At 36.8% G+C, this 72,089-nt stretch overlaps 1 protein-coding gene across 2 annotated transcripts; it reads left to right on the forward strand.

Moving 5' to 3' along the window:
- The first annotated feature begins 31,468 nt into the window (after window positions 1–31,468).
- On the forward strand, window positions 31,469–35,377 carry LOC136223110 (mechanosensitive ion channel protein 5-like). 2 transcript variants are annotated; one of them, XM_066010924.1, is made up of 6 exons: window positions 31,469–33,116; window positions 33,237–33,360; window positions 33,487–33,780; window positions 33,855–34,057; window positions 34,149–34,444; window positions 35,100–35,377. In XM_066010924.1, exons 1-5 carry the CDS (start codon window positions 31,501–31,503, stop codon window positions 34,426–34,428), a joined length of 2,517 nt encoding a protein of 838 aa, XP_065866996.1. In that variant the 5' UTR covers window positions 31,469–31,500; the 3' UTR covers window positions 34,429–34,444; window positions 35,100–35,377. The 2 variants fall into 2 exon arrangements, with proteins under 2 accessions (XP_065866996.1, XP_065866995.1); XM_066010923.1 differs by having other exon boundaries at window positions 34,149–34,428.
- The last annotated feature ends 36,712 nt before the right edge of the window (window positions 35,378–72,089 follow it).

Raw genomic sequence — 72,089 nt, forward strand, 5'->3', positions numbered from 1 at the left:
AAAGGTCTCACCGTAGTCAATACCTTCTTGCTGACTGTAGCCCTGAGCTACAAGCCTTGCTTTGTTCCTGACTACGTTTCCTTATTCATCCATCTTGTTCCTGAAGACCCATCTTGTTCCGATGGTCTTTTGACTCTTTGGATGAGGTACTAGCTCCCATACATCGTTTCTTCTGAATTGATCGAGCTCCTCTTGCATTGCGTTCATCCAGAATTCATCGTACTCAGCTTCAGCAAAATTCTTCAGTTCTTATACTGAGACGAAGGCAACATTGCTGAGGTACTTCCTGAGTTGATTCCTCGTCATCAGGGTATTCCCAGCAGAATCAAGGATTGCACTCTCTGAGTGCCCTCTTGGGATCCTTATCTCTTTAGGTAGATTTATGTCTTGTGCTGTTTCTGTTTCAACAATCTCTGCAGAAGTAGATGAGTCAGTAAAAGTAATCTTAGGTTCACTCTTACTCTTGGTCAGCCTTTTCGTGAATGACTCAATAGTTGGTTCTTGGTCAGCGGTGGTTACTGAGTGAGGATCATCTTCGGTCAGCGGCTGGTATCTACCTGCAGGGTCAGTTTCGTCGAACTCTACATGTACTGACTCTTCTAAAATTTGAGTTCGCTTATTAAAAACTCTGTATGCTTTGCTGTTTGTTGAGTAGCCCAAAAAGATAGCCTCATCAGCTTTTGAATCAAACTTTGCTAAGCTATCTTTGGTATTTAAAATAAAACATCTACAGCCAAAGGCACGAAAGTATCCAATATTGGGCTTTCGTCCTTTCTAAAGTTCATAGGGGGTTTTCTTTAATATAGGTCTAACTAGAGCCCTATTAAGAATATAGCATGCTGTGTTAACAGCCTCTCCCCAAAAATACTTTGGAAGCCTATTCTCATCCAGCATTGTCCTGGCTATTTCAACCACAGTTTTGTTCTTCCTTTCTACAACCCCATTTTTCTGAGGTGTTCTAGGAGCAGAAAAATTGTTGTCAATGCCGCTGGCTTCACAGAATTCAACAAACTTTTGGTTTTTGAATTCTCCACCGCTATCACTACGGATGTGAGCTAATTTTAGGTCTTTTTCATTTTCAATTTTTCTAACCAAATTTGAAAATGTCTCAAAGGTCTCATCCTTGCTGGTCAGCAAGATAACCCACGTATACCGAGAGAAGTCATCTACAATGACCAAGGAAAATCTTCTTCCACCCAGACTCAGTGACTGGACTGGACCGAAGAGATCCAAGTGTAGTAACTCTAACGGTCGTTTAGTTGAGATGATATTTTTGCTATGAAAAGATTGTTTGGTTTGTTTTCCAGCTTGGCAAGCGTGGCATAATTGATCTTTTTGAAATTTAAGTTCAGGCAGTCCCTCAACCAATTGCTTTCTTGCTAGTTTAGCCAGGAGGTCCATGCTTACATGACCAAGTCTCCTGTGCCATAGCCAGGAATTTTCTTCCTTTGATACTAAACACACAGTTTTTGAAAACCTTTTCTCTAAGTCTAGCATAAAGGCATTATCTATCCAAAGGGCAGTTAAAATTAACTCATTTGTTTTACCCTCGTATATTTTACATCCAGTAGCATCAAATATAACTTTTCTCCCATTATCACATAGCTGAGCTACGCTGAGTAAGTTATATTTGAGTCTGCTGACTAGGGAGACAGATTCAATGGTAGGATTACCTCCGATGGTTCCTGACCCTACTATCTTACCCTTCTTGTTGTATCCAAAACTTACGCTTCCTCCTCGTTTACGCTCAAACGTGATGAACTGAGTTTCATCACCCGTCATATGCCTTGAGCATGCTCTGTCAATATACCACATCTTTGACTTCTCGGCACATCTCAGGCTTACCTTCATTGTAACTAGTTACTTTTAGGTACCCAATTCTTTTTGGGTCCTGGCTTGTTAGGCGCAACAGGTATAGCATCATATTTTATTTTATGGCGACATACATGGACAGTATGGCCATTCTTTCCACAGAAGTTATAGATGACCTTCTATTTAGGATTTTTTACTGACTTGTCAGCACCCCAGTGCTGAGCGTGCCAGCACACCTTAGTGGTGTGTCCTAACTTCCCACAAAAGTCACACTGGACTTTTCGCTGGGGTTTCCATCTCTGCTGAGTACCTTGGTACTGAGTTCTCAGAGGAATGTTATTTTTATTAGGAACCTTTAGTTGGTTCTGGTTGGTTGTGATGTCCTTCCTCAGTTTCTTTGAAACTGACTGGACTTCAGAGACAGACTCATGTATGATTTTTATATTATCATGCAGAGTTGAATTGTCCTGAAGAAGGAATCTGAGGTCACTCAGTTTGACCTCTTCCACTTCGTCACAGCGCCTGCTGAGTGCTCTAATTTTCTTATTACACTTCTTGACAAGTGTATAGAGATCACTCAAGGCATTAACCATATCATTTCTGAGCTGGGGAAGAGAAATTACCTCATTTGATTGCTCCTCGTCTTCTGATAGGTCAGCATGCTCAGAGACGCATGGCTCAGCAAGTTCATCAGCCATGAAGCATATCTTCGCTGACTCGGTGGCCTCAGTTTCTGTAGATGAAGACTCATCGATGTCGCTCCAAGTAGCCACCATTGCTTTCTTCCCACTTTTCTTGTCTTTCCTCAGCGTGGGGCAGTTTGACTTAATATGGCCAGTTTGATGGCACTCAAAGCATGTAATGGGCTTTGAGCTGTCCTTTCTGTATTTGCTGTCACTTGAGTCAGCCTTATACTTATCAAACTTTCTCTAAGGCTTTTTAGAGTATTTGTCACTCTTCTTAAATAGCCTTTTCATCTTCCTTGTGAACATAGCCATCTCCTCATCGTCAGTTGAACTCTCGTCAGTGGAGTCAGCTTTCATGACAAGTGACTTCTGCTTCTTGTCTTTAGATTTTTCCTTCACCTCAAAGTTTTTCATGGATATCTCATGGGTCAGCAATGAACCGATGAGTTCGTCATATTTGTAGGTGGTTAAATCCTGAGCTTCCTCAACTGCTGTCTTCTTTGCTTGCCAGTCTTTAGGAAGACTCCTGAGAATCTTTTTGACTTGGTCTTCCTCAGTGAAGATTTTCCCAAGTCTCTTGAGCTCATTAATGATGTTGGTAAACCTTGCATTCATGTCTGAAATGCCCTCATCATTGTTCATCTCGAACAGCTCGTACAGTCTCATCTGCTGATTCACCTTGGATTCTTTTACTTTATTTGTTCCCTCATAGGTGACTTCCAGCTTTCTCCAGATCTCTTGTGCCGACTCACAACCTGAGATTTTATTATATTCTGCAGCATCGAGCGCACAGTGAAGCATATTGATAGCTGAAGCATGGTTTTGGAGCTTCTTAAGATCATCCTCTGTCCATTTGGCCTCAGCTTTTACAACTGTTTGGCCAGCCACAACCTCGACAGGTACAAATGGGCCTTGGACTATAGATAGCCAGGCACTCATGTTTGTAGTCTGAATGAAGTTCTTCATCCTATTCTTCCAGAAGGTATAGTTTGACCCGAAGAATAGGGGAGGCCTAGTAATGGACAGCCCCTCAGGCAGTATTTGAGTTGTTTGGTTTATAGGGAGAAACCGAGTGCTGTTTTCGCCCATGGTATGGATCAGCTCAAGGTTGTTAGACCTTTTGGAGTGAGCTTTTAGAGCTCTGATACCACTTGTTGGTCCCTTGTAAGGTTGCAAGTATAGTTCCAAGGGGGGGTTAGGAACTATTTAAACTTTTTCGCAATTAGGGCAGACTTCTTTTTCTAAAGAAAAAGGTTTGAACAGCATCGCTGAGTAAACAGCAAGATACTGGCTTAGTCAACAGGTGGCTAGGTCAGTTTCTTAGCTTGAGTCAGGAGATAGCACTTAGAGTCTATTCCTGAGCTGAGACGTTCAACGTGCACAACTCAACTTGACCTCTTTACTTGGTCAGTTTTTGGTTATTTTAAGCAAGCAATATAAATAAGGTGTTAAAGGTAAGAAATACTTCACTCAGCAGATTTATCCAGGTTCGGCTTCTTCTAAGCCTACGTCCTGTCCCCGGAACACGTTTCGAGATTTCAAATCCTCTACTGAGCTCTTTAAAGGTAGAGCCTCAAACCTTTTACAATATCAGCAACTGAGTATGACAAGAGTACCTTCCTCTATACTTCTACTCAATCCTAATCTCTCGCTGAGTACTAAAACCGAGTACTCAACCTCTCCTTTCTATCTCTAGAAATGATAAGTGTTTTGTCCTATACAAAGATTTGCTAAGACACTTTAGACGATTGAAACAATCACTCTAGACTTTTACATAGATATAAGAAATGTAGTGTAAGAATTTACTTTGCTTCTTTGCTTGCAGAACTTGTAGAAATTTGGTCAGCGTAACTACTTGATCAAGTTCTCTGTGTTGTGAAGCTTGTGATGGCAATATTTATAGAGACGTCTGGGCATCGATCATTTCGAATTTCGAAATAACCGTTGGAGGGAAACGGCTACATGTCATTGTCATCCTGACTTGCTCAAAGCTCTCGGCCAATCAGAATTGTGTATCTTCTGTCCTCGGTCAGCTCAGCAGACTGTCTCTCCTTTTATGGTAAAGTCAACTGGACAGCATACTGTGTCGTCTGAACTTTGCCAAAAGAGGAAAAAATTTGTCTGGAAGTTTTCCTTTGCCAACTGCTGTCTTGTACGTTTGTCGAGACCACTCAGCAGCTTCATCTTGAAGTTGTTCCCGAAGGTCTTCTAGATCCTTCTCATGCTGAGTTGCGTTCTGTTTAGAACGGCAAAGTTTTGACAAACGCGGGCCGAGTGTACTGAGTTGTTTGACTTGGGCCTTGGCTTCCGTAATGGGCTTGGGCCATTTAATCCTTATGTCTTATAACAGTTTTAACTCAACATTGAACAAACACATTAGTAGAATAAATCAAAGCATTTAAACTTGGTGTGTTTAGAATATGTATTTTAAATTATACTTAAACAATTTTGTCAAATCAAAATTATGTGGAAAGGTGTTTCAACAGTACCCACTTTTGTGAAAAGGTGAGGACCTACCTCCTTGGTTGACCACCACACACGCGCCGCCGCCGCCCGAACTGGGCTGGTGTGGTGTAAATAATATAATTTTTTATTGAAAAAATTAATAATAATATTTTTATTAAATTCGTTTTTTATTTTTTATTAATTTAATTGCCTCTGATTTAGTCTTTGTGAACGTTATTCATAACGTCTATTTTATTCTGAACGTGTCTTCTCTAAAACCCAGTCTTTCCCCACCTTCCTGATTTTTCTCCCACCTTCTTCTCCTGTCAATCAGAGCTCAAGTGCTCTATTTTTCTGTATAAATAGGTGGTGTGAGACTGCCATTACACACACAATTTAATTTCATTCATTCTGTATTTCGAAACTGAGCAAAAAATTGAGAGTGTAGACAGAAACGATTTTTGTACGGTGTAATACAAAATCGTATTTACAGAGGGCTGTTTTATCCTGGAGGCGACCGGAGTTCATACTGTTTGCAATTTTCCGACAGTTCCGCGAACGTCTTAAAGAAAGCGACATTGTCCGCGACTCTGCCCATTTATTTTTGTTCGGTCTGTTCTTGTTTTCTGAGTTCTAGTTCCAACAATTTTAAGACGATTCAATTACTGCTGATGGCTACCGAACAATCAAATGGTATTGCTGAAATCAACAAACCATTCCGGTTTGAAGGAGCTCACTTCCGAAGGTGGAGACAGAAGATGCTTTTCTACCTCACAGCGAAAAATGTTTCTTCTGTTCTGACTTCGGAGAAACCTGTTGTTCCTGAAGATGGTGATGAGGCAAATGTTCGTGCTAATGTTCGTGCTGCTGAAAAATGGACAGAAACTGACTTTCTGTGCAAAAATTACATCCTCAATGGGCTGACGGATGACTTGTATGACTACTACACTGCTGAAGAAAAAAATGCCAAAGAAATTTGGGAAGCTCTGCAGAGGAAGTATGACACTGAGGAGGCTGGATCGAAAAAATATGATGTCAGCCGCTACCTCAAATTCCAGATGGCTGATGACAAATCAGTTGAGTTTCAATCCCATGAATTGCAAAAAATAGCACATGAAATTATTTCAGAAGGTATGCCTCTAAATGACCAATTTCAAGTTACCGTAATTATTGACAAATTGCCTCCTTCGTGGAAAGATTTTAAAAATGTTTTGAGGCACAAAACAAAAGAATTTTCGATGGAAAGTCTGATTACACGCCTCCGAATTGAGGAGGAAGCTCAAAAACAAGATTTAAAAGAAGAAGTGCTTATTGTTTCTAATAACACTAAAAGGTCCACTGCGGTTCTGAAACCCACTCAAAAGAATTTTAAGAATCAGAACCGCAAACCAATCCAAAACCGCAACACCCGAGTTAATTTGAATTGGAACCTTCAAAGGAACCAAAATAGGCCACAACAACAACCACCTAGAAATGATGCTGCTTTCCTATGCTTTAATTGTGGGAAACCATGTCATATGGCACGTAAGTGCAGGAACAGGCCAAACACTACTCCTAGTGTTAACCTGACTGAAGAGCAACATAATTTTGTTGCTATGATTTCTGAGATCAACCTCATAGGTGGATCAGATGGGTGGTGGGTAGACACTGGCGCTTCCCGCCATGTTTGCTATGATAGAAGTATGTTCAAAACATACACTGCTGTGACCGAAGATAAGAAAGTGTTATTGGGTGATTCCCATACCACTATTGTTGCTAGAATTGGTAATGTGGAATTGAACTTCACATCCGGAAAAACCTTAACTTTGAAGGATGTGATGCACACTCCAGAAATGAGGAAAAATTTGGTTTCAGGCTATCTTCTCAACAAGGCTGGTTTCACTCAGACTATAGGAGCAGATTTATTTACTTTGACTAAGAACAATGTGTTTGTAGGAAAAGGTTATGCTACTGAAGGCATGTTTAAGTTGAATGTTGAGATTAATAAAGTGAATGCTTATGTTTACTCCTTGTTGTAGTGTCATGTTAATAAGCGTATCATTAAAAATATGAGTAACTTAGGATTAATTCCAAAATTGAATTTAAATGAGTTTCTTAAATGTGATTATTGTAGTCAGGCAAAAATCACAAAAAACCTCATAAATCGGTTGTTAGAAATTCTGAAGCTCTAGATTTAATTCATTTTGATATATGTGAATTAGATGGAAAGTTGACTAGAAATGACAAACGGTATTTTATAACCTTTATTGATGTTTGTTATGAATTTACTTTTGTTTATCTAATGAAAAATAAAAGTGAAGCGTTTGACATGTTTAAGTTGTTCATAGTTGAAATAGAAAATCAATACAATAGGAAAGTCAAGAGACTTCGTAGTGATAGAGGCACAAAATATGGTTCTAGTGTGTTTATTGAATTTTATAAATCACATGGTATTATTCATGAAACCACATCACCTTATTCACCAGAAATGAACGGAAAGGCTGAAAGGAAAAATAGGACACTTACCGAATCTGTAGTAGCTATTATGCTTAGTTCAGGTTCTGCCTCACATTGGTAGGGAGAAATCCTATTGACTGTTTGCTATGTGCTAAATAAGGTCCCTAAGTCAAAAAGCAAAATCTCTCCTTATGAGATCTTGAAAAATAAAACACCTAGCCTATCATTTTTTAGAACTTGGGGCTGCTTGGCTTATGTTAGGATTCCTGACCCTAAGAGAGTCAAACTTGCTAGTAGGGCTTATGAATGTGTGTTTATTGGATATGCTGTGAATAGCAAAGCATATAGGTTCTATGACTTGAATGCACATGTTATTTTGGAGTCAAATGATGCCGACTTTTATGAAGATGGATTTCCTTTTAAATTGAGAAATAGTGGGGGTGCATCATCTAGTAACATGCCTGCTATTAGACCTATAGTGCAAAAAGAGATTGAGGAATCTGAACCTAGGAGAAGCAAGAGACCTAGAGTATCTAAAGACTTTGGTTCTGACTTTTATGCTTTCAAAGTAGAAGAGGATCCACTTACTATACAAGAAGCCTTAACCTCATTAGATGGTGACTTATGGCAAGAAGCCATTAATGATGAAATGGACTCACTTAAGTCAAACCAAACTTGGCATTTAGTAGACTTACCACCAGGTTGCAAACCAATAGGTTGTAAATGGATCCTTAAAAAGAAACTGAAACCTGATGGTTCAGTAGATAAGTATAAGGCCCGTCTTGTAGCTAAAGGCTTTAGACAAAGAGAAAATGTAGATTTCTTTGATACTTATTCACCTGTCACTAGGATTACGTCTATACGTGTTTTGATTGCTATTGCTTCTGTGCACAATCTAGTGGTGCACCAAATGGATGTTAAAACTGCTTTTTTGAATGGTGAATTAGAAGAAGAGGTTTATATGGATCAACCTGAGGGCTTTGTAGTTTTTGATCAAGCCCATAAGTATGTAAGTTAGATAAGTCTTTATATGGGCTAAAACAAGCACCTAAGCAATGGCTTTGATAACCTGATTATGTCAAATGGCTTTAAGGTGAATGAAAGTGATAAATGCATCTACTACAAATTTGAAAATGGTCTTTGCACCATTATATGCTTATATGTTGATGCCTTGCTTATTTTTGGATCTAATATTCATGTTGTGAATGCTGTTAAGTCAATGCTGTGTGAACACTTTGATATGAAAGATCTAGGAGAAGCGAACGTCATTCTTGGCATAAAGATAACTAGGTCTGAAACTGGAATTTCTTTAGATCAATCTCACTACATTGAGAAGATTCTAAAGAAATATAACTACTTTGATTGTAAACCTGCATATACACCTTACGACCCAAGTATAAAACTTTTTAAGAACACTAGAGACAGTGTAAGACGATCAGAGTATGCTAGCATAATTGGCAGTCTTCGCTATGCCACTGATTGTACTAGACCCGACATCGCGTATGTCGTAGGATTGCTATGTAGATTTACTAGTAGACCTAGTGTGGAGCATTGGAATGCTATAGAAAGGGTCATGAGATACCTTAAAAGAACCATGAAACTTGGATTACATTATCAAAGGTTTCCAGCAGTCCTTGAAGGATATACTGATGCTGACTGGAATACCTTATCAGATGATTCCAGGGCTACTAGTGGCTATATTTTCAATATAGCTGGTGGTGCCATTTCATGGAAGTCTAAGAAACAGACTATCCTAGCTCAATCAACCATGGAATCAGAACTGATTGCACTAGCGGTGGCTAGTGAAGAAGAAGGTTGGTTGAGAAGTCTGTTAGCTGAAATTCCCCTATGGGAAAAACCGATTCCAGCTGTATTGATCCACTGTGATAGTACCGCGACTATTGCTAAGATTCAGAATCGTTATTACAATGATAAGAAACGACAGATACGTCGTAAGCACAACACTGTGAGAGAGCTACTCACTAAAGGAGCTGTTAGAGTGGATCACATACGCTCAGAAGAGAATTTAGCCGATCCTTTGATGAAAGGATTAGCTAGAGAGAAAGTCCAACGGCAAAGAGTATGGGACTTATGCCCTACAGTGATGAGTTACACACAATGGTAACCCAACCTATAGACTGGAGATCCCAAGAAATAGGTTCAATGGGTAATAACAAGTTGTGTTGTAGTATGTGTCAGATCATGCAATTTGAAGCATGAATATCCTGAAGCGATGTGATGTTGAGATAATAGAAACTCTTAGTGAAGTCTATACTCCATTTGAAATGAAGTACATAGCTATAGGAGTACTTTTGATAGACTCACCTATATGAATGTGGAAGTGAGGCTGCTTCCTATGAGTTTAGGGTAAAACTCTAGAGCATTCATTAAACCGGGATAGACGTGCATGGCCATAAACGCACGGGCTACTAGAACTACACTCTTAAAAGGTTATTGTGTGATATACATCAGAGATAGAGTTCAAGACTACGAGTCACTCTAGTAAAATCTGAACTATACTCACTACGCAAAGGTTCAAATCGAAAGATACCTCTGTTTATGTCTGACCTTAGGTAACTGCTCAGTAAACGTTTTTCAAAAATTCTAGTGGGGGATTGTTGGGCTTGGCCCAATTTTAATTTGTGAAAAGAGCCCATACACTTATTTTTTAAGATGGAAAGTATCCCACATTGCTTTCAAAGCACATAGTGGAGATACTTATTAATGAGGTCCTCACATGATTGGGGTGTGCCCTAAGGGGTACCCACTTTTGTGAAAGGGTGAGGACCTACCTCCTTGGTTGACCACCACATGCGCGCGCTCCGCCGCCGCCGTCCGACCGAACCGGGTTGGGTTGGGTTGGTGTGGTGTAAATAATATAATTTTTTATTGAAAAAATTAATAATAACATTTTTATTAAATTCGTTTTTAATTTTTATTAATTTAATTGCCTCTGATTTAGTCTTTGTGAACGTTATTCATAACGTCTATTTTATTCTGAATGTGTCTTCTCCAAAACCCAGTCTTTCCCCACCTTCCTGATTTTTCTCACACCTTCTTCTCCTGTAAATCAGAGCTCAACAGCTCTATTTTTCTGTATAAATAGGTGGTGTGAGACTGCCATTACACACACAATTTAATTTCATTCATTCTGTATTTCGAAACTGAGAAAAAAATTGAGAGTTTAGACAGAAACGATTTTTGTACGGTGCAATACAAAATCGTATTTACAGAGGGCTGTTTTATCCTGGAGGCGACCGGAGTTCATACTGTTTGTAATTTTTCGGCAGTTCCGCGAACGTCTTAAAGAAAGCGACATTGTCCGCGACTCTGCCCATTTATTCTTGTTCGGTCTGTTCCTGTTTTCTGAGTTCCAGTTCCAACGTATCCAGAAGAGCTCCTAGACAATCACCAAAGGTTATCTCCACTACCGTTGCATCTGGATCGGAGTCTTGATCAATTATTACTTTCGGAGTTGGAAGGGTTTCGTTATAATTTCCATCATGCTAATATCACCGTGGTGAAACCAAATGAATTAGTAAGTCCATACACCATTAATATCTCATAGAGAGCAAAATTGTCCAACACCTCTACCATTGCAGCGGATGATGTTCGTGGAGTGACTATGGTTGTATAAGATGACAATCTTGCAACAATTGCATACATATAATTAGCAAGAAATACTATCACAACACAATGGCAGAGGCATATGCAACATAGATTTCATTTTTCGATGCTTTACTTACTGAAATAATCATATGTTGTTAATTTTCTTTGTTCAAAGAAGCTACATTGTTTTCAAAATAGCACATTAATGTCATTGCTACGAACCGGACTAGGTCTCCAAACTTAAAAAGGTTTTAGGGTCAGTCCGAGGAGCTAAAAATAAAAAGGATGTCATATATCACTAGTTAACAAGAACTTGTGTATTATAGTTTTTGGGATAATTACAAGTAAATTCCACGTGGTTACTCGAATGGGTACCAGTGGTATTTTTCTTTACAAACACAACCCTGTATTAGGTCTGATGTGTGTTTGTGATCGTTTCTGTATTGAATACTTCCTTTCATAAAAAAAAAGAACCATATAAATGACCAACAAGTAAAACTCAGTTATTAGAGAAGTGATTAATGATAATAACTTGATCAAAGTAAACAATCAAATGGGATGACTTAATGAACTAAAGCAACTGTTGCCGCTAATTCATCTTCTATTTTATAAATTTCATACTCAACTCATGCTAATTTTTTTGCTGGTGCGTGTAATCGGTGCACTAATTTTTTTTTTTTAAAAAAAACTTTCCTCTGTATTACTGAAAAGCTAAGTTACATTGATCCTGTAGGCAGAAAACTGAGATCCCAGCCGGTATATCCTCAACTTGGATAACTGGATTCCCAAGATTTCGTCCCAACCTAGCTAGTTCATGCGCTACAGAATTACCGGGCCATTTTACATGAGAATATTCTACCATTTGGAACTCATTTGATAGAAGAATTAAATCTAAATATAGAATTGACCCAACTCCTAACATTGTTACCTGGCCTTGCAGTGTTTTCTTCAGGTTTTCATTATCTGTTTCTAACATAACATTTCGCCAGCCACTGTCCCGAGCGAGCTCTAAGCCCCATAGTGCAGCTTGCAGTTCTGCAATTTCGACATTCAAACTGGTGTCCGTACGTTTAGCAGCAGCCAGCATCACCTCGCCCTGGTCGTCTCGGATCACCACCCCGATGCCTCCTGGAAGCCCGTCCAACCACGACGCATCCATATTAACCTTGATAGATCCCCATGCTGGCGCAACCCATCTTACTTGTTCCGCTACACATGTTGTATCGTGATCCCGGGATTGCGCAACCCCGTCGAGCCCCCTTGCTGTCCGCCACTCAGCAATGAGTTCATTCGCCTTGTGCACAGCATCAGATTGAGGCACCAGGTCAGGACGATGGATTCGCTGGTTTCGGGCTGCCCAGATCAGCCAAGCCACTGTTATAATCTGCTCAAATTGTACCCGTGACATGATATTACGCATCTGACCGAACCAATCCCCTACACTCATTGTTTTGATTTTCCATCGGCGGTCATGTTGGAAGAGAGTCTTCCAAATTTCCTTTGACAATCTGCACTGAACCAACATGTGCAGCCCCGTCTCCTCCGTCAATCCGCATCTAGGACTTATTTCCGGGGCCATGACGCCTCTTTCTCGGAGTTTCTGATATGTCGGAAGCACATCGTTGCACGCACGCCAAAGGAAATGCTTAATTTTAAGCGGGATGGTGAGGTTCCAGATCCATTTCCACCCATCCGTCAGTTCAGTAGACGCAGACGCCCTGCCCTCCTTACACCTCCGAACGGCCTTCGCAAGCCAGTAAGCCGATTTGACTGTGAACTCCCCTGACCGCGAGCCTGACCAGTATAATTCATCCATTGGTAGTCACCGGCTTAAGGGAATCTTCTGAATTTCCTTAGCTTCATCCAAGCTAAACAAGTTCCGCAACCTATTCCACTTCCACTGCTTCGACTCCACATCAATGAGGCTGTCAACAGTTTCTATATTAACCTCCTCCAATTTTGTCATCAGTTTCTTTGCGTTCAAGGTAGGAACCCAACTCGCTTTCCATATATCGATCTTCTGTCCATTCCCAACCTTCCAACAGATGCCTTTTTCAATTATCTCGCGTGCTTTAAACAAGCCTCTCCACACATAACTACATTTATTTCCCACTATTGCTTCAGTGAACTCACAATTTGGGAAGTATTTACCCTTGAGCACTCTAGTAAATAGGCTGTTTGGATTAGCAATTAATTTCCATGCTTGTTTAGCCACCATTGCCAAGTTGAAAGATTCGAACCATCGAAAACCAAGCCCCCCATCCTGTTTAGGTCTGCACATATTATCCCAGGAGATCAAGAGGATAACTTTTTTATTAGGAGACCCACCCCACCAAAATCGTCCAATTAGACTTTGTACATCTCGACAGAAGGAATGAGGAACAATGAAGCATGACAGTAGATACTGAGGTATTGCCTGGGCTACTGCTTTAATGAGTATTTCCTTTCCCCCGCTCAATAACAGACGTTCACCCCATCCCTGTATTTTCTTACTTAAGCGTTCCAAAAGGAAGTGGAAACCGCTTTTTTGGATCTCCCAATGATGGTCGGCATACCCAAGTATTTAGGGAAGTGTCCCACTTCTTGCACACCCAAAGTCTGAATAAAGGCATCTCTTCTCTCCCGGCTCACACCTGCACTAAAAGAAATATCTGATTTCTCAAAGTTTATCATTTGACCCGAGGCTCTCTCATACTCAGCCAGAATGTTCTTTACTACTCTTCCTTCCTCTAGTGTTGCTCTCCCAAAAATTACTGAATCGTCTGCAAACAGTAGGTGACTAATCTCCGGACAATCCCGCCCTGCTCTTATCCCATGTAGCTGTCCGCTTTGGACTGCCTGGTTTAGATGGGCTGACAGCCCCTCTGCACACAACACAAACAGGTAAGGAGAAATTGGATCACCCTGACGGATTCCTCATTCTGGTTTGACAAATCCGCTAGGTTGCCCATTAATTAGAAAAGAAAAAGAGGTCGACCTTACACAACTCATAATCAGCATAATAAACTTCACCGGGTACCCCATTTTCATCATCATTTTCTCCAGAAAAGCCCACTCTAATCGGTCGTATGCTTTGCTCATATCCAACTTGAAAGCAAAAGCACCCTTTTTGCCTTTAAGCCGTGTTTTCATGGAATGGAATACTTCAAAGGCAATAAGGGTGTTGTCTGTAATTGCTCTTCCAGGCACAAAAGCACTCTGACTTTCACAAATGATCTCATTCAGGGTCTTCTTCAATCTATTTTCCAGGACTTTGGACAACACTTTATACAATACATTACATAAACTAATTGGTCTAAGTTCCTGCACCCTAGAAGGATTAGGAACCTTAGGAATTAGAGTGATGTAAGTATGGTTCAAATTTTCCGGCATAGACCCACAATTGAAGAAATCTAAGGCCATTTTAGTTACATCAGACCCAACAATATCCCAAAAACTCTGGTAAAAAAGAGAGGGCATACCGTCGGGGCCGGGGGCTTTGTCTGGATGGATTTGGAAAACAGCTTCTTTAACTTCTTCCGCTGTGAATGGCTGGTTCAGAAATTCCTTGCTATTGTCAGATAAAGAGCATTGCACCTTCTCAAGGACATCATCCACCCCCTGCACATTCCCGGCTGTAAACATACTTTTAAAATAGAGCTCAACGACTTTGCTGATATCCTCCTCCTTGTCAAACCACTCCCCTTGACCATTCTGCAATTGTCGAATTCTGTTCATGGACCTCCTCCCACTTGCCTGGGCCATGACGCCTTTTTCTCGGAGTTTCTGATATGTCGGAAGCACATCGTTGCACGCACGCCAAAGGAAATGCTTAATTTTAAGCGGGATGGTGAGGTTCCAGATCCATTTCCACCCATCGGTCAGTTCAGTAGACGCAGACGCCCTGCCCTCCTTACACCTCCGAACGGCCTCCGCAAGCCAGTAAGCCGATTTGACTGTGAACTCCCCTGACCGCGAGCCTGACCAGTATAATTCATCCATTGGTAGTCACCGGCTTAAGGGAATCTTCTGAATTTCCTTAGCTTCATCCAAGCTAAACAAGTTCCGCAACCTATTCCACTTCCACTGCTTCGACTCCACATCAATTAGTTCATAATCAGCACTCTTCTTTTATCTAGTTACAAATTAAAATGCATTTGGAGACCAGAAGTTTGAATGCAAGTAGAAACACAGGGCGGATGTAGGGAGGGGGTGTCAAAGGGGGCATTTTCCCCCTCAAAAAAAAAAAACGAAAAAAATTAGTCCAAAAAGAAGGGTTAATGTGTAAAAATGCCCTTAATGTTTTGGGTCAGGAGCAATTTTATCCCTAACGTCTAAAATGATGCAATTTTATCCCTAATGTTAGAAGCCAAGAGCAGTTTTACCCCTATCGTTGATAAATTGGGTCAATTTGAGATGTAAAAAAAATAAAAATAAAAAAAAAAAAAATATTAAAAATATACTGTTTTTTGTACGAATAAGACAAAAAAAATTCAAAAAATTCACCGAATTTATAAATATTAACCTCAAATTTTATTATTAAATTACAAAAAACATTATATCCTTTTTTTAGAACAAATTGATATGCAATTGGTGCAAAATAAAGAAAAAAATGACTGTATTTTATAATAGTGTCTGAAATTGATCCAATTTATCAACGTTAGGGATAAAATTGCTTTTGACTACAAACATTAGAGGTAAAATTGCACCATTTTAGATGTTAGGGGTAAAATTACTCATGACCCAAAACATTAGGGATATTTTTGCACCTTAACCCTAAAAAGAAGCAGTATAGGTAGAGACAACAGATGTTTTCAAACTATGACAGATAATAGATGTCAATTGTCACATCGTAATCGTCGATCTACTTAACATTAGAAGTTTTTTTTAAGATATTTTATATCAAATAGCAATTATGTATTAAAGTATATTATGTAGGAAATTTCAGCATACTTGGCTTGACCCTATTCCACTCCATCATTCATAATTCTTTTAATTAATTTTGAATTAAAAAGTGGAGTATTTGCATAATGAGCAACAATGGAATCACAAGTTTGAATCATAATTACAATGAATAATAATGTAAAATCAGACCAGTCACCTACAGAATTCAGAATCTGCCACTTGCCTCAGTCGAGGGTGAGTAGCAGCGACAGCGGTGACCAGCCCACCGGTGGAAGCTGGGTCCTGGAAGCTGCGATGAATGACGGTTTAGGTTTAGGATTTGGGATTTTTGAAACAGCGCAATCGAGAGGAGATAAGATTGGGACAAAAATCAATGGTGTAAATTACACCCATGGCCACTGAACTTAACATTTTAACAGTATGGCCAGTGAACTTCAATTCTTAACAGTATGGCAACCAAACTTTACACTTTTTAATACCGGTGGCCACTCAATACCTTAAAACGACTGTTGACGGCCTCAAAAAAAATTGAAGAGTTAATGATATTCTAAGACTGAATTTACGTAAAATTATTGTTTTTCGTTAAAATATTACTGAATTCTCCAAAAATCAAACTTCACGTAAAATATTTCCTTTTACAAAAATAATTTAGTGTTATTTACTAAATTTATAAATAAAATTATTTTTTATTAATATTTTAACAAAAAATAAGCACTTTATGTAAAATTATACAAATGTTACGAAAATTTATAAAGGTTTTATACATTTTTTATAGGGTAAATTCCAAAAAAAAACCCCTGTGGTTTGATGTTGTTCCAAATAAACCCTTGTGGTTTGGTTTTACAAAAAAAAAGGACCGTGGTTTCGCCGTTACCCGAAAAACGGAAATTGACTTAACACCGTTAAAAATGCTGACGTGGCAAGGGGCAGAGTTAGAAATTCGATTTTTTTTTTAATTTTTTTTTTCTTTTTCTTTTCCTTTTCCTTTTTCTTTTTCTTTCCCCTCTCCCTTCTTCTTCCTTCTCTCCTCCTCCTTCTTCCTTCTCTCTTCTTCTTCTTCCTCTTCTTCTTCTTCTTCTGCTTTTTTTTTTTTTTAAATTTCTGAAATTTAATTTTTTTTAATTTTTCTTTTTCTTTTTCTTTTCCTTTTCCTCCTTCTTCTTCTTCTCCTCCTCCTCCTCCTCCTCCTCCTCCTCCTCTTTCTTCCCTTCTTCTTCTTCTTCTTCTTGTTCTTCTTCTTCTTCTTCCTTTTTCTCCCCTCCTCCATTCTTCTTCTTCTTCATCCCTCTTCTTCTTCCTTTTTCCCGAAATCTAGAAATTCCAGATTTCGGGAAAATTCCAAATTTCTTCGAGTAAGGGAATTTTAAAAAAAAAGAATAGAAAAAAAGAAGAAGAAGAAGGAGGAAGAAGAAAAAGGAAGAAGAAAAAGGACGAAGAAGGAGGAGGAGAGAAGGAAGAAGGAGGAGGAGAGAAGGAAGAAGAAGGGAAAGAGAAAGAAAAAGAAAAAAGAAAAAGAAAAATTAAAAAAAAATAAAATTTCAGAAATTTAAAAAAGAAGATGAAGAAGAAGAAGGAGGAGGAAGAAGGAGGAGGAGAGAATGAAGAAGAAGGGAGAGGAAAAGAAAAAGAAAAAGGAAAAGAAAAAGAAAAAGAAAAAAAATTAAAAAAAAAAATCGAATTTCCAACTCTGCCCCTTGCCACGTCAGCATTTTTAACGGTGTTAAGTCAATTTCCGTTCTTCGGGTAACGGCGAAACCACGGTCCTTTTTTTTTGTAAAACCAAACCACAAGGGTTTATTTGGAACAACATCAAACCACAGGGGTTTTTTTTGGAATTTACCCTTTTTTATAAGTAGTGTCAATTTACGTAAAGTGAGACTTAATATACGTAAAATTATTGTTTTACAAAAAATCTCAAATTTCACGAAAAATATGAGATTTTCGTAACATGTTAAACTTTATGTCAATCATGTACTGATACACATAGTTTACGTAAAGTAGGCTGAACTTTCCTAAAGTTGTTATTTTCTGTTAAAATATTACTAAAGTTCCCGACAATCAAATTTTACGAAAAAAAATATTTGCCTTTAACGAAAATCATTTAGTGTTATTTACTAAATTTATAAAATAAAATATAAATTAATTAACAAATAAAATTATTTTTTATTAATATTTTAAAGAAAAATAGTACTTTACGTAAACGTATACAAATGTTATGAAATTTGTAAAGCTTCTATACATTTTACGTAAAGTAGTGTCAATTTACATAAAGTAAGAGTTAATATATGTAAAATTATTGTTTTATAAAAAATTCTATAATTTCACGAAAAATGTGAGATTTATGTAACATGTATCAACTTTACGTCAAACATGTACTGATACTCATAGTTTACGTAAAGTAAGACTAAATTTTGGTAACATTGTGATTTTTTGTTAAAATACTAACGAAATCCCCGAAAATCGAGTATCACGTAAAATATTTACCTTTTACGAAAATCATTTAGTATTATTTACTAAATTTATAAATAAAATATAAATTAATTAACAAATAAAATTATTTTTTTTATTAATATTTTAACAAAAGAATAAGTACTTTACGTAAAAGTATACAAATTTTACAAAAATTTGTGAAGGTTTTATACATTTTACGTAAAACAGTATCAATTTACGTAAAGTGAGACTTAATATAGGTAAGGTTTGTTGTTTCACAAAAAATATTCTCTAATTTCACAAAAAAAAATATGAGGTTTACGTAATCAATCATTTACTGATACACATAGTTTACGTAAAGTAAGACTGAATTTATATGAATTTGTTATTTTTGGTTAAAGTATTACTGAATTCCCCGAAAATCGAGTTTCACGTAAAATATTTACCTTTGACGAAAATCAATTAGTGTTATTTACTAAATTTATAAATAAAATAAAAATTGATTGATAAATAAAATTATTTTTATTAATATTTTAACAAAAAAATAATTACTTTACGTAAAATTATACAAATATTATAGAAATTTCTAAAGGTTTTATGGATTTTACGTAAAGTCAATTTACTTAAAGTGGTTTGATACATAGAATTAAAATTATTTTTTATTAGTATTTTACTGAAAATTAATTACTTTACGTAAAATTATACAAATGTTACGAAAATTTGTAAAGGTTTTATATGTAAAATGATTTGGTGGATAGAATTAAAATTATTTTTTATTAATATTTTTAACAAAAAAAATAATTAGTTTACGTAAAATTGTACAAATGTTATAAAAATTTATAGAGTTTTATGGATTAATTTACGTAGAGTGATTTGGCGGATTGAATTAAAATTATTTTTTATTAATATTTTAATAAAAAATAATTACTTTACATAACATTGTACAAATGTTACGAAAAATTGTAAAGGTTTTATCGATTTTATGTGAAGTAGCGTCAAATTATGTAAAGTGATTGTAGATAGAATTAAAATTATTTGTTATTTATATTTTAACAAAAAATAATTACTTTACGTAAAATTGTACAAGTGTTACAGAAATTTGTAAATGTTTTATGGATTTTACGTAAAGTAATGTTAATTTACGTAAAGTGATTTTGTGGATAGAATTAGAATTATTTTTTATGAATTTTTAACAAAAAATAATTACTTTACGTAAAATTGTACAAATATTACGATTGTAAAGGTTTTATGGATTTTACATAAATTAGTGTCAATTTACGTAAAGTGATTTGGTGGATAGAATTAAAATTATTTTCTATTAATAATTTAACAAAAATTAATTAGTTTACGTAAAATTGTATAAATGTTACGAAAATTTGTAAAGGTTTTATGGATTTTACATAAAGTAATGTCAATTTACGTAAAGTGATTTGGTGGATAGAATTAAAATTATTTTTTATTAATAATTTAAAAATAATTATTTTACGTACAATTTATTTAAAGTGATTTGGTGGATAAAATTAAAATTATTTTTATTAATATTTTAACAATAAATAATTACTTTACGTAAAATTGTACAAATGTTACGGAAATTTATAAAATTTTTATAAATTTTCCATAAAATAGTATCAATTTCCGTAAAGTGGTTTGGTAGATAGAATTGTTAGATGTGATTAACCAAAAAACAAAACGAGCACAGAAAAATATACTAACAGTAAAACTGTAAATTAAAAGAGGAGTCAGACAAATCTGAGGCATGTATTAGCAGTTTCCTTAAGACAGATGTCGTCGCTATTGACAATCGTCTCCCAGGATGCAAGCGAACTCAAACCGTGTGTAGCCTAGTTATCACCGGAATATGAAAACAAGAACAATGTGAACAGACAGAGAGCAGGAACAATTCCAAAGAATAATTTTTCTAACCGTTTGTGAATTTGACAATCCATTCTATATAAATAGAACTTGAAAGGATATGTCTTTTCACGAACGAACACGACTATACACGGACAGACATGACTGTTTATGTACGAACATGACTGTACACAACGAACACGACTATTCATGAAAGGAGATGTTTATTGGTATTTAAATTAATATATAATTTTATTCAAAATTTTCCAACAATCCCCCACATGAATAAAATTAGAAACGAGACGATTACGAAATGGTGATAACTTTCTACAGAAGATATCTGCATAGGATAGATAGCTAATATGCCTTGAACCTTCCCTTGTGAAAGTATATTTACTTTACTGGCTAACTAGTAGTCGCGATGTCTTTGAACTATTCTGCCATTTGTGTAAACGATGATATACCCCATACATATACCAACATAACACGGTATGGTTCTCATGGTTATGTTCGTTATGATCATGAACATCGCCTGGTTGTGCGAGAGTTTAAGAGAACTAGGCCCCACACTAGTCTCCATCGAAGCGACCCCACTTCACTCTGACATAGGTGATTTATTTACTCAGAATATTGACGCATAATGTATCATTAAAAGCATATAGCTTAACCTTTTCCCGTTGGTGTCACTGTTTACATCTAGGAATGGACGAGGGTTTAACCCCCACAGTGAACGCGCAAGGTTTATGCAATTAGGTTGTCCCTTTGAACCTAGATCTTGGGATCTTCAGTCAACTAGGTAGGGTTTTCCTTCACATAACGCCTATTCTCTATGGGCTTTAGTCTCATTCCTTTCGATGATTTTTCAATTTCATCTCGGTTTAACCTCTAGGTTAGCGGATCCGCTGTGTTATCCTTTGATTCTACAAAATCAACGAGGATGACACTCATTGAGATCAATTGACTAATGGTGTTATCACACAGAAGCTTTTCTACCCGAGTTCATCATTCGGAAGCTTTTTATACCGCATATACACCAATTGATATGATATTTTTCTTCGATTCCATCATTGTGACGTACTTATTTTAACGCAATTTGATTTCTACATTTTTAGTGATTTTCATAAATTAAATCTAGACAACTAATGTTCATCTACCAGAGTCTCACTCGGCTAGATAACATCACTACTCAGATTTGTCAATTTATGACATTTCACATTTGTAATGTAAATCCACCCTTACGCGCGAAAATATCAAATATGAAATTTTCGCATATCATAATCATTTCTAAAGAAAACATATTTTCTTTTATCAACAAGTCTTAAAATTCATACCAATGAATTTTTTCTAGACTTTCGTTGTGGCTTAAACATTGCCACTGGTACAAATAGGCTTACAACGTTTGAAGTGATCATGTTCTTAAAATCGGATCCATCTTTAATTAACGTATATGTACCAACATATGTCAAATGACAATTTAATCTGTTTAAACAAACAGAAACAAGACAGTAATTAATAACTTTCTCTTCCTTAAAATGGCGAATTGAAAACATGGACAAATTAATTAATTTGATATTTGCCATGTCTCATTCTGCTATGCCTCTGCTGAATTAGTTGATAATTTTAAAATTATCAATAAACCACAAACCAAACAAGATGAGAAACACGAATATACACACACTTCATCCATTTTAAAGTTGCAAAGCAGCATGGCAATCTAAATAAGATCGAGAAAAAGAAAAATTAAATGCTATAAGCTGAAACACATTTAATTTGCTTGAACAAACAATGCAACACAAATAAATAAATTCAATAACACAGCAATTTATTTCTTACTACATCAAGAACAACACAGATATAATAAGATCATATTTCAACTTTTAACAATAGAAAATGGTTTTCTCAGCTTGCATAATTATTCCAACATAACTCAGAAAATGAAAACTCCTCTGCACATGAGTAAGCACAATACTTCTGTATGTGTTCTGTGTGTATTTTTGAAAATCACAAAACAATAAATAATAATATGTCTTAAGAATGTTAGATAAACGATTACGTCTGCCTTAAAATTGTTAGATGTGATTAACCAAAAACAAAACGAACACACAAAAATATACGAACAGTAAAACTAAAAATTAAAAGGAAAGAGTTAGACAAATCTAAGGCCTGTATTAGCAGTTTCCATAAGACAGATGTCGTCGCTATTATACCCTAGTTATCAGTCGAATAGGAAAACAAGAACAATGTGAACAGACAGAGAATGTTTTGAAAAACTTCAACAACTTTTTAGCAGCTTGTGAATTTTGACAATCCATTTTCTGTCTGTTCACATTGTTCTTGTATTCTATGTTGTGTTACTTTAATTTTCTTTAATAAGCGGTAACCTGTTATTATAAATCAATTTTTAATATAATTTTATTTTATTTTAAATCAATTTGTCATGTGTCTAGTATGGTGATTAACAAAGTATGGACAGCTCATACAAAATATATTAGACCAATCATAAATTATGTAATCCACCCTCATTTTGGGTGGCTATCTTTTCATCTTTTTTTGGTGAACGTGGCTATCTTTTTATTGAACACTAGCCAAACAAAGAAGAAACAACTTAACCTGTAGCCACACATCAATGAATATGACCTTTCGGAATCCTAGTGCTCATATAATTCAGATATTTTTTTGGAGCTTCAAACTTTTCTTTGGCTGAATGTATAAGGTACCTCTCAACTTTTTAAAAGAATTGATTCCCTATTATCACTTGAATTGAATTTGTTTAAAACGACAGACAGAAACACTATTAAACTTACATAAAGTCCTACACATTTTTTTGGTAGTTTCTGAGTCGACCTCGTCAATCACCTTTTGGGTAAAGTTAACGAAGTATGAAATTATAAAAAAAAAAGTAAAATTGAGGAGGTGATGGATGGATGGGTTATTTTTAGGGATAAAGTACTAAAATAGGTTTAAGGTTTTTGGGAAAGTATCAATTTAGGCTTAACGTTCAAAATAGCATCAATATAGGCTTAACGTTTACAACATAATATCAATTTAGGCTTAACGTTTACAATATAACATCGATTTAGGCCTCACGTACAAAATAGCACCGATATAGGCTTAACGTTTATAAAATAATACGAATTTAAGCTTAACGTTTACAAAATATATCCAAATTAAGTTAAACGTCACAATTAAATTAACCATATTATATTATTTTCCTATTAACTTTATATGTTGTTTCAAAAAAAAAAAACTTTATATGTTATCTTTTTATTTAGTTCTATTTTCTTATTTATTATAATACAATTAATTAGTATTCTTACCCATTAAAACTTGATATTTGTTTTTCATCAATCATTCCATGACTCCTAAATTTCATTGCTAGTGTAATATATGCAAACTAAAAGTAATTGAATATCCACAATATTTTGAACACTAGTTAAAATAATATTAATAAATGTCAGTGTTCGAAATATTGTGGATATTCAATTACTTTTATTTTTTGAATAAAGGTTGGGAGATACCCAATATTATTAAAAGCAAAATCAAAAAATTAACAACATATCATCCAGAAAACAACAACTAAACAAAACGGAAAGAATCCCTGCCTGAAGCATTATCGCGAAGGAGAAAAAAACAAAAATCCAGAATTCCATCCCACCAACAAAAATCCGAACTAACTCTACCAAAATCAGCCAGCTTATCCGCAACTTGGTTACCTTCCCTGAACACATGAGAAAAAACTACTTCCATCTGTACCATATGCTCCAAACAGTTATGCCAATCCACCCTCATAGTCCACGGAACCATTAATCGAGAACGAAACAGATGCACAACATAAGAAGAATCACTCTCAACCCAAAGCTTGCGCCACCCACGCGAAAAAGCATAAGAAATTGCGAATAAAACCGCCTGGAGTTCAGCCATGTGCACTAACGTACAATCCATCGGAAAAGCATAAGACCCCAAAGAGCCACCCATGTGATCCCTAAATACCCCACCACAACCCGCCAAGCCATAAAGCACTAACTGTACCTAGGCTGCAGACCCAAATTCAACAAAATATTCCTCTCCACCACGGAATTCCAAATGGTGCCAAAACCAAGAGAATCCGCACCTCTAATAGCCGCCCAAAGAGAGCGCAAACACAAATGAATATTAGGAAAATGCTCACCAAAAATACAGTCATTCCTGGCTTTCCAAATCACCCAAACTGCATTTACAATTGCACAATACCACAAACATCTTATTTGAGAGCTAAAGCGATGAGCAAAAACATGCTGAATAAAACCTGACAAAGAAAGCGTTATATCCAGCCGACGACCAAAAAGTAAAGAAACGCTGGCCCAAACCTGCTTAGCAAACGAACAATGAACCAATAAATGATCCAAAGACTCACAATTACAACAACACAGCGGACAACGAGAAACTATTTGCAAACCCCTAGCTCGGAGAGCATCCTGCGTTGGAAGATAACCCAAAAATGCACGCCAACACACCATTGAATGAGAAGGTTGTGTAAAAGGCCGTCAAATCCCCGAAAAAACCACATTTACTGCAGAAGGAGGACGTAGCCAAAGATAAAAGAGCCTAGCAGAAAACACGCCACTGCTAGCAGGCCGCCAAAAACAAATATCATCAGACTGACCGGTGCCCTGAATATTATTAATTTGGTGAGCAAGAGCATCCGGGAGGTCAGGAAGGTCATGCCAAACCTCATTAGAAAAGAAATCAGAAACTTTAGCCGAAAGGTTCGATGGCAGTGAGATGCCCAAACGATCCACAAGTGGAGGAAGAATCCATTCCGAAGTCCAAAAGAACAAATCAGACGAATTACCCAGAATCCAAAAGGAATGATCACGAAGGACCCTATACGCACACCTAATAGAAGCCCAAACCGTGGACGGAAGAACCCGAGAACGAAGCATGCCAGAGCCCCCTAAAAAACGTGATCTAAGAGTCTTAAAGCAAAGTGTAATAGAAGAGATCAAACCCCAAGCCATCTTAACTGAAAGTGCAAGATTCAAAGTTTTCAAATGCTTAAGCCCAATACCCCTCTCCTTTAAAGGCTTGAAACAAGATTGCCAAGGGACCGTAACTAACTTCTTTTCAGAAGAAGACCCAGTCCAAATAAAATTCCTCATACCCCTGCTAATCCTCAACAACAAACTAACTGGCCACTTGTAAACAATCAGCGAATGCACCATAGCACCCATAACAACAGAATTAACCAAAGCAAGCCTCCCCGCCATAGAAAGAGATTTACCAGCCCATCGAGAAAAACAATTCAATACCTTATCAGCCATTCCCGCCAAGTACCGAGCACGCGGAGCACCACGGAAAATAGGAACACCAAGATATTTAAAAGGAAGATAACCAATTTTAACACTGATCAAACCAGCAAGCCGCGAACGACGTCTATTGGTAACTGAATCTCCAAAAAACACCTCTGACTTTTGCCAACTAACCACCTGCCCCGAAAGAGTCCCATAAGTAGAAAAAATCGGATTTAAAACCCTCACATTAGCCATGCTAGCACGACAAAAAAATGAGAATATCATCCGCATATAATAAATGAGATGGCAACAATGAAGAAACAGAATAACGCATTGAGGATAAGGAACCATCAGAAACTCTACTCAAAATTAGCCTACTCAAAAAATCTTCTGCCAAACCAAAAAGAATAGGCGAAAGTGGATCTCCTTGGCGCACACCCCTAGAACAAGCAAAATACCCGTTACTGCCCGAAGCAGACATAATTGAAATACGAGCAGACGAGAGAATATTAAGTATCCAGTCTCGAAATGTCAGAGAAAACCCAAAAGCCTGAAGAACCTCCAATAAGAAATTCCAATCCAAAGTATCAAATGCTTTCCGAATATCCACTTTCAAACTCATATTCCCCCCAAAACACCTCTTATTAAGTGAATTAACACCCTCAGAAGCCAAAGCAATACATTGGTGAATTTGCCGACCTTGGATAAAACCAAACTGATTATCCGAGACAATTCTCCCAGCAATCACAGCCAACCTGTCAGCTAAAATTTTGGAAATAATCTTGAAAACAAAATTACTCATAACAATCGGCCTATACTGCTCAACCGAAGAAGCCACAACCCCTTTTGGAATGAGTGTCATCAGACTATAATTAATTCCAGTTGTAATTACCCCATTTTGAAAAAACCACTGAACCATGTTGCACACATCCTTACCCACAATATCCCAAAATGATTGAAAAAACTGACCCGTAAAACCATCCAGACCAGGAGAACTAGAAGGATCCATACTAAACACGGTATGTCTAATCAAGGAATCCTCCGGACAAGTAGTTAATGAATCATTCTCCAAATCAGACACCATCCTTGGCACCACCTCAGAAACTAATGATAAGTCCACGGGAGCTTGAGTCGAAGCAGCAAACAAAGAGGCAAAATATTCAGTAACATGATTAGAAATTACCATAGGATCCGTGGTAATCCCACCATCGATATTCAAAGCCGAAATCCCAGCATTAGCTTTGCGAATAGAAACAACCCTGTGATAGTAACCAGTGTTGCGATCCCCTTCCGCAATCCACCTCACACGACTCTTCTCCCTCAAGAAAACCTCCTTCTGAAGTAAGTGCATATCCAAACGCGAATGAGCTTCCAACTCATGAGAATGAAGATCAGACGACCATCCAGACAACTCAATCTCATGCTGAATATTATCCAAATCCGTGCGAGCAGAATCAATATTAACGTTAAAATTCCCAAATACATCTCTGTTCCAACAACGTAAAACTTGCATGAGCCCCCGAACCTTATAGCAAATCAGAGGCATAGGAGCCAATGGCGGAGATAAGCCAACCCAATAATTACTAATAACCGAACGAAGATCCGGATGACCAATCCACATCTTCTGGAACCGAAACCTAGCAAAAACATGGGATGCAATCGCATAAGAAAACAACAATGGATGATGATCAGAATGATGTTTCATAAGACCCACACAATTATAATCCCATGCCTCCGTAAAATCCGAAGAAATAATCGCCCTATCCAAGCGACTACTCACTCGCGCAACACCTTGCCTCCCATTGCACTAAGTGTAAAAACAACCAGAGGTCGGGACATCCAACCAATCTCCCACATCCAAAAAACTGCTAAATTCACGACACGGCCTCAAATTCGGAGGCCTACCAGTCTTTTCATGAGCCCCAAGCACAGCATTAAAATCCCCAATCGATATCCATTGTCCCCCAACCTCAGACTTTAAAGCATTGAGAGTCGAAAAGAAACCAGCACGATGATTAGCCCAAATACTGCCATAAACAAAGCAAATGCATTGCTGAGTACCCTGAAAATCCAAACTCACATCCACAAATTGCTCATGTTGGCGAAGAACAGAAACCGAAACAGATAAGCTAACACTCCGCAAAATCCATAAAGAAGGCATATCCCGAAGGTTAGAAGAAACCAAAACCATACCAATACTGGTCCAAAACCTTGGACTACTAGAAACAAAATTCACCATAGGTTCAGCTAAACACAAAAAATCAGGCTTGTGACAATTACATAAATCCCTGACATACCTCTGAGTATTAGGGTCGAGGAGGCCCCTACAATTCCAATAAATCACTTTCATTTAAATCGAGCAGGTGGCTTGCTGACCCGTTTAGCCCGAGTGGAAGAAGTCTCTGAAACCGAACACACCTTCTTACCAGGCCGAGACGCACAAATAGTATGCCATGGTTCCCCATCCAATTCTACTAAGTCCGCCCATAACAAAGATTTAGATGTCAAGATATTCGCATTACCCGGGGAATCAGCCCGCTCAATCACCTCAGCTGAATCACTAACACCCGTAGGACTTCCTGCAAACAAACTATTTCCTTGATCCACCAAACCAAGAATAACAGCTTCAACTGTGGCAATTGCATCTTCAACAACTTCAGAGGAATGCAAAGTAGTAACAACTGTGGCAATTGCATTAGAAACTGGCGCTAACTCACAATTTCCTTGATTCCTATCCTTCACAAGCGAAGGAGAATTCTTTCGAGAATGCACAACAGGCCGATGCTCCACCGGTTTTTTGTTCTTTTTACACTCATATGCCATATGCCCGATATTGGAGCAAACCTTACAAAAACTTGGCAATTTTTCATACACCACATCAATCCAAAAATTCTTACCCGCCCTTTCAATCCCCAATTGAGTTGGCAAGTCCCCGGCCATATCCACATCCAAAAGCATTCTTGCAAAGTGACCAAAATCCCCTTCCAAGGTAGTCCTATCAAATCTGATAAGCCCTCCAATTCCTTTAGCAATATCCGCAAGAATCTGAGAATCCCAATATTCCCACGGGAGTGAGTAAAGACGAACCCAAACCTATGCGTTGGTTGATTTCATCGCAAACGGATCAAAATCTGGAACCCATGGTTGCAAACGGAATGTACCCGGCTGAACATTAATAACCCCTCGATCAACCACCAAATCATGCACTTTCCTTGATGGCAAAACAACCTGAAAATAACCTCTACCTATTGCAATAAGTCTCCATTGCACATCAAGTCCCCAAATCTTTGAGAGACATATCTTTAGAAAGGATGAGCCTACCAATCAAAGAATGAGCCTACCAATCAAAGAATGCGCACAAAGCGCCAAACGCCTCTCATACGCAGCTTGTGAAATCCGAATCGACTTTAATCCCCCGATATCAGAGATTTTAGCCGACGAAGAAGGAGCAATCGGTAAATTCGCAGTTAGAACCGCAGAGAACGATGGCTTGGAAACAACATTAGAAAGAGTAGGAAGCATAGGACTAGAAGCATACCTAAGCTTTGGATTGAAGAGAACTCCAATCCCTAGATAATCTTCCGATTGCACAGCCATTGATAATAAATCAATCAACTAAGAACAATTTAACCAAATAACAGCAGAAAACCACAAAGGAATCGGCACATCTCACATAACAATTTCAATAACCAACACACAAAGAAAAACCAGCAGATAATTCCAACAACCAAGAATAGCACAGCACAGCAGGCAACAGTAGTGGATAGAAAAAATAAAAACTAACCAGTGAGATGAACAACGCCTCCTCCTCAAACAATAGTGGCAAAGAACCAGCGGCAAAGAATAGAAGAAGGCAACTGAAAACAAAATGCCTCACTCCAAAAAAGTCGATCAAAGTAGGCGGAGGCAGAGAAATAGATCGGCAATAGATTTCCTCTTTTCTGAACAATCGAGAGGAATAGATTGAAGTGAAACAGATACAGAGGAACCAACCACAACTGCAAACCGCGAATGAAGGAAAGGAGAAAGGCAGCTCTCCTGGTGAGGACGAACGGATAGGGCGGCGGTTGAACAACCAAATGAAACAATGAACTTGGCGGCGGCGGTGGAAAATTTCCTAGGTCATCTCTCACTTCTCACTTGGCGGCGGCGGTGTAGAACCCACCTTCTCCATCTTTTCTTGTTTTTTCCGTCAACCACCAGATGTTAATGGAATTTAGTAGTCATGGAATCATTGATGAAAAACAAATATAAGATCTTAATGGGCAAAAATATTAATTAATTGTATTATAATAAATAAGAATATAGAACTAAATAAAAAAGATAACATATAAAGTTAATAAAAAAAAAAAAGGGCGGCCCGGTCGCATTACACGTCCCCGCTGAGCGAGGGTCCGGGGAGGGGTCCCACCACATGGGTGTATTGGGGGCAAGCCTTAATTAATTGTATTATAATAAATAAGAATATAGAACTAAATAAAAAAGATAACATATAAAGTTAATAAAAAAAAAAAAAAGGGCGGCCCGGTCGCATTACACGTCCTCGCTGAGCGAGGGTCCGGGGAGGGGTCCCACCACATGGGTGTATTGGGGGCAAGCCTTCCCTTGCCAATTTAATTGGCAAGAGGCCGCTCCTAAGACTCGAACCCGTGACCTCTGGTCACACGACAACAACGTTTTACCGTTGCGCCAAGGCTCGCCCTCTAACATATAAAGTTAATAAGGAAAAAATATAATTTAATTAATTTAATTATGACGTTTAGCTTAAATTGTATATATTTTGTAAATGTTAAGCTTAAATTCGTATTATTTTGTAAACTTTAAGTCTATATTGGTGTTGTTTTGTACGTGAGGCCTAAATTGATGCTATATTATAAACGTTAAGCCTAAATTGATATTATTTTGTAAACGTTAAGCCTATATTGGTGTTATTTTGAACGTTGAGCCTAAATTGGCACTTCTCCAAAAACTTTAAACCTATTTTGGTACCTTATCCCTTATTTTTAGGGATGCAACGGATAGGATGTCTGTGGGTAGTGATAATCTCAAATCTTTACGCGTTTATTTTTTAATTATATGTACCTATCTTATTATTTTAAGGGTATACTTTTGTATCTCATATCTGTACCATTTAATTCGCGATTACCCGTAGATATTCTTACCAATTAAAAATTAATAAATAAAACAAAAAATATTATAAATTTAACAAAATATAAATTTAATAAATCATAAATCTAAAAATTTAACAAATTGAATCTTAATAGATAAAAATAAAATAACTTAATCATATCACTAAATGGTTAAAGAACAAAACACATTGAGTTTAAATGTCACATTTTACATTATAAAAATAATAATATTTTTTAATATATAAAAAAATTGCAAGGTACGGATATTTCCATTAAAATCATGTACATTAAGATGAAGTAGTATCTTTTGTCATCCTAGTTATTTTGTTTAACAAAAGGCTTAATACATCATTTGCTCCCTGAACTTGTCCAAAATGGTTGATTGGCCCTCTGAACTTTCAAAGTGTCTCGATAGCTCCCTGAACTTACATAAAATGTTCAGTTAGCCCCCTGAACTTGCGTAAAATGTAATCAATTGATCACTCGGTTGCAAAAAAGTAAGTTAAATACGGAAAATGTATTGCAAGCGTCTTAAAAAAAGTAAAACAATCAAGATCGGGGTATTACGGTTGTAATATTAGAGAATACAATGTTCATAGTTGATCAAGTAATAACTTCATTTTTACTCTATTTTTAAATTATGTAATAACATTTTAAGACACGTGGAATACATCTTCTGCATTTAACTTACTTTTTTGCAACCGAGTGATCAATTGATTACGTTTTACGCAAGTTCAGGGGGCTAAGTAAACATTTTACGCAAGTTCAGATGGCTATCGAGACACTTTGAAAGTTCAGGGGGCCAATCAACCATTTTGGATAAGTTCAGGGGGCAAATGATGTATTAAGCCCAAAATTGAAGGAGTGGTCATATATATACATGGTTTCATTGGTTTATATCCAAAGGAAATTCTACAATACTCTCTCCATATTTTTCATCTAATCACGATGGCTGATAATTCCGGTCACCGCAGCCAAGAAGATGCCGGAAAGATTCGGAGGGAATCACGCTATGATTTTCGGAGTGATAAAGTGAAAGATAAACCCACTCTACAGAATGAGAGTGAAAATTATGTGAATCCTGCTCATACTTCAACTTCAGCGGAGGATCCTCCCTCCAAGCTTATCGGTCAGTTTTTGCATAAACAAAGAACTAACGGTGACTTTTCCTTAGACATGGACTTGGAAATGGCCGAGCTTCAAACTGATACCACCACGCCTATTAACCGGCACTTACCGCCGATTTCGGAGTCCGTTGTCACCTTAGACACAAACGAGGATAACGAGTCGGTGAGGAAGAGGAGGTTTCAGTTTAAAAATTCTCTGGCCAAAAAGAGCAATGTCGACAGTGCCGCCGGAGCTAAGGATGGAGAGCTTCTGAAGTCTAGTTCCAGAAATGATGTGAACACTTCGCCGTCGTTTAAGAAGAAAGCGAACCTGTTCAAGGAGAGGACGAAATCGAAATCGAGATTGACGGATGAACCTCCTGAAAAACCAGGGAAAGTGGTAGTAAGATCAGGCCAATTAAGGTCTGGATTCTTAGGAAGAGTTGATCATGAGGAAGAGGATGACCCATTTGACGAAGATATTCCTGAAAAGTACAGAAAAGATAAGCTTGATATATGGGTTTTGCTTGAATGGGTGAGTTTAATTTTAATCATTGCAACTTTAGTATCTAGTCTTGCTTTTCCATTTCTAAGAAAAAGATCACTCTGGAAACTTAGTTTATGGAAATGGGAAGTACTAGTTCTAGTATTAATCTGTGGCAGATTAGTTTCTAGATGGTTTATAAGAATCATTGTGTTCTTCGTTGAGAGGAATTTTCTCTTGAGAAAAAGAGTTTTATTCTTCGTTTACGGGTTAAAGAAAGCAGTGCAGAATTGCCTGTGGCTGGGTCTTGTTTTGATAGCTTGGCATTTTCTCTTTGACAAGAAAGTTCAGAGGGAAGCAAGAAGTGAAACCCTTAGATATGTTACCAAGGTTCTGGTTTGTTTAGTGGTGGGTACATTAGTATGGTTTGTGAAGACTCTTGTGGTTAAGGTTCTTGCATCTTCTTTTAATGTAAATACCTACTTTGATCGGATTCAGGAGTCAGTGTTTAATCAATTTTTGATTGAAACACTTTCTGGTCCTCCATTGATTGAGATAAATATGGATGAGGAAAAGGAAAAGGAATTGGCAACTGAGATACAGAAATTGCAAAATGCAGGGGCTGTTTTACCAGCTGGCCTTCAGCCAACTATTTGCACATTGCCACAAGTTGCCAAAGTAGTAGAGAGTGGTAAGATGCAGAAAAGCCCTCCAATTGGTGCCCCTGAACTCTCTCGTAGACTTAGGATAACAATCGATCAGTTGCACAAATTGAATCAGAAGAATGTTTCTGCTTGGAATATGAAGAAGATGATGAACATTGTTAGATATGGTGCTTTATCTACATTGAATGAAGAAATAAGAGATACTAGTCATCATGGTGATGATGAGTCTGCTACAAAGATTAGAAGTGAAATTGAAGCAAAAGCTGCAGCAAAGAAAATATTTCACAATGTTGCTAAGCCGGGATCTAGGTAACTCCTAATTTATGTACCTATGTCCTTTTGAAATTGCAAACTATATATATGATCCATTGTTATGATAAGCTGATATTTTGTTTCTGTTGAACTTGACAATTGCATATATATACGAAGGTTTATCTTCTTGGAGGACATTCTGCGTTTCATGCACGAAGACGAGGCTTTGAAGGCCTTCAGTCTTTTCGACGGAGCATCTGAAAGCAAGAAAATTAGCAAGTCTTGTTTGAAAAATTGGGTGGTAAGAACAATTCACTTTACATCCCCTCGTGCTTCGCCTTCATTTGATGTTCTGGTTTTTCAAAGTTGAAGTAACATTTGAACTTTATATTATGGTAATCACAATCAAATTACTTGATTTGGTCAGGTTCATGCTTTTAGAGAACGGAGGGCACTTGCATTGACGATCAATGATACAAAAACTGCGGTAAAAAAACTGCATCGCATAGTGAACGTTGTGGTGGGGAGCATTGTAGGTGTTATTTGGCTTGTCATACTAGGGATTGCAACAAGCAAGTTTCTGGTGTTTATATCCTCCCAACTTGTCCTTGTGGCATTTATATTCGGAAACACATGCAAAACAGTATTCGAATCTATTATCTTCTTGTTTGTGATTCACCCTTTTGATGTGGGTGATCGCTGTGAAATCGATGGAGTTCAGGTACATTAATTAGTTAATGGACTATTGCTTTCTTTAGGAAGAAGCCTAACTTGTTTTTCTACAAATATCGTCAGATGGTGGTTGAAGAGATGGACATTTTAACTACAGTTTTTCTAAGATATGATAATCAGAAGATCATAATTGCTAACAGTGTTCTTGTCACCAAAGCCATCAGTAACTACTATCGTAGCCCAGACATGGGAGATGGAGTTGAGTTCTTGGTCCATGTAGCAACCCCACCCGAAAAAATTGCACTCATGAGGCAACGAATTACTTGGTCAGTTTAGATAGTTATTTCAGCTTTATTTGAATATATAATTGTATATTCATTCTCTATTGGCTAAGTTACCTTGAATTTTATCATATAGTTACATGGAGAATAAAAAAGAGCATTGGTATCCTTCTCCGATGGTCATATTCAAGGAACTAGAAGACCTGAATAAGATACGGATAGCAGTATGGTTCTCTCATACAATAAATCACCAAGATATGGGAGAGAAATTTTTAAGGAGATCCCTCTTGCTTGAAGAGATAGTTAAGATTTTCAGGGAGCTTGACATGCAATACCGTCTTCTTCCTCTTGACATCAATGTCCGTGCATTGCCTCCAGTTTCATCTGGTCACATTCCCCCTAGTTGGGCAAGCTGAGTAAGTAAACATAAAGGTGACGGTTGGTAATTGTTATCTTCGTAATTTATAGGTTTTCGTATTCTATTTATGTTTATTTTATATCGTTTTTTTAGAAATAATAATAATTTCATGTCGAATTTTCATCATTTTACACTTCTAAATAATTATCGTGTATTTTTATAGAAGTTTGTAAAATCAAGGCACAACTCAAAAATTAAAGGTCTTTTTATTGGATATTTTTAAGCTTAATTAAAGTTGGAACAAAAATTCCAATTTTATTAAAAGATTGAAACAAAAATTCCAACTTTATTAAAAAGTTGGGACACTTGTCCCAACTTATATTAAGTTGGGACGAAGTCCCAACTTGCATCACCTCAGCGAGGTGATGCCTTACCTCGCCCAGGTGATTCACCTCGATGAAGTGCATTTTCATCTCGATGAGGTACAGATGAAATTTTTTTTTTTTACTCAACTCATTGAGGTGTCTAATTATCTCTTTGAGGTATTTGTAAAAATAAGTTTAAAAATACCTAGAACGTAGTTTGAATTTTTGACTCTGATTAAAAAGACTTTTTGTGCATAATTGCCGCAATCGACACTGAGAAAAAAAGACTTTTTGTGTATAATTGTCGTAATCCATAAATGCATTTTTATTCTGAAGAAAGACTTTTTGTGCATAATTAATGTAGGTTTGGCAGTTGGGGAACATCAGTAGACTCGGTTTTTGGGAGCATACAGGACTTTTCACTATAAAAGGAGCTATTGGGATTCATCCGAAAATACACCGAGCCTAAGACACCAAGCTTTGGCTACAAACTCTTTCTCCATCTCTGTATAATTAGTTTACTGGTTCTTTTCTTCAAGAATCAATAGTTTGTTTATGTATTGTTATTTCTGTTATAAGATTGTTGTTGATGCAAGAGTTCAATCCAATAAAAGTAAGGTTTCAGTTCATCAAAGGAGTTTCGTTCGACGATTGTAATTATGGTTTCTTCTAATCCTTGTTGTACTTTTATTACTATGAACTCCATTATCTATCTGTCTAAAGTAAGTTTTAATCTAATTATGAGCTAAAACTTCTTTAACTAAGGCTAAAAGCTGATCTTAATCTTAATTATATGGTAATTACGTTTAACCTGATCAAACTCTGTTTATCCATTTGAGAACTAATTTATGATTCTTAATGCTTGTTGGAGATGGACCAAATCCCAACTCGAATTTAATTAGTCGTTTATATTGACGGTGATAAAAATTGATTGATCAAAACTCATAAATTGGACCTAATGACCATTTAGGGTGGCTTGTTGGTTTTCTATAAATCTTAATTTTGTTTCTAATTTATGATTTTAGCCGGACAAAGGTAAAATAATAAATTGAAGGTTTAGAATTAAGAAAACTTAATGCTTCTTTGGATTAATTACTTTAGCTGGACTAAGGTAAAGTAATTAATCGAAAGTTGAGAATTAATAAACTTGAGAGGTTTTTTTAATTGAATCTCAAGGTAAAATAATAAATTGAAGGTTTAGAATTAAGAGAACGTAATGCTTCTTTGGATTAATTATTTTAGCCGGACCAAGGTAAGGTAACGAAGACTTTGATGCCCTGGGTGATGTCTTCTTTTGGGGAGAAGGTACTGGTGATGGAGTACTCGTTGGTGGATTTCAGAGAATAGGGCAGTCATCAAGTTCCAAGGTTGATGCATTCCTTCCAAAGGTATTAGAGTCCAAACTTGTTCTAGATGTCCATAATATTGCATGTGGTAGCAGACATGCTGTGCTGGTCACTAAGCAAGGTGAGATCTTCAGTTAGGGGGAAGGGTCAGGAGGCAAACTTGGGCATGGTGCCGAAGTTGATGTTCCTAACGCAAAACTTATAGACGCCCTGGCTGGTATGAATATTGAATCAGTAACATGTGGAGAGAACCACACATGTGCCATTACACTGTCTGGGGATCTTTATTAATGGAGAAGATAAGATGTCTACAAATCTAAGATGTCCTTTTTCACTCTAAGGGTCTTGGTGAAAATGGTGGCGAGTCTTGTAGTTTTCCAAGTTCTCCAAAGTAAGTCTCTATGTCCCTTTGCAGAATGGAAATGACATTTATCCTTCAACCATGGCTGCTTATTGCTCCCTTGTAGAGTTTTCATTCTTCTTGTAGTGTCATATTCTAAAACTTTTTTCATCACGGAACAGTTTTCCAGAGCAAATGTTCAGGCTAGAAAGAAGCTTGCTAGTTCTTTTGGAGCACTGTTGGGAGGCAGAACGTTCAAGAGAACGTTTGAGAGTGCCGTCAAGGTATTATTCTACGCATATGGGAGTTCTGTTGCTTGTGCTACTTGGCCATATATGGACATACATATTAGATAATGTGTTAAGGGCTTGGTAGCCTTTACTGTTGCTTTAGTTATTGACCTTATTCATTTGCTAATTCATAGTAAAAGCCAGAGAGGTCTTTATGTTTTACTTGATGTTTCAGTGTCTTCTGCTCTATCATATTAGTTTATATTATGCTCAATTCATCTTTTGAATGTTTCATTGTGCTCTATTATATTAGTATCTATTATGTCTCCTCAAGCAATCAAAATGGGCTAATCTCAATTCATCTTTTAAAGTCCCTTTTCTGGTTGTATCTCTCTCTTTGGGATAATATTTGTATGGTGTGGAGGAGGAAGCAGATGCTTATAATGATCAAAATGGACCTGGAGCAATTGGAATCTTATCTTTTTGCATTAATGGTTAATGGTGTCATGGTGCCAATAAAAATGCTTCTGATTATAGGTTTAGATGCTCATTTATGTTCTTAAAGTAAATATATTTTATTTGCTTTTCGTTTGAGGGCGAATAACATGTGTTGGGATTGGGAATGATACTAGAAGTTTGACTGATATTATGTAAACATAAACCAGCGACACAAATCTTCTTTCTTTTGTAGAAAAATTAGTGCTAGCTTGAATCGTCCAATAGTCTGTATGCCTGATAATTGCAACAAGTCAATTGCCTAGCATTTTAGTTCTTCAACAACAACTTCTAAACAATGAAACTATGCCAAAGTTACTACATAGACTTGAATTATGTGCTTGGTGATTCTTATATGAGAGGCTGTTATGCATTTTGTTTTTCAAACAGTTCAGTCATCTAATCATCACAATGGCCCTTTCATACTTACCCTTATTGATCTCCTGGTACTTTCATTTAGTAAACATGGAATATGTTAACGGCATAATATACCAACTATATTGACCATGATTCCAACCAGTTCATGAATATATAAGTGGCTCTGAATTTTAAAAGCTCAAATGCTACCTTTATGATGCATGTTTTTTATGGTTATTTGTTAGCTAAGCGTTACCTATATAATCATGTCTTGATGCACTTGGCTAAGTGTAAGGAGTTTGGTATAAATGTTGGATACATATCTCCATCTTTTTTTGTATATTATCCTTATGCTGCAAGGTTCATATAACCAAGTAATTACATCATTTTTTAATATCCAAGTTTGTTTCTGAAATGGGAACAAGGGTACATTAAGGAATCATGGAGTGAAAGCAATGATAGCGTGCGCGCCTAGGTAGAGTTTTCTTACGACGATTTAAATGTGCATTGCGGTGAATGTGCTATTATCTATGGATGTGATCTTTTAAATGTTCTTAACTCTACTAGATGCTACGGCTACTTAGGGGCAAGTGTACCCCGTCATATCAAGTAATAATCCGGTTAAGACCGGGTATCGAATCCACGGGATTTATAATTACAAGTATTAGACGACTCGGTTTCGTATGTTATTTAAGCGGCAATTACTTTGGGGTGAAGCAAGATACAACTACACACTATCCTAACTATTGGCGACTCAGATTTGTGTAGCTAAAACCCTATGAAGTGGGATGAGTATCGATAAGTTATAACCACGATAAATAATGACTCTAAATGTAAACGGATAGTAAATTACTCTTGCAAAGACGACTAAGTATAGTAAAACCGACCCGTGAAGCACTTAGACTACGTAATTCCTAGTCAAGGCGTGTCTAATGCGGGGGAATTAGAAACTAGGGCCCGTAAGTTCCGTGGCTTGTCAATTCCTACGGTTTCCGGTTTGTCACTTCCGGTAGGGCAACACCTATATAACTCCCTAAAGATAACCCGAATGACGTCGGAAATCGCGTTCTCCTACACAATAGTCAATTATCAATATCAAAACAAGTAGTAAATACTAACACGTAAAGGGAAATAGAGATTATAAATCATGAAATTATAAATATGAAATGTATATAAATGGGATACAACCAAGCCTAGTACATAGGAAGAGTACAAGCTAATTAGCGCGTAAAAGGGGAGAATCCGCCCTTGAAACTAGCTAACCGGACTCAAAGCCGTCTCCTAGGTCGTGGAGGTGGAACTCTCGAGCTTGGTGACGAATGGTGGAGCAGAACTTCGATGGAATGCCGGAACAACCGAACAAGCTCTCGAGGTGGAGAGTTTAGCTACAAAAACTGAATCTATACTACAACAAACAAAATAAGTATAGTTTGCTCTCTAGTGTGTAAATTATTTCTTGGTCTTAAATGAAGTTCAAGAGCTTCTTATTTATAGACATCAAGCAAGGGCAGGTTTGTAATTTCACAAAGCACAAGTATGGAGCAACATTATTTGGTGCAAAAATCCCATGATACGCCCCGTGTAAGTTGGTCTACGCCCCGCGTAAGTGCCCATTCCGTCAGAAATCTCCTGCATGTGGACCAATTCGTTGTCTTGTTGTCTCAAGCACGCCCTGCGTAAAGGATTGTACGCCCCGCGTGTTTGAGTCTCTGAAGTTTTATTGCTTGAATTGGTGCTTTTACGCCGTGCGTAGCTGAGGTATGCCCCGCGTAAAAGAGTCTCTGATCTTTTTACGTTGAAGAACTGCCTTTTACGCCCCGTGTATATGGTGATACGCCCCGCGTATGGAGAGTTGACTCTGGGAGACAATGCAGTCTGACTTTCAGGATCAGGCCAATTATTGCCGACATGTGTCATATGCCCCGCGTAGAGTGGCATACGCCCCGCGTATGCTGAGTCAGTTCCACATGGCTTCTGCGGATAAGGCAATCATTACCGACACCATGTTTCACACCCCGCGTAGGGGATTATACGCCCCGCGTATGGAGTGGATTTTTGCTCCTTTCTCGTACTTGAAATACAAATCTTGAGAGCCGAGTTAGCTTGACGTTTTTATTTCCTAAACTAATCAAAAATGAGGAAAATAAACTGAAAGTACGAGATTTATTTTTATTTCTTTATTTTATCACAAACACTTTATTTTTGTAATTAAACTTATTTATTTTATCCAAAATCAACCCGTAAATCACGCTAAAAGATAGGGGTAAAATACCCCTATCAAACCTCCTCGGACTTTAAAGTTTTACTTGTCCTCAAGTAAAAGAAATCGAAAGACAAGGGATTGAGATTATTAAGAAACAAACCGTCGGTTGGTTTTACCAAGTGTGTGATTTCAAAGTTAAAGTTTTATGCAAAGTTTTCGGTAAGTACCTACGCAAACAAACGAGTGACCAAAACTTGTTTCAAACCTCCATGATCAAAGTTAATAGCCAATATTAACGGGGGTCGATTATCTTTTGAGAACCCGATAGTACCTCACTAAGGGATTTCACTCTTTCGCTCAAATTTTGGTGGGTCGGTGTTTTAGCACTCTTCTTTGCACTTACTCGAAGTCACTTTTAGTTTGCATTTTCATCCGGGTTTTTCCTCCTATGTTATGGTCTCGGTAATATTAAAAATAAACCCGGAGGGGGTTGTAATGTGGGTGGCTTTTTAGTGGTTAATTTTTGGAAACTCGCGTTTAAATACCATTTTGATGATCGCACCGTATTTTTATTTTGGCCTTGGCGAGTTCATAAGATATAACTCGAAATTGCTCGGGTAGAGCTTGAGAATGCCTTTTTGCTCTTTATTGTATTTTTCTTTTTCGTTTGAGAGCGGCACAAAAACGATTTCGAAAGCTTTTGGTGCTTATTTGTCAAGGCCTTTGGCTTATTTCGGGTAATTTTGGTGCGATTTGATCTTGTTGGTATTTAAACAAGAGGAAAAAGGGTTAAATGTTAAAAAGGGTATTAACAACAAAAAGTCGGTTAATAGGCTCGAGGGGGTTTCCTAGAGGTTAATGAAAACGAGAAAAATAATTTAAGAAAAGAATTAGACTAAGTGAGTTCGTTTCATCATCTATTGCCATTTTAACCAAAATAAGTGTACTAATCCCGGCATTAGGTGCAAACTCTATGAGTCGAGAGAAGCCAAAGCTCTCGAAAAGATGTGAAAGAAATAGAGTTCTCGTACGAACTCTTTTAGGCTCAAAAATACCTCACAAAAATTCGGGTTTAAATTGTGTACTATCGAGTCTTCGCTAAATTCTCAAACATCCCGTTTTTATTGCCTTTTCAAGTTTCATTATGGAGATGACATGTGGGTTAGGACTCAATGCTCTTGTTTGGTACGAAACTAGGCTTTGCATAAATTCTAAAACTTCAAAATTAAGACTAAAATTTCTTATTAAAACTGATCCTTTGTGTCGACGTCTTTTTATTTAATGACAAATAACGGAACATTTAATTGATTTCCGAGGGGGGTAGTGTGTCGGAAGAATTTTAGGGATCAATAAATTAGTTTAATTATTTTGTTGTTTATTTGATTTTTATTTATTTTTGTTTTTGTTAGTGCAAAACAAACGATGAGTGCGGGGTTGCACCTGAAGGAAATTAGGGCTAAGGTATAGCAGCGGAAATATAAAACATTTAGCCTATTTCCTTTTAAACATAGGATCCGTTAATCGTTATTTCATATAAAGAGGGATAAGAAGGAATACCTTTCGATGAACAATCTACCGTTGTTAAAGAAGCGCCCACAATTCTTCTCCGAGGTTCCAACCGCGAAGTAGAATACGGTGAGGTTAAGATAAAATCAACCCTTATGAGATGCAACCAAATTAGATTGCCTCTAATTAACCAACACAAGATCAAGGAGAAAGAGGGATGAATAATATTAATCAATCGATGGAATGCCGTATGAATTCTTGTCCACGAACTAGGGGATGGGAATTCTTTTTCTCTCTCTAATTAGCAATTTCGAAAATCACTATAAGGGGGAGGGATAGGCTTAGTCGAAATTCCTATAGGGAGGGGGTATATATAGTTGCTTGTATCTAAACCCTAGTTAGATAGGAATAGGTTACTTAATAGGAATCCAATTCGGAATAGGATTCCTAATTATTATCTCACTATATATCTAATATATTTAGGATAATAATAAATAACCTAATTGGATAATAATAGGAGTATATTAATCTAATTAAAACTCCTAATTTAATTATCTCTTAATTAATTTAATTCATAATCCTAATCAAATTAGGATTAATGGAATAAAATTAATTCCTTATTTCTATATATAAATTTCGGCCCCCTCCATATATTTGGGCCTTACTGGGCTCAATTGGGCTTCCATCTATTAATCATATCCATCTCTCTTTTGGTTCCAAGTCTTATGTGTGATCCATTAGGTCCTTACTACTTCTGGCCGTATGCAACTATTAAATTAATTTCTTCAAGAATTATATTTAATCCTTGCATAACGGAATGATGTACTGAGTATGTTATAGGCAAGTCTGTAATCATTCCCCCAGAGTCCGTTAAGAAGACATGTTGATTCTGTCGTTAACCCTTTCGTATTAGTTACGGTATAATACGATCCTTTATCAACTACATCCTTGAACTGAATCTTATGACTATGGGTAATGTCAAGTCACATATAGCGAGACGTTTGTTTTACTTGTTCTTGGCCGAGTCAACTCAAAAAGATAGGTTAAGTGAAATCTGTATTTCTACTCTTAAGCTATCACCTTGCAAGGGTTTAGAGTCGAGTCTTCCACAAGCGATCCTTGGATGTATCTCCCATTAATCGGGAGTGATAAATGCTCAATCCAATGTATAACTACCCTGAAATTACTTCCTGTGACACCCAACCTTTGCAGTTCACACCCCAGAGTCATCTCTGTTAAGGATCGTGGGACCGCAGGATCAAAGTCACATTCAGTAATTCAGGATGACCAATTAACATTCTTTTGAGTCTGAGGATTAGTTATACCTAGTAATACCAATGAGATGAACAGTTGACAAGGATGAATCTACCCATCCTGTTATCTCAAGTCGGATCCCCAATCCTAATGAACAACGTTTCACCGGATCTATGTAACTGTCCAGATATCTATATATATGAAGCTTGTGAGATCAGCTTTCTGTCGGACAGAAGACATTGTTACATATAAGTCTCAACTGTGATATATCAATCCTAAACATATCACTTGACTTGGGGTGGTTTTAAGTTTATTAGTTTATTATAAAGTTTTGTCTCATTTCATGCTTGTATGAACACTTTATAATCACTTTAAACAAACTTATGGATTTCCTTTTATTAGACTTTATTTAGTGCTTAAAAGGGATTGCCTTTATATAGTTATAAAACATATATCTCATTAAAACAAATGATATAAAGAACAATTCATTTACAATAAGTTTGTATCCCGCAACAATTGACTATAGGACACTAAACCCCAACATACTCCCACTTGGACTAAAGCCAATTGTTTCTAAAACTTATCCCAGTAGAAGTTAAATGACGATCATGTACTTTCTGGGTTAAAGGCTTTGTCAACGGATCTGCAATGTTGTCCTCTGTAGGTACTCTTTCTATTCTCACATCTCCTCTAGCCACAATCTCTCTAATGATGTGGTATCGCTTTAGGTAGTGCTTGGATGCATTATGAGACTGTGGTTCCTTTGCTTGCCCAATGGCTCCATTGTTATCACAGTACAGAGTAATGGGATTGACAATGTCAGGCACCACTCCTAGTTCTGTAATGAACTTTCTAATCCAAACTGCTTCCTTTGCTGCTTCCGCAGCAGCGATGTACTCTGACTCGGTCGTAGAGAAAGCTACGCTTCCCTACTTGGAACTTTTCCAACTGACCGTGCCCCCATTTAGGATAAACAGGTATCCTGATTGGGATTTAAAATCATTCTCATCTGTGAGATGACTAGCGTCTGAAAATCCTTGTATTTTCAGATCTCCTTCTCCGTACACTAGGAACATATCTTTAGTCCTTCTCAAGTACTTAAGAATGTTCTTGACGGCAATCCAATGCTCGTCTCCTGGATTCCCTTAGTAACGACTCGTTACAGATAACGCGAACGCTACGTTAGGTCTAGTGCATAGCATAGCATACATAATCGAACCGATCGCGCTGGCGTACGAGACTACAGCCATGCGTCGTTTGTCATCATCAGTTTTAGGACATTGATGATTGTTTAACTTTACTCCATGTACCATGGGTAAGTTACCTCGTTTCGATTCAAGCATGCTAAACCGATTTAGCACCTTTTCAATGTATGTAGCCTGTGAAAGACCAAGCAGTCTACGCGATCTATCTCTGTAGATGTTTATACCAAGTATATAGGCTGCTTCACCAAGGTCTTTCATTGAGAAGTTACCGGATAACCATATTTTCACCGATTGTAATAAAGCAATGTCATTTCCCATTAACAGTATATCGTCCACATATAGTATGAGAAATGCTATAGAGCTCCCACTTGCTTTCTTGTAAATGCAAGCTTCTTCGCAATTTTGTTCGAAACCAAATTGTTTTATGGTTTCGTCAAAACGCTTGTTCCATCTTCTAGATGCTTGCTTGAGTCCATAAATGGATCTCTGAAGTTTGCAAACTTTATTTGCATCCTTTGATATGAAACCTTCAGGCTGCATCATGTATACATCCTCAAGCAGATTTCCATTTAGGAAAGCTGTTTTCACATCCATTTGCCAAATCTCATAATCAAAATGAGCGGCAATTGCAAGCATGATTCTGATTGATTTGGACATAGCAACAGGAGAGAAGGTTTTGTCATAATCAACACCTTGTTTCTGACGATATCCCTTCGCTACTAACCTAGCCTTGTAGGTGCTAACCTTTCCATCCATGCCAGTCTTCCTTTTGAAGATCCACCTGCACCCAATGGGTTTTATCCCTTCGGGTGGATCAACCAAAGTCCAAACTTGGTTAGTATACATGGAATCCATTTCAGAATCCATGGCCTCAAGCCATGCTTTAGAATCTGGACTAGTAAGAGCCTCTTCGTAGTTTTTGGGTTCGTCGTCTAACACGGGAACCTCGTCATCATCTCCCACTAGAAAACCATATCTAACTGGGAGTTCACGAACTCTTCGTGATCTACGAATAGGTGCCGCTGGAGTCTCATCTAATGGGACTTCTTCGGGTACCTCAACCGCTTCTATTGTTTTAGTCGTTGTTTCTTCCTCTTAAACTTCGTCGAGTTCAATCACGCTTCCCTTTTGTGTTTCTTCGAGAAACTCTTTCTCTAAGAAGGTTGCGTGTTTGGATACTATTACTTTCTGATCATCTGGATGATAGAAGTAATACCCTATGGTTTCCCTGGGATATCCAATGAAGAAACATTTATCAGATTTAGAATCTAATTTGTCGGACGCAACGCGTTTGACATATGCTGAACAACCCCATACTCTCATGAATGAGAACACAGGTTTCTTACCAACGAACAATTCATATGGTGTGGAAACAGCCGATTTAGTTGGTACTCGGTTCAGGGTGAAGAGGGCAGTTTCTAAGGCATAGCCCCAGAACGTCTTTGGAAGTAAGGCCATGCTCATCATGGATCGTACCATATCTAATAGGGTACGGTTTCTCCTCTCGGATACACCATTGTGTTGTGGTGTATAGGGAGGTGTCCATTGTGAGCATATCCCACATTCAGTTAGATAATTCAGAAAATCATCAGAAAGATATTCGCCGCCTCGATCAGATCGAAGTGTTTTTATTTTCTTTCCTAATTGATTTTCCACTTCATTCTTGAAGCATTTGAACTTGTCAAAGGCTTCTGATTTGTGCCTCATCAAGTAGATATAACCATAGCGAGTATGATCATCTATGAAGCTAATGAAGTATCTGAATCCTCCTCTTGCTTGGACTGACATAGGACCACATACATCTGAATGAATGAGTCCTAGAGTGTCTGATACACGCTCACCTTTATTGCTAAAGGGTGTCTTTGTCATTTTACCTTTTAAACATGATTCGCATGTTTCCAATGATTCAGAATCGATTGGATCTATAACCCCATCTGAATGTAGCTTTAGCATGCGTCTCTTGTTTATATGGCCTAAACGACAATGCCACAAGTAAGTTGAATTATCTAGCTTATGTCTTTTGGTATCAATTGCAAAAACAGGAGTTTTATCATCTAACACATAAATCCCATTTTGTGATATTCCTGAAAAATAAAAGATCGAATCTTTATAAAAATTGCAACTATTGTTCTTTATTGAAATATGAAAACCGTCGTCAACGAGACGGCTAATAGAAATAATGTTACGAGACATCTCAGGAACGTATAAACAATTCCTTAATTCTATTACAAGCCCAGAGGGCAAAAGTAAAACATAATCTCCAATTGCGAGGGCGGCAACTCTTGCTCCATTTCCCACTCGCAAGTTTATGCTTCCTTTCTTTAGTTCCTTAGTCTGTTTTAGCTCCTGCATATTTGTACAAATATGAGATCCACATCCGGTATCAAGTACCCAAGATTCAGACAATGAAACCGTATTTATTTCAATATAGAACATACCAGATGCTGAAGCACCGTTATTTGCCTTCTTGTGGAAGGTTAGGTACTCCAGACAGTTCCTCCTCCAATGCCCGAAATCACCACAATAGTGACACTTTCCTTTGGGCTTCTTTGGTTCCTTTCCCTTCGTTTCGGTGAGCACAGCCCCATTGCATTTATCAGGATGGTTTGGATCGGGAGCGACCCCTTTCCTTTTTCTCGATCCTTCAATAGCAAGGGCCAACATTTCCTCGTTTTCTTTTATAATGGGCTCGACTGACTCGAGCATATGTGCAAGCTCTACAAGAGAGGTTTGCAAGCCACTCATCTGATAGTTCATGATGAACTGTGAGTAGCTCTCAGGGAGGGACTGTAGAAGTAAGTTTTCACTTAGTTCATGGTCCATCGCATCTCCAATACTAGAAAACTTGGTTATGAGGCTGATCATCTTGGCACAATGTACCATCACAGATGTGCCCTCCTGCATCTTGCTTTTATATAACTCTTTGGTTATTTTCGAAGCGCTCGCACCGAGTTTCTATCACAAATAGCTCTTTAAGGTGCTTGACCATGGAAGAGGCATCCATATCTGAATGCAGTTGCCTTTTAACTTCCGGTGTCAATGATGCAAGTATGATGTCCCCTACTTGATCATCATCAGCTTTATGCTTCAAGTAAGCATAAACCTCTTGGTAGGGAGCATCATCCATTGGGTAAGGGGGTATCGGTGTATCAAGTACATACCCTTTCCTTTCGAACTTCAAAACAATTTTGAGGTTACGAAACCAGTCGGTGAAGTTTGAACCATTCAATTTGTTATTGGTAAGAATGTTTTGCAGATTGGTTTTAGTCATGATTTTAAGAGTGTGTGTTTAAACAAAACCTGAGAGTGAGAAAGAGTAAACGTATGTCATTCATTTGCTTTAAAGTATAACAATCTAAAATTATAGGCCTTTTAATTTATTTCAGATTGCTCCCACTATTTTGCCAAATTAATAACCCTCCATATTAATTCGAAGAATTTCACAAATCCTTTAGTGAGCTAGGATCCTAACTCCTGAGATTTCGCCTTGAGTTTGCTCAACAAGCTAGTCCCATTTGTTAGGTAGATTCATGTAATCAATCACATCTTGAATGTGACTCCTAGGTTATTGGGTTACTAACCACATTAGTAACTAATATGTTACTCATATTAATCCCAACCATATTGCCCATTAGTTTATGACAACATGAGTTTGCTCATCCAATTATCATAATCTAATTTAAGTATTACCCCATATTCATGAAAGAATAACTTTCGATAATTCAGGTGTTACCATAAGACCCCGAGCTTGAGTTTGCTCAATAACCCAAAGGCCCCCAGTACTGCCGGCTGAATTATAATATTAGGGAGGGGCAACCGATTTTAATAACTTGCTTATTTACTTAACTTTTTAACGAGGGATTTTATTTAAGTCTCATAATCTAACTTAGTCTTGATTTGCTTTAGCATACATCAGACATACATACATTCACATACATTGGCGTTATGGACATATCATCTAAATTATTCCGTCGAGCCAGAGACGGAATAAAAGGCCAAACCTAAGGAAATACTAACTATTACATATTTCTCTTTAGGTCCTCCGTCTTCTCCATGGCGCCTTGAAATTACATATTAATTTCTATACAACTATAAGAAAACTTCAATTGAATTGAAGGGAATCAGATGAGAGGAGAAATTACAATAGATAGTAGAAAGGCAGGACGCGCAGGCCCTATTTCAAAAATACCAAAAGACTAAAAGATGGTCCAAATATGTCCATAACTCTAAACATGCATAGACTCAATTAAATAAATTTAATTGGTTGATTACATAACCGGCTTATGTAATATTTAGGTTAATCACATTAACTCGTCAAATTAACTTTCATCCAATTTTACTTCTAATCGTTTTGTATCTTTATATTAATCCTTAGATTAATATAACCATATAAAACGTTGATTATGCACGTCCCAACTATTTTGATTTCAATTCATTTAACACTTTGATTTACATATTGGTAAAAACAAACATTTAAACGAATTTTTTATTCGATAATCAAAACAGAAAACTATTAATTTCTGAAACATATATATACATTTAATACAAAACGATTTTAAACCATTTAAAATCAAGTGGGTATCGGGCCGGGCCCGAGAGCGGGCTGCTGCCGATTGGCAGCAACCCTTAGGGCACGCGGGACGCTGCTGCCTTGGCAGCGGCGCCCCTGCGCCGCACGCGGCTGCTGCTGCGAGGCAGCAGCCGCGCGACAGCGGCCAGTCGCGCCGTGAGGCGCGACTCGGCTGCTGTCGTTATATATAATTTTTTTTATTAAATATATATATATATATATATATATATGAGTTCTAAAATAATTTTAAAACGATTTTCAGAAATGGGAAAAACTACAATAGATTTCTGTTTTATCATTTAGAATTAATAAAACTAATTTTATCAACCTAACTATAAAACTAATAGATTTTGTTATAATGATTATCAACCAAAATAATTAGGAACATAAGCATAATCAGTTTTAATTAACAATTAATCAAAACTTTATTTATCTTTAGAATTAGTTAATCAAAACTATTTGTCAATTAATTCTAACCATAAATATTTATTCAATCCTATTGAAAACTTCTATATTTTCATATATGAAATAACGGATTTAATGATGGCTCTGATACCACTGAAGGAAATTAGGGCTAAGGTATAGCAGCGGAAATATAAAAATTTTAGCCTATTTTCTTTTAACCATAGGATCCGTTAATCGTTATTTCATATAAAGAGGGATAAGAAGGAATACCTTTCGATGAACAATCTACCGTTGTTAAAGAAGCGCCCACAATTCTTCTCCGAGGTTCCAACCGCGAAGTAGAATACGGTGAGGTTAAGATAAAATCAACCCTTATGAGATGCAACCAAATTAGATTGCCTCTAATTAACCAACACAAGATCAAGGAGAAAGAGGGATGAATAAGATTAATTAATCGATGGAATGCCGTATGAATTCTTGTCCACGAACTAGGGGATGGGAATTCTTTTTCTCTCTCTAATTAGCAATTTCGAAAATCACTATAAGGGGGAGGGATAGGCTTAGTCGAAATTCCTATAAGGAGGGGGTATATATAGTTGCTTGTATCTAAACCCTAGTTAGATAGGAATAGGTTACTTAATAGGAATCCAATTCGGAATAGGATTCCTAATTATTATCTCACTATATATCTAATATATTTAGGATAATAATAAATAACCTAATTGGATAATAATAGGAGTATATTAATCTAATTAAAACTCCTAATTTAATTATCTCTTAATTAATTTAATTCATAATCCTAATCAAATTAGGATTAATGGAATAAAATTAATTCCTTATTTCTATATATAAATTTCGGCCCCCTCCATATATTTGGGCCTTACTGGGCTCAATTGGGCTTCCATCTATTAATCATATCCATCTCTCTTTTGGTTCCAAGTCTTATGTGTGATCCATTAGGTCCTTACTACTTCTGGCCGTATGCAACTATTAAATTAATTTCTTCAAGAATTATATTTAATCCTTGCATAACGGAATGATGTACTGAGTATGTTATAGGCAAGTCTGTAATCATTCCCCCAGAGTCCGTTAAGAAGACATGTTGATTCTGTCGTTAACCCTTCCGTATTAGTTACGGTATAATACGATCCTTTATCAACTACATCCTTGAACTGAATCTTATGACTATGGGTAATGTCAAGTCACATATAGCGAGACGTTTGTTTTACTTGTTCTTGGCCGAGTCAACTCAAAAAGATAGGTTAAGTGAAATCTGTATTTCTACTCTTAAGCTATCACCTTGCAAGGGTTTAGAGTCGAGTCTTCCACAAGCGATCCTTGGATGTATCTCCCATTAATCGGGAGTGATAAATGCTCAATCCAATGTATAACTACCCTGAAATTACTTCCTGTGACACCCAACCTTTGCAGTTCACACCCCAGAGTCATCTCTGTTAAGGATCGTGGGACCGCAGGATCAAAGTCACATTCAGTAATTCAGGATGACCAATTAACATTCTTTTGAGTCTGAGGATTAGTTATACCTAGTAATACCAATGAGATGAACAGTTGACAAGGATGAATCTACCCATCCTGTTATCTCAAGTCGGATCCCCAATCCTAATGAACAACGTTTCACCGGATCTATGTAACTGTCCAGATATCTATATATATGAAGCTTGTGAGATCAGCTTTCTGTCGGACAGAAGACATTGTTACATACAAGTCTCAACTGTGATATATCAATCCTAAACATATCACTTGACTTGGGGTGGTTTTAAGTTTATTAGTTTATTATAAAGTTTTGTCTCACTTCATGCTTGTATGAACACTTTATAATCACTTTAAACAAACTTACGGATTTCCTTTTATTAGACTTTATTTAGTGCTTAAACGGGATTGCCTTTATATAGTTATAAAACATATATCTCATTAAAACAAATGATATAAAGAACAATTCATTTACAATAAGTTTGTATCCCGCAACAATTGACTATAGGACACTAAACCCCAACAGCACCGCCCTCCGCGTTATTAAAATGACGTCTATTCCAAGGATGTCGTAAAAGAAAAGAAAACCCAAAACAAAAACAAAGATAGAATTTAAATTGAAAGATAGATGGGTATCTACCCTATCACTCCTCACACTTAAAAACGCAATAAGTTCCAACATTGGGAAATAAATTTGAAGCACAAAGTGTAAAGAAAAAGAGTAAGGTAGAGAAGACTCCCTCAAACATCTTCTGATGGTGGTGGATATGACATGTTCCGTCCCGATAGTAATGACTTGTGGAGTGTTCGAGGCATCAACTCTCGAACTCGGTTGGCATTTATTTAAAATATAAAATTTAAAACTTATGGATTGAAATATTATTAATGTATATATATATAATTATTATTTTTATTTTTATTTTTATTTTATTTTTTTTAATATATATTTTTATTATATAAAAAAATTAGAGAAGAAAGAAAAAATAAAAACAAAATTTCAACTCGTTGCGGCCGGCGGACGTCGCACAGCGGCGGTGCCCAGCGATGCCTGCCAGCGCTAGGCAGCGCTGCGCGCGGAGCGTGCTGCCGCGCGCACCCCGCGTGCCGCAGCTCCAGCAGCATTTTTTTTTAATTTTATAAAATCAACATAAATATATTATATATAAAAAAAAAATAAGATAAAAATAAAATAAAATAATTTTTTCATTTTTTCCATTTTTGTTTTATTTTTGCCAACGTCAATACTTACAATTCTCTTCCAACTCGTCCCACCGAAATGACAAAATTACACGAACACCTAATAAAATGTAAGAAAAAATAATTAATCACACAATAATAACTTAAATGCAAAAACTTAAAAGGTAAATTAAAGACAAAATTAAACTTTATTCGAGCTTGGGTTGCCTCCCAAGAAGCGCTACATTATAGTCGGTGAGCTTGACTTAGCATTTCATCCTAGGTGTATGCTTCCACTCGCGTTAGGAATGCAAATTCTTGAATAAACAATCCGTACCTACAAAACGGATTGTTAGCTTCAAAAAAATTTAACAAAAACCAAAAACTATATTTACAGAAATTATTGAAGAGTTTCGTTTGCTCCCTTTTTGAATCTTTTGGTAGTTCAAAAAGAGTGAAATATTCCGAGTTAGAATAACCCTCAAACTCTTCTAGCTTTGGATATTTTTCCATGGGTTCACACGCAACCAGCGCATCGATTAGGATTTCCGGTTCCTCGCAACTGAGGCGGCCTTCGGAATTTGGGGGGCTCTCTTGAGAAGGCTCAATTAACTCGAGCACGACATTTTGATCACCCGGATTAGTGTCTCTAATTGATTCGTCCGCGGTTGAATCGATACGAGACTTCAATCTAGCGATTTGATTTCCCAAATCCCTACAAAATACCTCAGTGTTAGATAATCTCACATGAATATCTTTAAGCATAGAGATTACCACATCGAGTTGCGAGTGTGATTGTTGGTGCGAACATCCGTCATCCTTGTGGTCATCCCACAGATGACGACTATAAGGCATCATACCATGAAAAAGATCATTAATAACAACAAAATAAATTATTCACAAAAAGAGAAAAAGAAGTCGATATAAACAATTTGTACAAAAGGAATGCTTAAACTAACAATAAAACGTTTTTGTCTAATATTGCAAGAAATTTTAAATCCCCGGCAACGGCGCCAAAAACTTGATAGCGTGCGCGCCTAGGTAGAGTTTACTTACGACGATTTAAATGTGCATTGTGGTGAATGTGCTATTATCTATGGATGTGATCTTTTAAATGTTCTTAACTCTACTAGATGCTACGGCTACTTAGGGGCAAGTGTACCCCGTCGTATCAAGTAATAATCCGGTTAAGACCGGGTATCGAATCCACGGGATTTATAATTACAAGTATTAGACGACTCGGTTTCGTATGTTATTTAAGCGGCAATTACTTTGGGGTGAAGCAAGATACAACTACACACTATCCTAACTATTGGCGACTCAGATTTGTGTAGCTAAAACCCTATGAAGTGGGATGAGTATCGATAAGTTATAACCACGATAAATAATGACTCTAAATGTAAACGGATAGTAAATTACTCTTGCAAAGACGACTAAGTATAGTAAAACCGACCCGTGAAGCACTTAGACTACGTAATTCCTAGTCAAGGCGTGTCTAATGCGGGGGAATTAGAAACTAGGGCCCGTAAGTTCCCTGGCTTGTCAATTCCTACGGTTTCCGGTTTGTCACTTCCGGTAGGGCAACACCTATATAACTCCCTAAAGATAACCCGAATGGCATCGGAAATCGCGTTCTCCTACACAATAGTCAATTATCAATATTAAAACAAGTAGTAAATACTAACACGTAAAGGGAAATAGAGATTATAAATCATGAAATTATAAATATGAAATGTATATAAATGGGATATAACCAAGCCTAGTACATAGGAAGAGTACAAGCTAATTAGCACGTAAAAAGGGAGAATCCACCCTTGAAACTAGCTAACCGGACTCAAAGCCGTCTCCTAGGTCGTGGAGGTAGAACTCTCGAGCTTGGTGACGAATGGTGGAGCGGAACTTCGATGGAATGCCGGAACAACCGAACAAGCTCTCGAGCTTGTACGCCCCGCGTGTTTGAGTCTCTGAAGTTTTATTGCTTGAATTGGTGCTTTTACGCCGTGCGTAGCTGAGGTACGCCCCGCGTAAAAGAGTCTCTGATCTTTTTATGTTGAAGAACTGCCTTTTACGCCCCGCGTATATGGTGATATGCCCCGCGTATGGAGAGTTGACTCTGGGAGACAATGCAGTCTGACTTTCAAGATCAGGCCAATTATTGCCGACATGTGTCATACGCCCCGCGTAGAGTGGCATACGCCCCGCGTATGCTGAGTCAGTTCCACATGGCTTCTGCGGATAAGGCAATCATTACCGACACCATGTTTCATGCCCCGCGTATGGAGTGGATTTTTGCTCCTTTCTCGTACCTGAAATACAAATCTTGAGAGCCGAGTTAGCTTGACGTTTTTATTTCCTAAACTAATCAAAAACGAGGAAAATAAACTGAAAGTACGAGATTTAGTTTTATTTCTTTATTTTATCACAAACACTTTATTTTTGTAATTAAACTTATTTATTTTATCCAAAATCAACCCGTAAATCACGCTAAAAGATAGGGGTAAAATACCCCTATCAAGCAACCTATGGATTTCATATTCGATTGATTTCAGCTATTTAGCCTATTTTAGCTGCTAGCTTTAATTGCAAGTAGGATGCTCACTTAATTCTTGTTGTATTATAAACTGTTATTTTCTCATACGATCAGTTTCAAAAGAGTATTGTATTTGAATTGAAAGAACAATGGCATTGTGCTAAGTGAAGTTTCTTATTTCTCAGATGTGCGGTTTTTGGGTTCAGAAATCCATTTGTCAAGAGGTTACTTTGGAAGCTGGTGGCAAATGTCCATGGAATAGCAGAGAAAATTCTGTTGTCTTCCAACTTCTGCAATAGGGCTTCTAATATATATCATAAACAAAATGGTAGAAGTTAATCCCAATCTCAACATTGATATTGAGGATATATATGGTGGCATTTCAAATGAAAATGAGAATGCTACTGTCTTTTCTAAGGAATTTGAAGGATAAGTTACATTATTATGACTTTATTATACTTTTTATTATGTGTTTTGGATCATTTGAGAATTTTAAATTTTATTGTTAATATATTGGCCTATTATGGATTTGTAATTGCAATTAAGGGTTTCTTTATGCTATTATTTAAAGGGTAAATTCCAAAAACAACCCCTGTGGTTTCATGTAATTCAAAAAAAAAACCCATGTGGTTTGTTTTTACCAAAAAAAGGACTGTGTTATACGCCGTTACCCGAAAAACGAAAAATGGCTTAACAGTGTTAAAATGGATGATGTGGCAAGGGGTAAAACTGTCCGAATTAAAATAAAAAAATAAAAAAAACAAAATAATAAAATTAAAATTAAAGTAGATAAAAAATTCACCTTCTTCTTCCACCATCTTCTTCTTCTCCTTCTTCTTCCACCATTTTCTTCTTCTTCTTCTCTTTTTCTTCTTTTTCTTCTTCTTCTTCTCTTTTTCTTCTTTTTCTTCTTCTTCTTCCACCTTCTTCTTCTTCTTCTGCTTCTTCTTCTTCTTCCACCATTTTCTTATTCTTCTATCTTTTTCTTCTTCATGGACGGAATCTGGAAATTTCCAGATTTCTGGAAATTCTCAGATTCCGTCCATCCATGCCGATTCCCTTCTTCGTCACCACCATTCCCTTCTTCGTCGCCACCAATCTCTTAGTTTAGATGAATAGGCGAAACTCACTGGTAAAATGTTTTGTCGTTTTCTTCCGCTTAATACGTCGTCGGTTTGGTTTCCATGGATGATGGTTGAGAGTTCTCGAACTGATGAAGCTGCCGTATGAATTGAAGCTCGAGCTCTTGCTGGTCCCTGTTCTAGCTCATCTTCTCTGCTGGGTTTCACGATTTTCTTCTGTCAAAAATTAATACACATCACATTTCAAAATCAAATGATTATAAAGATTGCTCTAAATGAAATAATGAGAGATGGAATTCAAATTCAATATCATAAAAATTCAAACGGTTTCCAACTTTTTGAAAACTAATAAACAAACGGTTCTAGATCGAGAGAAAACTGTCCAGAAATCGGGAAATCTCCGGAATCTGTTTCATCATAATTAAAAAAAAAATAGAAGAAGAGAGAGAGGAGGAAGAAGAAGAAGAAAAGAAAGGAGGAAGAGGAAGAAGAAGAAGAATGGAAGAAGAAGGAGAGAAGGAAGAAGAATGAGAAGAACATCCATGGAAGAAGAAGGAGAGAGAAGGGAGAGAGAGAAAGAAAAAAAAATTGATTTTCCAATTTTACCCTTTGCCACGTCATCCATTTTAACACTGTTAAGCCATTTTCCGTTTTTCGACTAACGGCGTATAACACAGTCATTTTTTTTGGTAAAAACAAACCACAGGGGTTTTTTTTGAATTACATGAAACCACAAGGGTTGTTTTTGGAATTTACCCTTATTTAAATTCAAAAATTTCTTCTAATTTTTTTAGTGTTGCACAAGTTAAAGATTATGTTGCATATATTACAGTGTTACATTAAAAATCTTTAAAATTTCAAACAAAAGCTATGAACATAATATAACAAAGTTGCTAAAAAATGTTAAATTAAAAAGTGTTAAATTAAAGAGTTGCTTAAAAAGTGTTACATTAAAAACTGTTGCAAATTGTATACGAAAGAGTTGCTTGAGACAAAAAAAATGTTAAATCAAAAAGTGTTGCAATTCTATATAAAAAGAGTTGCAAATAAAAAACAATGTTGCATAAAAACTTGTTGCAAGAAAGTTCAAAAGTGTTGCTTAAAATTTTATTCGATAATAGTGTTACATGTTCTATGATATAGGCAACGCTTTCATTTAAGTTGCTATAGGATAGGAAAGTGTTGCCACAGATATGTGTAGCAACATTTTTATCGATGTTGCTAAAAATGTGAAAAAATGTTGTTTAAGACATCTTTAGCAACGTGCGAAAAAGCAACTCTATTTTCTGACAAAAACTATTGCCAAAACTTCTTTAGCAACACAATAACAACTTTAGCCAACACTTGCTTGGTGTTGCAACAGACCATCTATGGTGTAGTGTGAAAGTTTCGAACCAATAACTCGAGAACTTATTAGTTAATAAGAAAATCGCTATCTCAAAGAAGATAAAACAACTTGAAAAAGATTAAGTGTTATTATTAAACAAAGAGATTAAGTGAAGCTAAAAGCCTTAGTTTCTTCCATTATAATTAATTTATATTCCCAATTTGTGTAACTTTTATCCACTTGTCAACATAATTTGTAATTCGGTTACCCAACAAACTCCACCTTTCGATTGTTTAAATAATAGATAGTAAGCAAAAAGATTAGTAATTATAATCACCATCCTCGTGGGATTGATCCTCTACTTTCAGTTTATTACTTGATACACGATTAAGGTGCACTTGCCTTCACCATATATACGGAAAATAAGCATCAGTAATGTCATGTAATGTAATCAAGTTATAATGGAGTGGAATAAAATATGATTTCATTACTATATCTGCTTATAAATTTTAAAAGGAAAAATTACAAAACTGAGTCAAATAGGAGGCCCATTTACATATTTAGACCAAACACCCAATCCATTACCTATCTACACTATTTTTTGTGACTTTCCCAAAATACCACAAACCTTTCATCTTCCCCCTTCCTTCTATCAGTTTCATCTCACATTTGTTGTTTATCTTTTATCTTCTCCTTCCTTTATATTGTGCGAATCACCTCCATTTTCGTCATCGTCCGGTCTCTTCTTCCTCTCTTTGTCACCCTGTTTTTGTGAAGGATGGTTCTTCATCTTCATGTTTCATGTTCGTCTCTTGGTTTCTTTCTTCTTGTGCGAATCGAAGGCATGGTTATTCGATGTTCTTCTGCGTTTATCATATGTTTATTGTCGATTTCAATGGAAAAGGGCGGAATTAAGGTAGGTTTCTACCGTTTCATCTTCATCTTTTTCCAGAAATTACTTAGCAAAATGAGTTTTCATCATATTTTGCAAAGTCTGTGAACATAAAATCACGTGGAAAATGATGATTTTGCTTCGTAGAAATCGATTCTGCGAAGCATGCAAAGCAAAATCATCCTTTTTCCAGCTTGTTTTTCTCTTCGCAGGCTTCACATAATCGCTTTATGTGAAATAAAATAATCCTTTTTAGGTGAAGTTTGCTTCGCAGACTTCGCAAAATGTGACGCAAACTCATTTTGCGAAGTAAAAATCATCATTACTTAATTTTTGTGAAGGTTGAATACAAAAGCATCAATCACAGTGATCCGTTTATCTTGAATACAAAAGCATCAATCACAATGAGGGGTTATTGGGATGTGATGAAGATAGTGAGTCTACCGATTTTTCTTGGATTCTTTCTTGAAAAGAAAAGAAAAATCACCATTATCATCCTAAAGGCCATTGATTCTATATGACACCGTCGATTTTTCTTGCTTCTGTAAAACCTGGAAGCACTCCAATGCTCTAGTTCCTTCAACTTTTAGTTCACCTTGCAGGATGGTCAATGATTTAGTTTACCAGAAATAGTTATTTATCTTGTAATGAATAAAACTTTTTGTTCTTCTACGAAGGTATATCTACTTGGAGGACATTCTACGTTTCATGCACGAAGACGATGCTTTGAAGGCCTTGAGTCTTTTCGAAGGAGCATCTGAAAGCAAGAAAATTAGCAAGTCTTGTTTGAAAAATTGGGTGGTAAGAACAATTCACTTTATATCCCCTCGTGCTTCGCCTCCATTTGATGTTTTGGGTTTTCAAATTTGAAGTAACATTTGAACTTTATATTATGGTAATCACAATCAAATTACTTGATTTGGTCAGGCTCATCCTTTTAGAGAACAGAGGGCACTTGCATTGACACTCAATGATACAAAACTACGGTAAAAAAAACTGCATCATATAGTGAACATTTTGGTGGGGAGCATTGTAGGTGTTATTTGGCTTCTTATACTAGGGATTGCAACAAGCAAGTTTCTAGTGTTTATATCCTCCCAACTTCTCCTTGTGGCATTTATATTGGGAAACACATGCAAAACAATATTCGAATCTATTATCTTCTTATTTGTGATTCACCCTTTTGATGTGGGTGATCGCTGTGAAATTGATGCAGTTCAGGTACATTAATTAGTTAATGGACTATTGCTTTCTTTAGGAAGAAGCCTAAATTGTTTTTCTACAAATATCATCAGATGGTGGTTGAAGAGATGAACATTTTAACTACAGTTTTTCTAAGATATGATCATAATTGCTAACAGTTTTCTTGTCACCAAAGCCACCAGTAACTACTATCATAGCCCAGACATGGGAGATGGAGTTGAGTTCTTGGTCCATGTAGCAACCCCACCTGGAAAAATTGCACTCATGAGGCAACGAATTACTTGGTCAGTTTAGGTAGTTATTTCAGCTTTATTTGAATATATAATTGTATATTCATTCTCTATTGGCTAAGTTACCTTAAATTTTATCAGATAGTTACATGGAGAATAAAAAAGAGCATTGGTATCCTTCTCCAATGGTCGTATTCAAGGAACTAGAAGAACTGAATAAGATACGGATAGCAGTATGATTCTCTCATACAATAAATCACTAAGACATGGGAGAGAAATTTTTAAGGATATCCCTCTTGCTTAAAGAGATAGTTAAGATTTTCAGGGAGCTTGACATGCAATACCATCTTCTTCCTCTTGACATCAATGTTCGTGTATTGCCGGGTAAATTACATACGTGGTATACAACCTTTACCTGTTTTCATACTTTCGTGTAGAACCTTTAATTTTGCACACTAAAGTGTACAAACTTCAGGTGACCTCCCACTAAGTGTACAGCCGGTAATTATGATCGGTCAACCCAAAGTCAACGTGCCACATCATCATTTTCATCCTACCCATTATAAAAAGTGGAACCCACTCTGATAACATCCGCCATAAAACATGAAGGATTAAAGCTAAGAATATTCCCACAAAGGAGGACCTGAAGGGAGAAAAGATAACATAAGACCCACCTCCCTGGCATATAAGGCGTACGGTTGGAAATACGGCGTCGTACCATGAGTTCATCCTGAGATCTGCATAGAAGGGTACAGCTGGAAATACGGTGTCGTATCATAGATCCATTCCGAGATTCGCCTAAAGGAAGAATATGGGATCCGCCCCACATGACGGTCCGCCCTTATGGAAAACTAAGCAGGCATACAGTGAAACTCATTATCATTAAGTTAGCACTAATGATACCTTAAAGACAATAACAACTCGGAGGTTAAAGGTCAGAGTTAAGCTGCATTAAAGGTCTTTAAACCACTATCAAGGAGAAACCTCCGACATTGATGATAGTAATAACTCCATTAATACTTAAACCCTCAAGTATAACTAAAGTAACATCAAAACCCACATTCAAAGACAATAAAGGGGATTAATGCGATTGTTACAGAATTGCATATAAATACCCCAGCTTCCTAGTATCAAAGGTACACTTACACACTCTTCTCAACCCTACTTTGTTATTACACTTTATTCTCTTGAGAAGTTTACGGACTTAGGCATCGGAGTGTCCCCGGCCGATCCCAATGGCGCCTCACATGGAAGTGTTCCGATCAAGAATCTTTTCACAATATATCAATTGGTGCGGTGAGCGTGGAATGCTAAGATTAATAGGATTTACACAATGAACATAGAATGTTTTCATAGTTTCACGAAGAATAAAACAATGGAGTCAACGGAACATCAATCTCAATCTCAAACCTTGGCTCAATTAGTACAAACAAATCTATCCAAAGATAAGTTTCTCTATATATTGGTGGGAAAGAGTTTTCTATATTAAATCTGGAATTTTATGATAAATAAGATAAGTTTCCTCCCCTTTCTTATTCTATTTTTAATTAAAGAAAATTGAAGTTTCTTACCCTTGTGAAGTACTATGAATATCATTGTGATAAATCTAATAAGCTATGAAAGAAAAAGTCATAGAGACATATCTTCATTAAATCTTGCATGCTCAGTATGCTTTATATTTTTATGCATGACGAGTATAATATGTCGTTGAAATAGAACAAAATGAATGTAATATTGGAATTTTATAAAAAAAATTCATCCATTCAATGTGATTTTATCACTCAATATTAAGATATCATAAAAGGCTCGTCTAATTACAGATGATTTAGGTCTGATCAGTCTTTTGGATGAACATGCATATAACTATTAGAAGAAATTACAAAAAAAAATCATATTTGGTTTTTCTTGTACAATTCACCATCTATGTATGACTTTTCTCATATATAGTACTTTTAATATCAGAAATTCATATTTTTGAATATTGTTTTGTCAAACAGTTATTTCATCCCTTTTTTACAAGTATGTGTTTATTCATATAAAAACTGTTTATCTGACATTGTTAGAATTTCTTTTACCAACGTAAGAGACTTGAACATATTGAATCTATTTGTGATTATCATGTAATTATCCCTTACTATTAAAGCCATTATGGGCTGATGAATTACCAAATTGGATAGACAAAACTTTCATGTCCTTAACTAACTACAAAAGAGTACAAGTGTTAGTTTCGAATAAGAACATTAATTTATGCAAAGTTCTTAAGATATACATAAGAGTTCTTTAGAGATTGTTTGAATGATGGCAGTTGAAGGTATGTGAGGGTGAATTTTCCTTACATCCCGAATTAAAGGAGAATCATGGTACATGTCTTTTTCTTCCAAAATTACCCTTTGTCTTTTATTTTATGTATATAAATAAAAGGATATAAGATTAATTTTATATATAAATATATTATTAAATCACCACTTCCCTTACTTTAATTATATTTCATCCAAACGAGGCCTTAATGATCTCTGACTGCCATTATTGCATGGTAACATAATATTAGTTACAAGTGAATAGTAACTATATCTTACACAATATTGAAGGTTATAATGTTTATGATATTTAAAATAAATTTATTATCTTGGGTGATAATGTGCATTAAAAGGCAAAAGACATTGTTTTTAACCTTTGTCATTATGGTTATTTATTATTAAAAATTCATTATGATATTTATGTGCAATAGTAACCTTTATGGTTATGACCGTTATATATGGTATTATTAAAGCAAGCACGATTAAAATTCTATTAGGAATTTGTTTGGCATATAATATTTACTTGGTTTTATCCTTTGACTAAGTTCATTCTAGAGTCAGTGACTAACGTGAAGGAATTACTGAGTTGATTCCAAGATGAACTAAAAATTCCATAAGGAGACATTGCATCATACATGATATTTGCCAACAAGGCTAATGCAAACAGTCTTTCGCTATAAAGTCTGTTCCATGGATCAAGCCATTGATCCCTAAAGTAAGTGAATATAGCTTTAATGTCTTACCACAATCTTTTAAAAATGGACAGGATATGCTCCACTTCTGGAGTTCTTTCAGTACTAACCCACAAGTACAAGGGAATCACTAATACTACAACTACACTGGCATGAAAAATAAAGCTCAATCCATAGAAGTGTACATTCATAGCCACTTCAGAAAAAATTCATTGGTTATGTCATTAGCCAAAAAGGAAAGATCCAAAGGTTGAATAGGCGGATCATCGTACCAGGAAGGTTCATACCTTGTTAACAGGAATTCTCCATCCACAGCACGGATCCTGGGGTACAAGGCGGACAAAAGGTTAAAAGCTCCCAACTTGCCACAATATAAAGAAGAAGAGTCAGTATAAACGGGACATTACATATCCCGAACCTAAAGGAGGGGAGCATGTACGCCAAGGCGAATTACAGGTTCCGTAGAAGAAATGGCCATGACATAGAAGCTTGTTGGGAGCTGGAAAATAGAAGATAGATTTGTCTAGAATAACAAATAACAAGACAACGACAAGCAAAAGATAGAGCCTAGAAAGAAATCTAAAGTGACATTAATGTCATAGCAGATGGACCAGGGTATCAGTCACCCGTGAAAAAAGAAGTCAAAATATCCGCCCTGGATAAAACATCCCTCAATCACCCTTTTTGCAGAAATAGGTCCAGTAATCTCTCCACATGTAGATGCATTGGTAGTAACAATGGCGATTGAAGGATGAGAGATGAAGCAAGTCATTATTGACACGTAGGCTAAACATGGTGGAAGATGCAACTGCAGTTGCTCAGAAAAGACGGAACCATGGGCCTAAAAATCAGTATTTTTATGTATTCTTATATATGCATTAAACTGTTATAGTATCCTATATTTTATAACTTATTCTTTCTCGCCATATTTCTTATATTCATTTGCCTAGTTTTGTTCTATTTCTTTCCAAATTCTGTAGAAGAAGAAATAGTAAAGCTGAAAAGGGCGGATGCAATCAAAGAGGTAATATACGCCCAATGGCTAGCAAATGAAAATCCCACAGGCGGATCAGCTACCTCAAAAATAGGACAAAGTGATCCCCCATCTGGGCCGGGTCCACATACCTCAAGGATAGGACAAAGTGATCCCTATCAAGAGCGGGTTTTAACAAGGCTCTCAGAAAGACCGGTATCCATTGTAATAAAGGCAATGACATTGCCCCATTAAATAAACTAACCTTTGTTATCAAACATGTTTATCCTTTTGTTTGCAGAGTTCACAGACAACATAAAATGTCTCCATACATTGGGATCCCAGTGAAAGAAATCCATAAAGCTTACCATAAGCTTCTAGGGGACGGCTGGCCACCTACCCTAGTAATTCGGAGGAAATCTAAGGCGTCAAAGTCCCACCAAAGGGCAGACAAAGTCCTCATCAAGAAGCATCACATTTTTTACCAATGTATCACATTGGTTACTCTATTGATTGAAATAAAGGCAAGTCATCCTTTGCTTATTAATAAATTACTCTTATTATCAAGTTTTATGTAGCGTTTCTATACTAGAATACATAAATACAAAGAAAGATGGAATCCTCATCAAGAGGCATTACATTCTCCTTCGTTGATCAAATACAAAATCTCTCCAAAAGGCGAAATTTCGTTCGCCATTGTAATAAAGGCAAGCCATTTCTTGCTCAATGAATAAATTGCTATTGAATAATTGATTCATTGATTGCATGTTTCTTTTTAGCGTATAATACATAAATGTCTTCTAACCAAGAGGGAAGGCGTAGATTCTCCATTTGTGTTCTCCATTTTTCTCCCATAATTAGATGTTATGCAAGTCCCTCCATAGGGAAGATTCTCCATTTGTGTTCTCCATGTTTCTCCCATAGTGAGATTTTATATAAATTCCCTCCGCAACAGGGCAGATTCTCCATTTGTGTTCTCCATTTTTCTCCCATAATGAGATTTTATGCAAGTCCCTCCATAGGGCAGATTCTCCATTTGTGTTCTCGATGTTTCTCCCGTAGTGAGATTTTATATAAAGTCCCTCCGCAACAGGGCAGATTCTCTTCCCCGTGAAGGAATCTTTTAAAAGTCCCTTCATATGGCGGATCCAAATTATAAATGTTCATAATGAATAGAAACTTCTTTGTAAAGTGGTCATTTAGATATCCTCTTAATGGGCGAATACATCCTGCGCAAAGGAAATCCTTAAAAGCTTATCGCAAGCTTACCAGGGGACGGCTGGCCACCTACCCCGGGATATGGTGGAAAAGTTTAAACACTTGAAAGATCAATATGGTGGAAAAGTTTAAACACTTAAGCAAAATCTCCTCAAAGGTGGAATAAGTTTAAACACTTAAACAAAAATCTCCTCAAAAGTAAAATAAGTTTAGATACTTAAGAAAGATGTTCTCAAAAGATCAAACATAGAAGAAACAATGAAATTCTTCACAAAAGCAGAATAAAAGCCCGATGTGGCGAATGCAAAATATGGCGAAGGAAGGAAAAAGCCCCACGAGGCGAATATCCAGATGGCAAAAGTAAAGCCTCAAATGGCGAATGGTGCGAAGAACGCCTAAGAAAAATCTCGATATGGCGAATGCAAAATATGGCAAACGAAGGAAAAAGCCCCACGAGGCGAATGTCCAGATGGCAAAAGTAAAGCCTCAAATGGCGAATGGCGCGAAGAACGCCTAAGAAAAAGCCTGATATGGCGAATGAAAAATATGGCGAACGAAGGAAAAAACCCCACGAGGCGAATGCCTAAATGGCAAAAGTAAAGCCTCAAATGGCGAATGGCACGAAGAACGCCTAAAAAAGCCCGATGTGGCGAATGCAAAATATGGCGAACGAAGGAAAAAGCCCTACGAGGCGAATGCCCATATGGCAAAAGTAAAACCTATAGAATGGCGAATGACTCAAAAACGCCCGAATAAAGCTACAATTGGCGAATCTCCTTCATCAAAAGAAATGAAACCTCATCTTCATCCAAGATAATAAAGTCTCGCCTTCGCCAAAACTAAGTAAAAACACTTTGGAGAATAAGTAAAGGCTAAAAAGATAAGTGCCTAGAGTGCCAGAACCACAAAAAAAAGTGAATAAATCTTAAAATGGGGAACAAAGCTAGAGTGACGAATGTCTAGAATGACTGTAGAACTACGTGGCTTTGATTCCCAAAAAATTAGTGGGGTACGTAGGAAGCTTGACAAAATAAGAAATTATCAAGTCCAAGCCAAAAAGATTGGAAGACGAACTTACAGGGAAATTTGGTGTGCAAAGGGTGAAAAATCACAGAAAACTCTTGCAGGAACTGAGAAGGCAATCGAAATAAGAAAAAACGCCAATCAAGAAGCAATACATGCCACCTACATGCGGAGGAGATAAAAAGCCCTAAAGGACTTTGTGGACCTTTTACGGGGGCTTCTGATAACATTCGCCATAAAACATGAAGGATTAAAGCTGAGAATATTCCCACAAAGGAGGACCTGAAGGGAGAAAATATAAGATAAGACCCGCCTCCCTGGCATATAAGGTGTACGGCTGGAAATACGGTGTCGTACCATGAGTTCATCCTCAGATCCGCCTAGAAGGGTACATATGGAAATACGGTGTCGTATCATAGATCCATTCCGAGATTCGCCTAAAGAAAGAATATGGGATCCGCCCCACATGACGGTCCGCCCTTAAGGAAAACTAAATAGGCATACAGCGAAACTCATTATCATTAAGTTAGCACTAAGGATACCTTAAAGACAATAACAACTCGGAGGTTAAAGGTCAGAGTTAAGATGCATTAAAGGTCTCTAAACTACTATCAAGGAGAAACCTCCGACATTGATGATAATACTTAAACCCTCAAATATAACTAAAGTAACATCAAAACCCACCTTCAAGGACAATAAAGGGGATTAATGCGATTGTTACAGAATTGCATATAAATACCCCAGCTTCCTGGTATCAAAGGTACACTTACACACTATTCTCAACCCTGCTTTGTCATTACAGTTTATTCTCTTGAGAAGTTTATTGACTTAGGCATCGGAGTGTCCCCTGCCGATCCCAACGACGCCTCACAGGGAAGTGTTCCGATCAAGAATCTTTTCACAAGATATCACACTCCTTATGAAATTATAAAAATACCCTTAACCTTAAATTACTAAAATGCCATTGTCTTCTTTCTTCCTCCAATTTTTCTCCATCTTTCTCTTTCCCTTTCTCTCTCTAAATCTTCTCTCTCCTCTCTCTGTTTGAAGTTTATTACCATTGATAAAAAAAACGGCATCACTCCGGGTCAACGTATCCGAACTGTAACCAATCGAAGCCCCATATTTCTTCAAAACAAGCGTCTTGTCCTGGACGCCTGAAAAGGTAGTATTGTCGTACTTAACAAAATAGCCTTCGAGCTACAACGCGCCGCCGCAGGAATCGAGGCAGAGAGAACCAAGTTGAGTGACGACGAAAGCGACGCAGGAATTTCCCCTCTTCCTTCCTCGCGTTCCTTTCCTTTGCGCTTTTACAAAGTTACGCAGACTCCTCCAGCGCACAACCCTCCTCCATCGTCCAGCAGCAGCCGGCGGCCCGGCAGCGTCTCGACGCCTCCTCCTCTCTGTCCGGCCGGCGGCCATCATCTCCAAACAGGTTAGTTTACTTTTTTTTTTTTTTTTATCCTTTAATTTAAGTTTTAGATTAAATTAAATGTTAGTTAAATTAATTTTAGGTTAATGGACCGGAATAAGAGTTTTGGAATATCAAACAATTTCTTTCATCTCAGTACATTCAAGAACTTAACTTAGAACGATGAAAAAAATCACACTGCTCACATTGCTAAAAGAAATAAAATGACAATTTTACTTCTCATCAACATAATCAACTAATATCCAATCATATTAGAATGTTTATATCATTATTTCATAAACCTTAGTCTTAACTGAGGCCATTTATGAGTCCAACTGACGCTAGCTCCATTGTTTGTATGAACTTGCTCCACTTTTCTGCCCATGAAACCTTCTTTGATATTTTCATGTCCTTCATTCCATCTCGCCGACTCAGCTGAGGGATATTGTAAATTAGTTAGTTTGTTCTTAATTTGTTATTCTTAATTGTTAGTTAGTTTGATGGTTAGTTTGTTCTTAATTTGTTAGTCTTAATTTTAGTTTAATGTATATTGATTGATAGATTGTTCTTAATTTTAGGTAGTTCTTAATTTTAGGTAATTCTTAATTTTGGGTTAATTGATTGAATCGGTTGAATTGATTTGGTATTATTGATTGAATTGATTTGGCATTATTCATTTATGTAGGGTAATGGATAAATTTGTGTTTAAAAGAGCACGAAGTTGTGTTTTAATTAATGTTATTTTGTCTAAAATTTTTTTACATTGAGTTTTGCCCCCCCCCCCCCCTCCTCCCTCAAATCCTGGATTCGCCACTGAACCAAGATCACCGAAATCTCATTTTCAGTTTTTCATCATTGAAAAATTCATCAAACAACTTCTCTAGTGAGCCGTTTTCCAAATTTTAATTAGAGTTCGTTAGCTGATCATTTTAGCCCAAATTAATTTTAATCTCTTTATTGACATCAATTCTAGAACTCTCAATTTTTATTTCGTAAAAAACGACATCCTATAGCCTTCGTACTCGCACCTAAAGTACCCTCCACGAAACAGAATCAAGCTTTTGGTTTTGCAACCATCAAACAACTATTCTGTCAGACCCGTTTTCAATAATTTATTCCGACTCCATTACTCAACGTTTTTCTAAAATTCTAGTTCCAGACCCTTCCCTTGCACACTAAGTTTAAATGTTAGCCTTCGTTTTGCTCCAATCCAACCGCTACAGCTCCCGAAATTGAGCCAGAAAGTCCCAAGAAATCACTGTTTTTGTTCCACAAAGTGTTGCTGATTTATTAGTTTGGTGGTAAATTTCTGTCTAAGTCCCTGAACTCTCCAAACTGCTCTGAATTCACCCAGAATTATCCGGACAACGCAACAAGGGGGGAATCCAGCATGGGGGCAGTGGGGGCAGTTGCCCCCACTAACATTTGTATTTTTTTTTAAATCCAGGTATTAATTTTAAAGTTTTAGTGATTTGCCCCCCTCAGGTTTAGGGTTTATTGGTTTTATAATTGAGGATGAAGAATGATTTTAAATTTAAGATTTTATTTTTATTTATTTTAATTCTGTTTTAAAGCAAAACAACATCGTTTTATTTAATTAGAACTATGTCGTTTTATTTACAACAAAAATAAAAAAGTAAATATTTAAATGTATTTAATTAGAACTATGTCGTTTTATTTACAAAAAAAATAAAAAAGTAAATATTTAAATGTAAAACTAAATAGGTTCTAATCCCTGCTAAAAAAAAGTTCTAAAACTAAATAGGTTAACCATCGGTCTCTCTTACTCTCTTTAATCTATTTAGTTCTTCTTCCTCAATTCCTCTTTCTTCTTAAGTCTAAATTGAAATCTCTAATCCTAAGTAAGATTAAATCAAAATCGACAGCCAATCCCTCTGTAATTGGATCGTTGGTCCAGCACTTCATCTCCGGTCTTTGCCTCTCTGCTTTGGTATTTTTTTGCTCCTACTTGAATTTTGATTTGATATTTCTGCTACTATTTTACTTGAACTTGAGCTTTGATCCCTGGTTTTCTATAATTATTATTTTTTGGATAAAAATTATTTTAGTCGTATTGTTGCCCCCATGGGGGAGAAATCCTAGATTCGCCCCTGAACGCAACAGCCCCCGAGCCGATTTTTCGGAGTTCCCCGCATCCCAACGACATCAAAGAGATCGGTTTAATTTTATTTCATCCCGTACATATTTGTTTTTATGACTTATTTACATTTCTAGCTTTAAAGTTATTATTTCTTTTTAAGTTGTAATTTTCATGCTTTATTATTACTTGTAATATAAAAAACATTGAAAAATATTTACAAAATCAATAAAAATATAAAAGAAAATTAAAAAATTTATATCTTTTTGTTGTTTTATTGTTTTTATTTTTGGTACTTATCTTAAAAATTGTTTTTCCGACTGACCTGTCAAGTAACGTTGGGGCCCAAGACCGTTGTTTTTATTTTCAGTCCTTGTAACGGTCGCCAATCGCTTTTCGTTTAGAATTCAAGTAATTTAGGCGCATTTTATTTATTTACTGTATTCAATTACCATTTTATCCTTTGAGAATTAGCTTCTCTGGCACGCCCGCATTATTTTTACCATTTTTAATCCCTGCAAACGCGTATCAAGATTGAAAATTGGGATATTTTGAAAATATCGCCAACAATTTTTGGCACGCCCAGTGGGACCCAAAAAACATTTTTTTTATTAGTACCAAAACTAGGATTTCTTAAGCTTTGCCAAAAAATTTAAAAACTTTTTTTTCTCATAACAATTTTTATTTGTGTTGCACTCATTTTTTCGCCCCACTTCACTATCAACAAAATTTGTTTGCTAACGCCAACAATTTTTGGCACGCCCGGTGGGACCTAAAACATTTTTTTTTCTAGTACTGAAAACTTTTCACCAATTTTTTTCCTATTTTTAGGCTTACATTTTTTTTTTTTTTTGCATTACTAAATTATTTAACCAAAAGTTAATTATTTTGGCAGTGCATTTATGTGGTATTTTATTGCCGTGATATTCTACTTCAGTGTTTTATTTCCAAACTTTCCTAAATATTATTTGTTGTTTATAATGCCACCCAAAAAGAATACAGGTCGAGAACTACTTGTTCCGGAGTCTGATGAAAATCAGAATAGGAGTGAAGATGAAAACGTCGACGCAAATCTACCCAAAGGTTACGTTGCCGAGACCGTGAGCCACTTGGAAGATGTTTATCGGACATCAAAGCCACAACCGGACTTCAATACATTTTTTTGCGAGACAAGAGGCCCATATGCGCAACCTAGAAAGACTTGTAGCCGAGATGGTGCAAGCTTGTAAACAACCCAATTTGGAAAACAGGATTAATAATCTCACCGATGAGATGAATAGAATCCCAGATAGGTGTGCTGAAATTTATGCTAAAAATTTGAATTCTCACAATGTTTCAGATAACACGAGGGAAGGCACTCCCCAAGGCGAATGATATAGGCCACCGCCTAGTCGTGAGGAAAACATGAGATTCAATGAGCGAGGAGATCGAAGAACCTCGGAACAATTTTCAATACCCTCAAATGCGCCTCATTTCAGGTCAAACACCGAACTTAATACCCACTCGGAGCACTATGGTGACAACAACACCCGTGGTTTGGGGGGCACATGGAGAAATAAAGACCGTGATCATACCCGCGAATATATTCATGAAAATATTCGTGAGAATTTTCGTGATAATAATAACATATCTCGTGTTTCAGGTGTGAGGAGCGAAATATGTAATGAAGCGGGGGATAGCAACGTATTCGGAACATCGTGCAAGAAATTTATGGACCTACGGTCCGTGAAGTGTACCGCCCAGAGTTTCAGAAAGCCTACCCTAGGGAATACGACCAGCGATACCCATTTCCTCATAATTTTAGAATTCCAGATTTTTCTTTATTTTCACGTGAAAGTGGACAATCTACCTTCGAGCACGTTGCCCGATTTTCATTTCAATGCAGCGGGGTTAGTGCGGAGCAAGACTTCGATATGCTTCGTTTACGTTTATTCCCCGGATCACTAACTGGATCGGCTTTCACATGGTATACAACATTACAACCTGAATTTATCAGAAGTTGGGGTCGTATGGAACAATTATTTCATGCTCAGTTCCATCGGACTGAGCCCGAGGTATGTGGCGCCGAACTATCTCGTATGGTTCAAAGCTCAGGTCAGTCCGTTTATTAATCATTTCAAGAAAATGAGGCATAGATGTCGCGTTAATATTCCTGAAATAGAGTTTGTTAAAATTGCCCAACGTGGCTTAGAGTTTGAAAATAGGAAGAGATTCCAAGGCATTGATTTTTGTGATTATTACGAACTTGTTGCTAAAGTATCAGAATATGAAGAATTAATGCATGAAGATAATCGTAGGAAGAAAAATTATGTGGGTAGTTACCATCAGGATATAGAAACCAACGAAACACATGAAGTAGCTATAGCCGAGTTAACTAGAACAGGATCCCGCGTTTGTCCAATGTTAGCAAAAAGTCCAAAAATTCCTGAAGTGGTTAAGCGGAATACAAATGTGCAATACACATTTGATGTTTCTAAAACTGAAGAATTGTTTGATTATTTGCTAAAAGAGGGTTTTATCACCTTACCACATGGACACATTATTCCATCGAGAGATGACACCAGTGGAAAAACTTATTGTAAATATCATGATAGTTGGAGCCACGACATACAATCTTGCTTTATTTTTAAGAATACGATGCAGGATAGAATAAACAAAGGCGTGCTTAAATTTCCTGAAAAGAAAGAGAGCCTGTTGATTGATGATGATCCATTTCCAGCCGCTACAATGATAAATGCAACTTCCATCGAGATGCCACCTCCTAAGCGTAATGTCCATAGCAGCTCCTCGAGTCAGAGAAAAGGGCGCCCCGACCACATAAAGGAAAAAAAAATTGGGTACCAAATGGCACTTTGCCAACTTCCAATGAGAAAGAAAAGCCACGGAGAAAACGAAAGTCAATAAATAAAAATAAAAGTGGCACAAACCAAGGCCGGTCACGCTTCGTTACTCCACCGGCGCAAGTTCCCCTCGAAAAATGGTTCGTCAACCGACATAAACAGTTCCCACAACCTCTCTCAAAAAATGCAAAAAGAAGAATGAGAAAAAGAGAGGCAGAAAAAAAAAGGAAAAATGAAACGGATTTGTCTAGTGTCGATTCTAGCAACGTTTCAAAAGAAAAGATACAAGAAAAGAAAAATGTGAAAATTCGTGTTGGAGATTTCATTATCCAAGCTGGTTGTGCTGCTACTTCTTTAATTTTACCAATAAATTTTAGAAGTAAAGATCCAAAACGGGAGGTACACGAGATTCAAGAAGACCGACGAAGTGGCGTCACGATTAAAGCTTCGTCGGAAGATCGGATGAAGCATGTTTATTTTGACAAACCCACTCTAAAGATGACACGCCACATTAAGCCATTATACGTCAAAGCACACATTGATGGCAAGCCTTTATCGAGAGTTCTAGTTGATAACGGTTCAGCCGTTAACATTATGCCATTAAAGATGGCACTAGCTCTCGGGAAATCTGTAGGTGACATAATAACGTCAGAAATTTCTGTTTCAGCTTTTACCGGTGAAGTTGCTAAAACCTACGGGGTTTTACTTGTGCAACTTACAATCGGTACCCAAACCACTACGGTGGAATTTTTTGTGGTGAACTCTACGACAAGTTATCAAGCTTTGCTCGGTCGAGATTGGATTCACTCTAACTCATGCATTCCGTCATCTTTGCACCAACTTTTACTACTTTGGAAAGGGGATGACGTTGAGGTGATTCGGGCAAATGAAAAACCTATTGAGACACATTCGGATATGGTGGAGTCTCGATTATACGAAGATAGCATTGGTCCAATCAAG

This window comes from Euphorbia lathyris, chromosome 3 (assembly GCF_963576675.1).
Source record: "Euphorbia lathyris chromosome 3, ddEupLath1.1, whole genome shotgun sequence".
In the NCBI taxonomy this organism is placed as follows: domain Eukaryota; kingdom Viridiplantae; phylum Streptophyta; class Magnoliopsida; order Malpighiales; family Euphorbiaceae; genus Euphorbia; species Euphorbia lathyris.

Coding starts and splice junctions, on each gene's coding strand:
- LOC136223110 (XM_066010924.1), top strand. CDS start 31,501: ATGGCTGATAATTCCGGTCACCGCAGCCAAGAAGATGCCGGAAAGATT. Junction 33,361..33,486: donor CTTGTTTGAAAAATTGGGTG/GTAAGAACAATT, acceptor TGATTTGGTCAG/GTTCATGCTTTTAGAGAACG. Junction 33,781..33,854: donor GTGAAATCGATGGAGTTCAG/GTACATTAATTA, acceptor AAATATCGTCAG/ATGGTGGTTGAAGAGATGGA.